This window comes from Vanessa atalanta, chromosome 22 (genome assembly GCF_905147765.1).
Source record: "Vanessa atalanta chromosome 22, ilVanAtal1.2, whole genome shotgun sequence".
Lineage (NCBI taxonomy): Eukaryota > Metazoa > Arthropoda > Insecta > Lepidoptera > Nymphalidae > Vanessa > Vanessa atalanta.
In genome coordinates this window covers 9,742,439-9,814,527 of record NC_061892.1, presented here as the reverse complement: position 1 = coordinate 9,814,527, position 72,089 = coordinate 9,742,439, and the positions used below count along the sequence as shown (strand labels likewise).

At 35.4% G+C, this 72,089-nt stretch overlaps 3 protein-coding genes across 5 annotated transcripts in view; all 3 read left to right on the top strand.

The window, feature by feature from the left end:
- The first annotated feature begins 19,481 nt into the window (after positions 1-19,481).
- On the top strand, positions 19,482-53,781 carry LOC125072810 (homeobox protein orthopedia-like). Of its 3 annotated transcripts, none has more exons than XM_047683509.1 (8): positions 19,482-19,938; positions 26,147-26,263; positions 27,104-27,212; positions 27,686-27,803; positions 51,734-51,899; positions 52,190-52,339; positions 52,745-52,864; positions 53,108-53,781. In XM_047683509.1, exons 1-8 carry the CDS (start codon positions 19,908-19,910, stop codon positions 53,245-53,247), a joined length of 951 nt encoding a protein of 316 aa, XP_047539465.1. In that variant the 5' UTR covers positions 19,482-19,907; the 3' UTR covers positions 53,248-53,781. The 3 variants fall into 3 exon arrangements, with proteins under 3 accessions (XP_047539465.1, XP_047539464.1, XP_047539463.1); XM_047683508.1 differs by having other exon boundaries at positions 19,482-19,941; positions 26,150-26,263; XM_047683507.1 differs by having other exon boundaries at positions 19,482-19,941.
- A 4,050-nt stretch (positions 53,782-57,831) lies between these two features.
- LOC125072615 lies at positions 57,832-65,363 on the top strand. The gene is made up of 16 exons (XM_047683247.1): positions 57,832-57,929; positions 58,023-58,145; positions 58,519-58,649; positions 59,036-59,223; positions 59,788-59,910; positions 60,652-60,765; positions 61,172-61,327; positions 61,477-61,671; positions 61,886-62,077; positions 62,223-62,340; positions 62,608-62,770; positions 63,068-63,228; positions 63,448-63,558; positions 63,681-63,778; positions 64,448-64,557; positions 65,222-65,363. The coding sequence occupies exons 1-16, from the start codon at positions 57,832-57,834 to the stop codon at positions 65,325-65,327; spliced, it is 2,187 nt and encodes a 728-aa protein (XP_047539203.1). The 3' UTR covers positions 65,328-65,363.
- Positions 65,364-68,173: 2,810 nt separating this feature from the next.
- The window catches only part of LOC125072809 (kynurenine/alpha-aminoadipate aminotransferase, mitochondrial), a 10,145-nt gene continuing 6,229 nt past the window's right edge, over positions 68,174-72,089 (top strand). The window contains exons 1-4 of the mRNA XM_047683506.1: positions 68,174-68,407; positions 71,158-71,326; positions 71,632-71,818; positions 71,993-72,089. The exon at positions 71,993-72,089 is cut by the window's right edge and continues 164 nt beyond it. Coding sequence (XP_047539462.1) covers positions 68,182-68,407; positions 71,158-71,326; positions 71,632-71,818; positions 71,993-72,089 — 679 coding nt within the window. The 5' untranslated portion in view covers positions 68,174-68,181. The remainder of the gene's footprint in view (positions 68,408-71,157; positions 71,327-71,631; positions 71,819-71,992) is intronic.

Here is a 72,089-nt window from a genome sequence, read left to right as displayed (position 1 = left end):
ATGTATTTTCATACAAATCTTCATGTTTTAGACAGAAAAAGGTTAAATCGCCACAGTTCGTAGCTTGCGTCAGATGAAATAAATCACTAAGGTTAAAACATCATTAATATTAAATCACGCGACAGATTTATAAGGCGGGGGTCACACCCTCAACGACTTGTTGCCCTGTTTGCTTTAGCTGAGACTTATATGAATACCCGCTTTATGGCCTGTTACTGAATATTAGTTTGCTTTTTAGCATATCTTGTTAAAATTAGATAAGGTGATAAAAAAAAATCACTTAATATAAATTTTATAGTAATTTTCTTTTTGAGTAAATACTATATTATATGTATGTATCTTTACAAGAATATTTTCATTGATGGAAGAAACATCCCTGGGTTAAAGCGGTCAGCCCTGCGATATTTTTTTGTTTAAAGGTTCAAAATCCAAATATCAAATAACAAGCTAACTTCAAAGAAGTTCTTACATTAATTATAAATTAAATTAAATGAGAAGCGAGCGGCGATTCTTGTAACATTTTTTTTACATTAACAGTCTGTAAATTTCCTACTGCTGGGCTAAAGCCTCCACTCACTTTGAGGAGAAGGTTTAGAGCATATTCCACCACGCTGCTCCAATGCGGGTTGGTGGAATACACATGTGGCAGTATTTCGTTGAAATTAGACACATGCAGGTTTCCTCACACTGTTTTCCTTCACCGCCGAGCACGAAATGAATTATAAACACAAAATAAGCACATGAAAATTCAGTGGTACTTGCCTGCCTTACACGCGTTCTAACCGCTGCGCCATCTCGGCTTTTGTTACAACATATTATTTAATTTATAAACCTCTCTCTGCAAATCAACGAATTCTAAGTGTAATATATTTGTGCTCTATATAGTAATTTATACGAAAATATGCCTCATCGGTCAACTATTTTATTAAATAAGCACTATATTCGTTTCATTGACTATATCTCAGCTTGTTAATGCAACTTCAGATATATCTAGTGTTTCTAATCGCTTTCCAGAACTAGTTCTAAACGAAGAGGGCTTCAGATACACATCGTTCTATATCCTCATCTCATCGTCATAAAAAAGTATTTGACATCGTATTTTAGCCATTAATAATGTTATGGTGTGTGTAATCCCGCTACCAGACGTCTTGAGGCATAAGGTGCTGATGTCAGGTCATGAACGAGTAAGAAATGAAATTCCCGTGATTGGCTTCCACGGGTCTGGTCACCACAGGAAATGGGAAGGCTCTGTTTTACCTCGTCAGAAATCACATGGATAACATATATCAACGTGATTTCTGACTCTGATTTGTAATATTTATATTCTAGACTTCCATTTAGTAAATATGTTTAATTGCGAAATATATGAATTTTAAATTTATTTATAAGTTTTGCAAACTTTATTGTGACCCAATTTTAGCGGATCCTCCAATAAAGTAGAGAAAATAATATCGTAATAAAATTATTTACAGATTTATGATGTAGTATTTCATGTCTGCCCAACCTAAATCACGCTATTAATGTTTTTTGTGACAATTGCTATACATAATCAAGTTCATATTTTCAGCAGAGTAAGAAATTCAACTAAACATCAATAAATACCGTATGTAATCGCTATTCCTTAAGGCCGCGAGTTGCGTCATCACTGAAATGATTTTGCCATAAAAACGTGAAGGAAATGATACAAAGTATGATATAGATAGGAAAGTTCCCAGCGGTGCGAGGTGATGTGTGAACACCGCCGTGCGGCGTGCGGCGTGCGCGCCTCATTTACATGTATACAGGGTGCACTGCAGCGTTCAAGTGTCTTTACGATCCTTGTAAACCATTTTAATTAGTAAATCCGTGTATTTAATTATATTACTTTTAAGAGTCACGAAAATTCAGTGATAATTAAATGAGTTTAATTACAGTTAGCAGTCATATCAGTGAACACGAAAGAGACTATTGCAGAGTCCGATGTTTTGTATATCTGCAAATATCACGAGCGTGCATTTTAAACAAAATCAGTAGGCATATTATGTCCTAGATAAGGACAACTCGTAGATATTTCTTACACCTAAAACTGAATATATTCTCGAAGGATTGTCTAAAGTTGTATTTTTGCATTCATAGTAATTATATAAATGTCAATTCCCGCCGTAGAACATCCCGTATTTCCAGTACAGTTCACATAGTATTCTCACATTTGCCCGCTAATTGAGAGCCACCGCTACTGTGCGCCAGCGCACCGCGCCGCTTCCGGTAGATTTTAAATATTCCTCTTTTTACAATATCGTATCACGAACAATGGTGTGTGGGAGGTCTTATGGGTGATGACGTGACCCTTGCATCTGTCTTATTGCTTTGACAAAAGAAGACCGTTGTAACTGAATTTTCCTTGCCAATGACACTGGATCACTCACCATGTATATCGGAATACGAGGTGCATAATTTTATTTTTTTACGATACGATCCTGTCTTGGTTAACAGGATAACCAAGTCGGCGTCATTACAGAAACAACGAATATAACATCTTATTAACAAGTGTCCCTTGGGCGATGATGATTACTTACCATCAGACGGCCTGTTGCCTTTCTAAAATAAATTGATAGAAGCATAACTTACCCTGACAATTTATTATGGTTCTATGGAGACATAAATTATTTAAAGTATTCAGTTAGTACGAAGTGTTGATGTGATGTGACGCAATATGAAACGCTGTTCACGATTAAAATGAAATGAAGCGTATCGTTATTTACGTGTGTATTTTTTTCTTCCATAAATAAATTTAATTTAAATCAGTTACAGTCACAGATTATAATAAAATATAACGAAATACCTCAAATACTTTAAATACATTTAAATCTTATAAAAATCCATTGATTACATATACAGACATAGTGAGGCGTAAAGTGCTAATCGATAAAAAAAAATATTTTTTTTTATTAATTATCTTGCAATGGGCTCACTCTTGACTAAATTATATCGGACGATAAGTACCGACATAGTCTAAGATGGAATGCACTTGCGTAGAAGTGGCTTTGCCTTATATACTCGGATTGTATACCTCAGGAAATTCAGAGGCTGGAAGAAATTCTTGAATTATCGCTGTGCAAAAGAAATGAGGAAGCAGAACGCCTCGTGCGAATGGGTGAACGTTGGGGTTTTCACCCCACGCCGTCTGGTCGTCCGACGGTAGAAGGGTAATGAAGTGTTAAGTCACGTAGCTCATGTGTAGTATTTCGAAAAATAACCTGTAGAGGGCGGATAGCCTACTTGACGTCTATGTTATAAACTGTGGAATTTGGATGATAACCAATGACAAAAAACGTGTTCAATGGTCGGAAACGAGATGGATGTGGATTCTAAATCAATTTTGTAAAACGACGACTCAAAAGTGCTCGTAAGAGTCTGTGTCAACACTGCACTATTATACTGATCACACTACTCACTAGATGAACTAAACTTCCATGTTCTTGAATAACTCACTTTATTGACTCGCATACAATATTCATATGTACCTAAATCATTTGTACAAAACATCAGCGCGATTTAAAAGACTAGTAATTCCATCTATACAATTTTATAAGAAATAAAGCTAATTGACATAAATGACACAAAATGTTTTAGACAGTCTGAATTTGAAGAAAATATCTTTTGTTTACAAAGGTAGATAATAAATGTACGTCTGTGTGTGTACGATTTTAATATTAGTCTAATGTTCAAAAACATTTGTAAACATTTATATATTTTTCCATTTTCAATTTTTTTTACTTATATGAAAGAGTATTTATTGAGTTTTGTGTCGGTTTTTCGCGGAACTATCTGCCAACCGATGGTAACATAACAGGTCATATAACAGACAACAAGTTGCTATTATTGTCTGTTACGTGTCTGTAGTACATTTATACTTATAAAAGTATATATTCAATTATTCTATTTTGAATTATAATTTATTATTCAGCCCTTGATAGATTTACAAACTTTAACTATTAATAAAATATATATTATTATAATCTACCTTCGCCTGAAGCGTCACGTGCGTATTGTCAGTGGAATAACGCCGGTTCACACGTGCCACGTAATCGCCTAATATCTATTTGTTGTTCGCAAGCTCATTAACACAGCGGGGTGTGGACACGCCCTAATAGTTGTTTATTCGTTGAGCGATGGTGTTTTTGAAGTTAATAATTTAATATATTATATAAATAAAAATTTACATTTTTTATTGTAATGTAAATAATGTAGTATGTAACAAATATAATAGTTTGTTGCTTATTGTGGATTTGATCCATATATTTAATTAATTTCGTTAATAATATTAGACTAAATCTTTTAAATAAAAAAGTGTTATATAGATGTATAGAGATTTAAAAAATAATCAATGAATGTTTTTATAATGACTAATTATTAATGGTAAGAAGGTGAATTTGCAATTTATAACGCCACGCTGCTGCATCTCTGGTTGGTGGATTCGTCAAGATTTCCATATTTAATTTATCAACAATATGGAAGTATTATACTTATTGATTATCAAAGTTAGAAGGTATTTAACTTGTGCTACCAGTAAATCAGAAAATACGGACGCAACGCAGCAGGATGTTTCTTGCCAAAGAGGGTCGTTTACAGTTCTTAACACATCGATCGTTTTATCTAAAAGCTTAATAACTCAGCAACAGAGTTAGCAAGATTTTAGATTGGCAATGATTGCACGAGGCAGTAAGCACGCTTTCTACGATCCTGTTAAAACCGTAAACTAGAGAATTAGTAAAGTATCATACTTACTTTATATCTCTGCAGTCGAGCTGCAGTAACAGGGTTGATAAGTAGTGTTTATTATATAACATGGAATAAACAGCTTTATTCCATGTTAAATAATAAAATCTGCTCTTCGAATAGCATTAATATTTACGTTACAATATATTTTATAAAAAGGAACTTAATTAATATTAAAAGGAATCTCAGCAGCCGACAGCTCTCATCCGTCCGGATCAATCTTGCACTCAGCATTTAATTGATTTGAAATGGAATTTTCAATTACTTTTGCACGTCAAACGAAATCACGTCAATTGCGCGGAGCATTCTCACGAGAACAGACGAATTCACAACAGTAATACATAGTTCAAATTACCAACGTAGCTTTGCTGTATATAAACATTATGCTGAGCGAAAATGGATTCTATGCCAATAGTCTTAGCGATATATAAAATGTTTCGGGAGAGTAATGTAGTAATAGGAGGTCAAATTCATTCCCCCTCTAATAAACATCAATCAAGCGACTATTAAATGCACCTTTGCTGATCTATATTGCGTTGTTCTGCTTGGCGCTCGCCGGTGGGGCCGATGATAGTTGGAAAGTTAACGTGCAAGATATCATCAGTAACATGAAATGTAAACCATAACGCGTCAAAAGTGACATTACTTTGTTACGTACACGTAAATAATTACAGGCACAAGGAAAATAGACGTTTTAGATCTAAAGTGGTAAACTTGTCGGTGTAAGGAGTGTTTTCTACGGTTGCTCAAAGGAAGCCGGTTTCCTTGCATGCCTATTTTGTACCGATTTTATTTTATAAATATACTTTTAGATACTTAGTTAAGACATTGCAATAACCTAATACAGTTATTAATTGTAAAACTTTGACTATGTTGATGATGTCGTTTCGATTACACACGATTGGGTACATTATAAAAATAAATATTATCAATATATATCAAAAGAAGCATAAGTGGAATAAACCAAGGCCCTTCGCAGCCCTACCTGTCCACGGCACGCGCCTGCTATCAAATTGTATGCGCACATACGCACGCTGCACATCGCACATCGCACATCGCACCAAGCCATAATTTTTTATTGACGTTCAAAACAATTTCCATTGTTGTCGCGCACCTTTGATTCGGCACACGACTTGTCAGTGTTGTTTAATTTTCTGTGATTATTTTTTCAATTGGTCATCGTGATCTTTCTAATTTAGACAACTTTAAAGGGATGCAGCTTAATAAACATTTAATTAAAGAGTTTTTATTAAAAAGTAAAGTATGAGCCTTTAGAAAATGTCGCACTCTTGGGCATATTACGTCTCGTCTACGCTCAGGGTTGGAAGATTATTTCATCATGCAGGCTGGTGGAGACACATGTGGCAGTATGTCATCCTCATACACACATGTAGCACATGCACGGTGTTAGCCCGGTGATTGGAGCTTAAATATTTGTGATATTTCTTGCCGGTTCTTCTCTGTAGAATCTACATTCCGAACCGGTGGTAGTTTTACTCTAAATTTTTAGCGACTGGGTCAGCTCGGCTTAATAAATATATTTATGTTATGATCCGTTATTTTATTTCTCGGAGTACTTTCGGCCACCCAGGTGTAATTTATCGTTGCAGGTATTTATATACTCGTGACTCGATTTTGCAACAACCGCGTGCGCTGCTATTGTGGAGCTGCATCTTCGTAGTTGCCGATCGCAAGATAATTCTTGCTTGTGCCATACTCCTCTTTACTGGTTTTGCTACATTGAAATGTGGTCGGTATTTCGGAGATATGGATAACTTAATATATTATCCAAATATCTAAATATAATATGATATAAATAAACATATTATATATAAATAATTATTTAGAGGGAAGTAGATTTCCTTGCGAGTTTACTTCATTGGAGCACATAACATGCAAACACAAATTCAGTGATAAAAAATAAATGATGTGATTAAGAGTTGTATTCGTAACACCAAGGATTCGTAACACCGAGCGATTTGGGACGCAGCGGTTACACTCGGCGAGTTAGAGACTCCCCAATTCTGACCTACTTGACAATTACTTTACCCAGCTAACTATAAGAGCGACAAGGTTGTTACGAGTATATCACGTATTGGCGCGTAAAATTTCAGGGCAGGTCGAGTCGGGCATCAGCTCTATGTTCTCAATCGCGATAGAAATGACTAATATAGGTAAATCGTATAAACAATTCTCTCTACATTGTTTCAATCTTTGCCCGAATAAAGTCTTGCTAAAACATTCCTCCATAAAGCTTTCCCGATCACACGTAACAACAGTTCAATCTACAAATAAAACACTTTTATTTGAACAAAATATAACAGACCGCCATTTACCCAAAAAAAATAAACAGCAAAATGGCGGCGCGTCGTAAGCCGTTTTATAAATCAGCGGTAATACACTTTGAAATATGTTTGTCGGCCGCTGTAATCGGCAGTTTGTATGCAGCGCTCACACGCCATCCGATGGCTTAATGTTAAATTGTGAAAATGGTGGAAAAACCTAACTTTATATGGCTGTATTAGGGATTATGGCAGAGTTTAGTCTTCGGGGGATTAAAATCTCTTCGGTTATGCGATTATGACTTCAAGTTTTAATAGTTAACCGATTAATTTTCTTCGACCGCGTGACACTAAAGCATAGGAATAACCTTTTTATATTTATAATAATAAAATTATTTATGAAGTAAATAGTGTAAATTTTTATTTAATTATATTACTATACGAAAACACCTAAATTTGGATTAGTAAATATTATTCGTAACTATATCCAACTTCAGGCTGGCTAAATTCACAAGTAGGAGCGTAAACATCCAGTGGCGCGTACAAATAACAATATATTAGGTCTCCGGGGAGAACAGGGCTTAGCTATTACCGGAGACTAGTGACTGACGGTGGCGACATATCGGTATATTTTTGAATAGATCTCCTGTTAAATATACCTTAATATAAAGATTATAATTTAAAAAAAATAATGATTTTTGATAATTATGGCAGTTGGATAAAAATAAGTTTTAAACTAGATTTTATATTGATTACCTATGTAAGAGTCTTTGCTCTTCACAAATTATCAAGATGTTTAAATTAAATTACAATTATAATATGCGTGTCTAGACGTTTATATGTGTGCGTGTGTATGCATGTTTAAGTGTTCTATGTTTCACAGTAACAGAGGATTTCTTTGATTTTGTGGTTATTTAAAGTATAGGTATAAACTATGTCAAAAACCAATCTCTCGAAAAGCGCCAGCGACTTATTCGTACGTATGTTTGTTCTGGGCAAACACAATCGTAGAGTGTTGATTATTTCATGTGAGTTCGTTAACCTTTGTTCGTTTGTTCAAATTTGTCTAAAGCCATAGCTACTACACGAATGAGTAAAGTGTCTTCACGACGCTTGAACTTGAAAACTGATTAAATAATTAATTACTAAAATAATATTAATTTAATATTTCAATTTTCTTAAAAACATGTTCCTATCGATTCCTTCCCCCTCACTAGCAGCGTGAAGTTTGCGCGGGGAAGCGATTTAAACGAGCAGAAATATTCATTTCGCTATGAAATATTCCGTCGCCAGCAAACCGGAAATTTTATTAATTTTCCTTTTGAATTTAATGAAATTTATACAAAAACAAAAATATCTCCCGTTATTATATTATCATATCTCAAAGTGCACTCGCTCATCAAACGAGAGCTCTTTATTATACGTCATGCTACTTTTAAATAAACATGTATTTAAATATAATTTTAGGTAATATCGGCACCGTACCAACAATGTAAGATCAAAAGCTACGTAAGTATAAATACATAGAGGTCTTCTCTTTAGACTCGCGGTCATAACGATTCGAATCGAAGGCCAATCAAATCGAATTGAAACAAATGTATTTTATTCAAGTAAACTTTACAATAGAGCATTTTGAATCTTAAATATTTCAGCAAAAAACAGCCCCCAGAAGGAACTCGCATGCTCTTCTCAAATAACCAGATTTTCAATGACGTTAGTATTCACAGTTATTGTTCAATCAGTTCTGTGTTCTGATGGAAGACGAGCCTGAGGCCAGGCGTTTATTCCAAAAAGTAACTTTTGAATGAATAATAAGATTTATTGATTAGTTTAGTTTCAATAAACTTTTTTAAATGGTAAATTAGCAGCAGAAAGCAGGGGTTAGTATGTTTTTTGCAATTTTATGGTTGACTTCATAGTTGTCTGGCCAACTAAACAGAACATATTATAAATATGTGTGCAAACACACAGCACTCTCTGTTCCCTCACGCTGGTCATGCGACGGATCGGCTGTTCTCACATGACCGGAAAGAGTGTGTACATACTTCCAACTTTCAGACTCTTGCCTGTTACTGGGAATTTTTCAATTGAATATCCTATTAAATTTTTACCGGCCCGACCTGGGTTTTGAACCCAGAGCGTGTGCATCTGTGGCTTTGTATCCAGCCACTAGACCGATGATGTTCAAGTTATTCTAAATACAATTGCTGAAGTTGGCTTATTTCTTAAGGAGATTTTAAAATTATGTATGATTACACGAGTAAACCACAAGAAATAACATATGGCGTTCCACAGGGTTCTATCCTTGGGCCTTTACTGTTTCTTATATATGTTAACAATATTAAGAATATTGGTTTAACTGGACACCTAACAATGTATGCGGACGATACTTGCCTTTTCTACTATGGCCACTCAATGTGTGACATAGTTAGGGAGGCTCAAAGAGATCTTGATCTGCTCAATGACTGGTTTCTATGCAATCTTTTAACAATAAATACGTCAAAAACATCATATATGATTTTCACTGCAAAAAATAAAAAAATACAAAATTTTCCGGCCCTTACAATAAACAATATTCGAATACAACGATCAAACTTAGAGAAATATTTAGGATTATGGTTGTATGATAAACTGACATGGAAACCACACATTGAGCATATCCGATCAAAACTCTCATCGCTTGTAGGAACACTCCGAAAATCTAATAATTGCATACCAAAAAAAGTGCAAAGTGTTATCTACAATTCCCTGATAAAGTCACACATTAACTACTTAATTGAAATGTGGGGGTCAGCTTCAAAGTCTAACCTTAAAATCTTACAAACTACGCAGAACAAAATTATAAAAGTATTTTTTCACTATGACTTTTTCACATCGTCGATAGAACTATACAAAAAATCAAAATTATTCAACATAAATCAAACATATATTTATAACACATGTATTTTAATTAAAAAGACACTATCTAAAAGTATTCATACAAACATAACATTTACGCAAAAATCAAACAAGCATAACTTAAGAAACAGACACAAACTTGAATTACCTAAAGTCAGAACCTTAAATTATGGACATAAAAATATACGTTTTGATGGAGTAAAACTATATAATGAATGTGAACTACATAAAAGAATGTGAATGTTTAAATACTTTTAAAAATAAACTTAAAAAATATATATTAGACAATATTAAGTAGCACTAGCCATTCCATGTATCAAATATCAATGTATGTGTTTAACATTATTTAATCTCATGTAAGTGAACCTATGTATGTTCTTATGAGAATAAAGATCTTTAACCATTATTACAATATTAGTACTGCTTGAAACTTGAAGCCAAGATAATTTCTAAGTTACACCTGTAAAAACTGAAGAATAATATACTAAAGATCAACATTTTAATAAAGAAAATAATGTTTATTCGTTTTAATTAATTATTATTATGAATTTTTGGTCAAGAGAGACCTGGTGGCTCTGTGGCACGTGACACGTGATACATAATTATTGATTGCGTGTTCAAATATGGCAAAGCTCATTTGGCTCAATATTCATGTGCTTAAATTTACAATTATTCATCTCGTATTTACGGTAAAAGCAAACATCCTAAGGAAATGTGCCAGTCTCGGATGAAAATCTTTGTCATGTATATCCACCGACCCGCATTGGAGCAGCGTGGTGAGCAGAGTCGTCCGAGCCTTCTCCACAAAAGAAGGCCTTACTTTAGTCCCGCAATTGGACATTTAAACGTTGTCACGTTTTTTGTTTATTATATTATAGTTATTATTTTATCTAACCGTGATGTGGAACATTATCAAACACGATGTGTCCGGGGTACGGGCGCGGCGCCTCGGCGAGCTAAAAACCGTGTAAGTTTATTACAATACCCGCTCTGCCGGGGAGGAGTACACCGCCGGCCAATAACACTACATAAGATGTCTTTGAGAGCATAATCTATTTTTAAAGATGAATTTTCAAGTATTATTTTATGTGCAAACATTCTATATGTAACGTTTAAATATGAAATCTGTTGGCAGTGAGTTACACGCGCTCATTAATATTTACTCATTGAACAGAGTTGTATTTTCTTTTTATTTCTCCTCCTTCCCGAAATTGGTATTATGAAAGCAAAACAACTCTGTCTGTTGGTAGACTAATCAAACCATTTCTTATTTATGATACTAATTCATAATGAATTCATTAAAAAATTACGCCAAAACTTTATGTTACTTTTAAAGAGAAAGAAGTAGTAATATTTAAACTAGTTAAACTCGTTGGATAATTTGATAGACGAATAAATACTTAGTCGGCTTACACTTGCTTGAGCCCGCTGTGTATCACGATCTATCTGCTAAGGCGGGGGCGCGTATTAACTTATAATAAACTACGCGTGGTTTTACGGCTACAATGCGTTACTGCTTCGCCCAATATAAGCACAGCTTTAATCTTCAATGCTCGAAATATAAAAAGAACTCTTAAGTAAGAACAATAAAGTAAATTTTACCACGACAAAATTTGCTTCACCGATGTTCCAAAATGAATGACACAAAAATTACTTTGAACCCTATGCCAAGTCACAAAGGTGTTTTTTCCTTTGTAAGTAGGAGAGTTGCGATGTTTCGGTAATAACCATGGAAAGAGATACCCCAAGGCATAACCGATATTACAGCAGGGGTGTATTTTTTATTAAAAATCATCGCTTAACACCTCCGCGCCTGTTAATGGGAGATTTTTGTAATAATACGGTTTGTTTGCATAAGTCATGTTTCTGTTCTCACTGCTCGCGCCGCGAATCTGTGTCGAGAGGAACACACGATGCTTGTCACATCAAATATTAGAAGCGACGAGACACTGTTGTTAAGATTGTGCACAAATCTTATAATTACGGAACCGACTTCATTCACTGTTGTACGTCCGAGAATCGAGAGTAGATCCACTTCTATTTATTTTTAATTTATTATAGGAAGGCAACCTGACAACAAATGGGTCACCTAATGATAGCTAAGAATAAAAAAAAATCTATACACCATTAGTCACACCACCACCAGCTATGGAATCTAGAATAGATTTCTATTCTAGATTTCATAGCTGGTGGTGGTGGCCTATCCAAAATATTGACTACCCAAAACTCTACAACCGGTAAAACGACGTCGATATTTTGCCAGCGCTTGTTCTATTAGCTAAAGCGCTATTCATATGAAATAACGTTCATTATTTATATTTTTTGTAGGCAATTGTTAACAAAAAAACAATGCATGCATTAAAAGTCATTATTTTAATATTATGTTAGATGGATTTTCTAAACACTTCCTTTAAATGAATCTAAATAAAATGACACGTCGTCTCGGGAACGGGGACTGTTTTGTAGTCCAGTTGGTTAAACTCAAACGTAAGTTATAAGTAATACGTACATACTCGTATATGTACACCCACACATTAGACACCCTTAGTATAATAGTGGTCACGCTCAATCATCAACCGTATTTGTACTTTAACATTGTTGTCTTACATGTATTTATTGTATTTAATGTCTCAAATATATTTTTTTATATATGGAAATGACTTATTTTATTTTTCAAGTAAATATCGATCGATCGCTTTCGTTACATTATATCGTATAATATAAGCAGAGAAAGTAGTAGCAGTAAGTTTAGTACTTAAAATATTATTGAAATTTTTTTAGGTCGTCAAGCGAAGCCGACAGTTTTTCGAAAAACATTTTATGAATTGTCATAACTAGCTTTATCTTGAAAGAAAAGGACATACCTACTGCCTAAGCTAAAACTTAGATAGGCTTTAGGTTATAAAGGTCTACTAAAATTTAAATGAATAGATTTTTAAAGTTTAGTACGATACATATCTTTGATTTTAAGCTAAAAAGCGATAAAATAAAACCCATTCAGCGCTTAACAAGTTTAGCGTTACTACAGCGGATGTGTTCAGAGCACTTTGTTTTATACGACGGAGGTAGCCATTCGGTCTAATTGACATCGTCTCTCTGAACTCTAATGCCTTCAGTTACTAGACCTATTAGTGCTAATCTGTGTGAGATATCGAGATATTTATAATGAATGCTACGGGTTTTTCATTTGTGCCTTTTCTATGGAAGTATCAAAGTGTGTTTGAGCTTTGCCAGTTTGTGCCGACGAGTAAGGATAAGCCACTGATAGTGACATCGCTCATAAACAATAAACTTGAACTATAATATCATGTGTTCCCGTAAATACACTTCATTGTAGGGCTGTGTGCGAGCCCCTAGGTAGGTTACATTAACACTCATTAGATATTATCTCGCAAAACAACAATACATGATATTCTTGATATTCGGTTCGAAGGGTGAGTGCTCACTCACAAAAGAATGGCACAAGGATACCAAGCTTAATAGCGCATTGACGATGCAAGAGAGCCAATGCCTACCGATGGTGGTGACTGCTAATAAGTGGCCATTCTGCCTCCAACCTGCCGGCTACCTACATTATTTAATCACTGTTCTGGAAAATAAATAAAAAGCTAGTATTTATTCTAGAGTTTATATATATTAATCACCAGATCCAAGAGTGTGCAGATCGTCAGTTTAATCGGTTTAACACTCATACTGCAGTTGATGAAGTTAAATTAAATTTGTGAAAAATGCTTGATAATAGATTTTGCAAGGACAGTAGGTACTTTAGTTAGAATTGGACTAAATCTAGTCCGTAATCACAGACAGTATTTATGCTATCCGTTTTAGAAATATGTAAGATTACTTGGTGACTTTGTAGCCCGTCTGGGTAGGTATCACCCACACATCAGATATTCTACACAGAAGTTTGACGGCAGATTATAAAGAATAGTACTTCTGTACTCAATATTGTTGTGTTCCGGAATTAAGGGTGAGTGAGCCAGTGCAACTACGAGCACAAGGGACACAACATGGTAGTTCATAAGTATTTGTGCCGTCGACCGTCGTGTCTGTTCGCCTGGATCTTGAAATGAAAATACTCGTATTTACTTTCCCCCTCACAATTAATATTACATTTTTAAGGTAAACGTTGTTACAAATTCTTAACGAAATGTTCTTTATTTTAGCCGATAGTATATCTTATGAAATGAACTTAAATAGTTATGCAATTTTTAGTTTATAATCAAACGCAAAGTGAAGCCCATAAATTATAGTAAGTATATTTACCCGGGCTGAGCCGTCAGACGGGTACTATGTTGTCAACATATGATGTATGTCTGTCAAGTAGACGCGGTCGATATAAATATCATGTTACATGAATATTATATAATTATATTATTGAAATTGAGGATTTGAGATAAGGTCTCGTGCAAGTTATTACAAAATCAAAATATTGTTTATTCAAGGTGGATCAAGACTTGAATCCGCGTGGTCGGTCGTGGTCGGTCGGTTCGGAATTGGTTATATTTTTTTAACAAATGAAATACATAAATTTAATTGTACATAAACATCTTTGTACAATTAAATTTGTATATCCTGTATGGAAATCAAGAAATACTAACTCCATGCTTGTTTATCATCTATATTCTTGTATAAGAAAATCTTTAGAATAATACAATACCAATTAGTATAAACTTCGACACCGTGCAAGAGAACGTCTGATTACATTGATGTTTGAAGCAGTGGCGTAGCTAGGTGGACAAGAGCCCCGGTGCATAGAAAAAGAAACGGGCACTTACCCCCTCTTTAACTTATATTGCACTTCAAAATTATAGATAGGAATAAAAATAGGATACAGGATACAGGATTGAGATGAACTTATCATTAGTAGGCTAAATCCATATGTCATCTCTATTCAAAGCTTAGGTTAGAGGGCCCCCTGAGCTCCGGGGCCCTTGTGCACTGCACCACCTGGCCCTACGATAAGAAATATACTCTTATATATTATAATTATTTTATTTTAAAATATTTTTAATTTTTAAAGAAAAAAATTTTTAGATACTTTTATACATTGTCCTATCTTTCATTGTATCCTAAATTTTTAACATTATTTTTTAGTAAATTCGGGTTTAAGTAACTTCTTGAAAAAGGGGATTATAAATTACTACTTGCTTCATGCATGAAATAGTATACTTTTTTTTAGATTAAAACCATTTTAAGTAATTCTAATTAACCTTAATTCATTGTTGAGATACTTTTATTAAGTACAAGCTTCGTGCAACCACATTCAACGCAGCACGTACCATCCAGTATGATTTGGATTTTTGTACAATTATAATTGTCAAAAAATGTTTTGACAATACTTCATAGTGGTTTCCTTCTCTTTTTGATGTAGCGTTTGTTACGTTATTACTTTTATGCCTTTTGATTTAAAATATTCAGGAAGTTTTTATTCGAAGTTTTCTTAATATTGACTACCTGAATTATAAATTTTAATTGTATTAATACTCTTTTATATACAAGTTATTTTTGATTTTTGTTTACTGGAAATATTGATACATTTTTGGTCATCATTAGCAACGCGTTCTTCTTTAGGCCTTCAAGGTGGTTCTCATTGAAGAGGAGCACAAATTCATAGCGTCCGCCACTGGGAAAACTGAGTTTTAATAACATGAAAACGAATGTTTGAGACACATTCATTAATTATCTGTATATTCATAATTTAATATCTAAAGCATAATTTTAAAAGATGTTAATGATATTGGATTAATACAAAACAAGTAGTATAGAGTTATTACATCGTCGTTTTTTGAGATCTTCTGGAGGTTCTGTTTAATAACAATCGCCGCAGAGTTCCTGTTAGCAACACAATTGGGTCTATTAGTCTCAATCTAAGATCTAAGACGGTAAGTTATTCTTGATTGTGAATCAAAAGTCGTCGTTGAAAATCCGAATCAAATCGAAACAAAAAAGCCAGTTCGAAAGTAGAAGAATAGTTCAACAATGGTGCTCTTTCACCGATCTTCTGAACGTGGGTTTGCGCTTGACAGACACTGGCGTACATATCCGAAGAAATATCTAAAAGCTGACGCACTAGAACAGTTGCCGCCTCCTAGGATATTGTTCGAAATCCCCAGATGCTTTCTTAATCTGGGAGCCCAGGCACGTGAATCACTTTTCGAAGTCCCAAAAACCTGTCCGGGTAAGGCAAAATTATCAAGTATTTCATTTGCTTCTCCCTGGCCACCTGGACATTTAAGTCGCCAAAGTGGTATAACCACTGGGCTGTCGCGCCTCACTAGATCTAGGGGCTAGAATAATAGTAGAATAATTAAACTTTATTATAATATTTTTACTCCGAGGATAAGCAATGAGAGATATGGGACAGTTCACATTTAACTTGATTAATTTGTCCAAATATTTGTAATTAAGAAAAAGTATGAAGTAATAAAAACTGAGAGGAAATACCGAACAGCCTATAAGGTTTCGTATTTTGCATGATACAAGATAATAAGTCGCAGCGCAAACACCTGTGAGGGCGGCGAGAGAGGCAAGTGGGAGGCACCACCAGCCTCCATAATTCATCAAAGAAAAATCATATCTACACATGAAGGGCATGTACTTGAACGCAATATGTAGGTCCTCGCTTTATATTTCCCGGCTCTAATGAAACTGGTATTTTTAATATAAATTCCTCAGACGGGAGACATCACGGTGCGCGGGTGTACGGGGTGGCGGGGGGCGGTGTGCGGACGTAGATACAGAGCACCGCTTCTGTCTTCGCTCCCAATTACACGATGGTGCTGTAATTGGAAGTATATCATGGTATCTCATATTTCGTAATATAAGGTTTGTTAGATTTTTATTAGTCTGCCCGTCCGGACGCCGCACGTGTAACGTGAAGCTATTTTGGGAATTTGTTAAAATTGTTTTATATACCTCTGAAAATATTATACATAAATGGTAAGAAAGACATTTCCTAAAAAAAATCTCGCCACGACTCTTTATCTCGAACACCACGTAAGCTAAAATATAATTTTAATTTACAATAATTTAGTTTCGTACATATTTTGAAAGTGCGTGACATATAAATTAATATAAATATTTACTGCGTTTTCTTAACATGTATGTAATTCTTACTGTGCTTACCCACCAACGTTGATGTGGCTTATTCGAATGTTTGAAGACATTTTTGAGACCAACTAATACCTGTGGCCTATAAAAAGGTTTTGACTACTCGCTAATACACTTTACACTCGCTAATACACTTTTGATACACTTACCTTAGGTATATTTCTTAAATTGATTGGATTATTAGTTTTACGTCAATACAGTAAAATATAGATTAATTTAACCATTTTTAATGTTCACATGGTAACTTTAAGCAATAATAATAACTCGGTTGAGGATGAAATCGATAAAAGGTAAAATATTATGAACAATCTTAGAATGCTAATGAATAAAACTACCGATACGATTGTTGGCGACAGCGTCTGCGTTCAGAAACGGTACTTGTTTTGTTTTATTTTATTGTGCTACTCCTACATGTATGATGTATATTTTTGTAATGAATTTAATTAAATGCGAATATTTAAAAAGCGATCATAGCTTGAAGTTTATTTTTATTTTTCTAAATTGTAAATTCAGAATAAATGGTTTCGTTCTAAATCGACAATATCCCCAAAACCAATTTTATTAGTAAATTTAAGTTAGGAGATAGATAATTAAAATAGTAGGTAAGTGGTCTTTTGTAGAAAAATATAAATATCTACCCACCTTTTATAAGAACAATTTTATTATAAATTGTTTTTAGTATAAATTCATAATATACGAAGTAGGTACGTTTAAAAATAGGAAGAACACTGAAGGTGAACTTAGTTACTATAACCACTGTACTTTCGTATCAAATAAGAGGGTAGCCCGAGTAGCCCCAAGTTCGGATCGGTGGAATCAGCCGGCCCGGCCTCTACGTCATCGGTAAGTAATTAATTATTCAATTTAATTGATTAATAATTGAAAATGCTAGCACATGATTTGATTATTTTAAAACTCTACTCTGGAGATTGCGTAGCGTGAATGTAGTCCAGCCTTAAACGCGCAATGCACAAAACATGTCGACATTCTCGCGTCTGCGCTCACTCGTACGTTTCAGTGACTATTTCATAACTGCGAATACTTTGACGTCACTCTTTATTGCATTTTCAGGACTCGCTTAAAAATAATACCTATGCGAGTGGAAATGTAGGCACATGAAATTGAAATTGCAATTAAACGTGACAGAAGAAAACATTGAAACTTCCTTTTAAAATATATATATAGTTGGAACATAAATTATTAAAAAATAAAAAGCTTATGTCATCTTGCATCAGTACAAGATTGTATTAATAACGAAAAAGCATGGACGTGGTTTTTGCTGTTTCTAGGCTGGCGGGTTAATTTATATATATCGTAAATAAATTTAATTGTACTTTATTGACATACTCTGTTAAAAATTAAAATAGTGGGAAAGAATGACTACCGAGTTTCTAGCCGGAATTTAATTGAATACGTACTGTAACATGATGATTGCACGAGGTGCTTTTACTTGAATAAAGAATATTTTGATTTTGAACAGTTCTTTTACTATAAACGCATCAAATTTTTATATAAATCTTAATTATAAAAAAAAAATCCTTATTCGGAACAAGACTCCAGAACGGCTATGATTGTTTTTAAATAAGATATGAATACTTATTCAGAGACTGACAGAGGATTGTATGGAATGATGATGAATTGTAGGAAATAATTTATTTCAAGATATTATAAGTAAAACCTCCTTCGCTCCTTCGTAAATAAAGTCCATCTTTAATGCGAATTAAAACATACAATAATATATTCACAAAATAAACTTTCCCGAGCACCAAGAAAATTAAATATTTCAAAAGCAAAAAAATGTACGATCCAAAACGCATTCCTTATTCAACGGCGTCCGAAAACAAGAGACGGTACAAGACATCGCACTCAAGTCTGAAATATTTCCCAATAGCACTCGTATTTACCCAACATCTGTACCGCTATAGCCTCCGCCTGTATTTGTTTTTTCCATTACAAAAGAACGAAACGCCCTGAACGAACTATACACATAATATTTCAATATCTGCTCTGGGCCAGCCCTGAAGCAAGAAGTGATTTCCCGACGCTGTGATTGGTCGAATTTCTCCGCCACCGCTCCATGAGACTTACAAGTCCTACAAAAGAAAGAGATAGATGCGACTGAACTGCACTCGTTGACCGTTTGTTAAAAAGAGACGAACGTAAGTGTACTTGCTGAATATTGCAGGAAGGCGAAAGCGTCGTATCAATAATACGGGCACGAATGAAATAATAGATTATTCGTTTGTTCAAATCGGCCGTAAACAAAATGTTAACATCCATTACTGATGCGAGTTTGAATATCGTTTCGAACGTTTATGGGGTAGTTGCGTGTCGGAGTGAGACGGATGTATTTTTCTATGTTCGTATTTCGATCGCTATCTCGACAACAATGTGAGCACTATCTGTTTTTGTACCAGTCGACGGCGAGTTTCCACATTAAACGATCATTTTAAGGGCGTACCAATCAAACTGCAAATTTATACAAATTGATACTAAACGGGTTATATTAATTTTATAACAAAAATTAAGTGTGTAAATAAGTTGAGCGGTGTCGTAATTAAAACTAATTGGGTATAATATAGCGCTAATTATTTTGTATTAAGCCGCGTTTTCACTGATATTTTGTCCTTTTGTGCTCGCGAGTGTGATCTGATATTTTTTATCTGGTGCTTTAAAAAAAGTTAAAATGTCCCTTGGTCCTTCGAAGCCGGAGAGAGAACAGTAAAGCTAAAAACTAGTGATATTTTATTGTGTTTTTGACGTGAACTGTGAACTGTGCCGGGAGTCTTGAGTTTGGTGAGGAAGTGTTAAGAAGATGTCGGAATAGGGGGTGGCCAAGGTTGGCCTTTTGAGGCCATGCTTAATAATCTCACGGCGACAGCCTTAGGTGGTAAGTCACTAACATAATATTACAGAAACAATACTTTAATCGCCATTGGCAGTTGTTGCGCTGTTTTTTTTGAGTCTCAAATTATGTAGATATCATTTCGATATAAATAAAACAAAAAATAAATAAAAATGTTGTACGGCTCCGATTTGGTCTCAAAATAATAAAGATTAAATTGGGTGCTCTATACTCGTATAATATTAAAACAGGATAATGTGAATATATAGGTTATAGCTTAATCTAATCTTAGCGACCCCTGACCTAATCTGTTGTACACATTTCATATTAAAATTAGGAAAGATGCCTTAAAGTTTAGATTGTTTTAGTTTAAAAAATATATAAATTTTCTTTTTGCTACCGCATCAGTCATCACTACTACACAACTAAAAAGATCCTTATGAAATTTGTCTTAGACGTAGACACAATTCATACAACCCGCGAGGTGCAACTAGTGAGGAATAAGTTTAAACATAAATGATTTATTATCACACGAGAAAATATGTTACTGCGTACCTCATTTTAAAAAATAGCAAGTAGTAGTTTATAGAGTCTGTACGAATTCTATGTACAACTTGCTGCTAATTCTATATAGCAAGTAACGCTAATAAGTATATGAAATTAGTGTTGCTCAAACTCGGTCTTGGTCTTGCAGTCAAGACCAAGACCGCCTAATTTTAGCAAGACCACGACCAAGACAGACCGTGCAAGATTTGAGCAAGAACAAGACTTAGCCTGCGAGACTCTTGCGTTTTGCAGCTAGGACTGAGTGTCGTTTCAGGGAGCGGACAGGCTCGCATTTGACACATATAAAACAAACGAAACAAAACAAAGAACGAGTACATAGAATTTTGAAGAAGAAAATACGCAGGGAATAGGAAAACGTAGAGGACAAAATAAATTGACTATCAGTGCATTTTTGTTGAATTTACGCAGTCCGAACAAGTAAATGAAAAATAATATATGACATAGTATGTAAATAAATGAACTATATAGTGTAATAAAATTATTAGTCTTACTCCCATGGGACACAGTAGATAGCTCAGTCGATTAGAGCATCGGCCCGGATCGCTTATGTCGTATGACGGGTTCAAATCCCCCGGTCTCATTTGATTTCTCATCGAATTTCTCATTAAATGTTAAGACATTTATTAAGTCGGTTGGTCTTTAGTATGACTATGTTAATTCAAGCTCGAAATCTACCTACTCTGTTACGTTGTTACATGGCTTAATGTAACGTTAAAAACATAGCAACAGGCTATAATAGTAGTTGTGAGAATTGCGAGACTCTTGCTGCAAGATCAAGACCAAGACCGAGACTGGCTAAGTCTCATGTCCGTCATGTTCTTGCATTTGGCCAACACTGTATGAAATAGGTAGCAAAAGCAAGCACTTTAAATATTTTAAAATTTGCAAAAAATTTAGATCAATTTTATTTCGGTAGTTTCTTTTTGTTTTATTTGTGTGCTTAGAATCAGTCAGAAGTCCTTTGAGTTGTTAAAGTTTTTCTAAGTGTAGTGGTACAGTTTAAGTATAGTAATTTAAATTAGCTCATTAGTTACGTTTATTTCGCCTGAGTGTGGCGCTCTTAGTAGAGATGACAGAACATACATCATATTAACTTACTGGACAGTACTTAATGTGCTAATATATGTTACCGAAGCTCCCAAGCTTCTTGCTTCTTCTTATAGCTTGTAATGACACCATCATCCTGACCTGTACCATAGGTAAAATTACAATAACGATTAAATGTTTCCGTTTTAGATAATTCACCTACCAATTCCATAAAATTTACAAACTCTAACTAAAAATCTCAAACTAAAAAATATACACGTGCTTTGTTTTGTTTCTTATTTTGTAAATAATTGATTTTATCTTCTGGTAGGGTAGGTTAAGTTGGATAGGTATTCTTTGAAATTATGTAAATCAAACAGTCCTTTAAATGTTTCCCTGTTGGGCTAAAAAAGATCACACTGCTCCTTTACGAAACATATATTAATACTATTCGATACATGTAGGTTTCCTCACGATGTTATCCTTCATCACCAAATCCAGTGACCAGTTAAGCACCAGGTGTTCTACTCAGTAACACCTGGCGTCTGGAAGTTGAACGTGGACAATAATGTGTCTCGGAAAAAACGTAAAGCCGTTGGGCCTGCACCTGAACTCCAGTCGTGACGTATTTCCCGTCCCATTGGATTATGATATCTGCTACTTACTGAAATCTATTACGAGCTAGTAAGGAGAAGTTAATTAAAAATGTGCACATTCATTTAAAATAATCTGTAGCAAAAAATATAATACACTATATTCTGTATAATAAGCTGCTTCCAGCAGTTTAACTTATTTTAATCGTTGCTCCTACGCCTTCATGCGTGATGTTACAAAGTCAATAAGCTATCAAGGGAGATAGATATTTAATGAAAAAAGATTTAAACACTTCGGACTCGGAGATGCTGAGAACAGCATGGTCAACGAATAAACTCTTCAGCATTATATATTACTATAGATAAATTGAAAAACAATTATGAACCTACTTGGTGGTAGGGATTCGTGCAAGTCCGTCTGAGTAGGTACCACCCACACATCTAATATTCTACCGCGAAGCAGCAGCACTTGGTATTGTTGTGTTCAGGTTTGAAGGGTGAGTGAACCAGTGTTGCTACAGGCAAGGGACATAGCATCTTAATTCCCGAGGTTGATGGCGATTGGCTATGTAAGGAATGGTTAATGTTTACAGCGCCATTGATTATGGGCGGTGGTGACCACTTATCATCAGGTAACCCATTGCTCGTCCGCCCACTTATATCATACAAAAAACTTTGCGTTCGTGGATGACGGATAGATTGCAATTAAAATTGTGTTTATAAGTCACCACCAGGCAATCGATTGAAGAAATCGTACTAATGTAATCGGTTTAGATTTTAGCTGAAAATGATTTCCTGGTGAAGAATTTTATGTATTTGTCATCGAATCCGAAAGCTAAATGATGTAAAACTTTAATTGAAACAATTACTGATCAAAATCCTTTTTATTTTACGTTTGATCGACTAAAATGTAACCATTTCGCGCTTGTTATAGGAGATAAATACATTATAAATTGTTCTCATGACGAGTGACGGCTGACAACGCCATCCCTATAATGTATTTTATTTTTCGGTTGTCATGTTATGTACAAATATTCTTATAAAAATGGATATAAATTTGTGTTTCTTTGTACGGTACTTTGAAAATATAAAACCCGTAGAATGTAGCGTTCGATAGGATGCCGGATGTTTGATACTTTAGTTTCTACGTGACATTGGCGAAATAATCTGTGCCCTATTGCACGACTAAAGGCGATTTTTTTTATGGCATCGCCTGGCTGGCGAGCATATGGGCCACCTGATGGTAAGTGGTCACCACCGCCCATAGACAAAGGCTCTGTAAGAAATATTAACCATTCCTTACATCACCTATGCGCCACCAACCTCGGGAACTAAGATGTTATGTCCCTTGTGCCTGTGATTACACTGGCTCATTCACCCTTCTAGCCGGAACACAACAATACAGAGGACTGTTATTTGGCGGTAGAATATCTGATGAGTGGGTGGTACCTACCCAGCCGGGCTTGCACAAAGCCCTACCACCAAGATTAAACTAAGGATTGAATTGAATTGATACTTTAGTTCTATAAAAAAATAACAACGTTCGACTTCATTTAATTTGTTGCGTTAAGCCACGCAAATATTCCACCTGTTGCTAAATGGTCACCACTACCCACAGATATCGACACTATATCATATAACACTGCTTGGCTCCCTTACTCATCAAAATATAAAATACATAATATTAAATACATAAGAACTCTTTTCTGGTTGTTGTTCGTCAAATTTTGAACGAATCAGTACAGTTGAAAATTGCGAGTACGTCTACTTTTTGGATTAAAATTTAATATAAAGAATTAAATACCAGGAGATTGATCGAAACGACCTCAATTTCTTTATACTCGATAAATTATTCTAAAGTTTTAACATCAATTTAATAAACTGAATTTCTCTCAGCTAGTAATCGTTTTATTTTTATCGTAGACCTTAGAAATCGTATCCGTGCACTTACATATGTATATTCGAAGAGGGTATTTTAGTGAAACTCATTTTTTACGGTTTAAACTGTTTTCTCAATTGTTCATCAATGGAACAATAGTCGATGACAACAATTAGTATGATCGGTGAATAATAAGTTAAGCTAGAAATGACCAGCTGGGCGAAAAATGCACCAGCCTGTTTGTCGTCACCTAGTGATGCCTCCACTAGGTATCAGATGGGTTGATACATCTATTATAATTTACTTCACTACTGCTCCCAGGAACATATTAACTTAAGTGGTAAACAAGAGACAAATAATTGCCGCATGCTCGCTTCAGTATTTTCCGACGCGGCTTCTGTTGTCATCACTGTTCCCCGACATAACCTAATGTCAAAGCGTGAGGCGACTCAAAGAGACGCCAGTTCCTGTTCCAGTTTCCCTGGAAATCTGTGTCAATTAGTCAACCTTCTGAAATCATTACGACTCTTTCTGTGGTACTCAACAACTAATACCAATACATTAATAAAATATTAAACTGATATAAGCAACAAGTCTTTCTCTTAACTTGGCTTTATATTTTATTATGTTTAACGTTACCATTAATAGATAAAAATCTTATTTAAAAAAAGGCAAATTAAATATTTAACGCAAGAATAAGTATACGGGCTAATTTATTTGTTTTATAGTATTTGTAAAGGAGGTAAAAACTCTTTGTGACCAATTTAAAAGACCACATAACGAAGGTCGTGTCATAAATTTTTATGATACTAAATACGTCAACGTAACCGTTCGCTCTTTGAAACTATCACGTGCTTATGACGAAGATGGTTATAATGATATCAAGCTACTAGACTTTCCAGTGTGTCCGCCTTCTTCCTTGCTTGTGATATGCACCACTCTGGGTCATTAGGTATGACCGGTGAAAGATCAGGCGCAGGTCCAACGATTTTTTTTTTGCTTTCGAGGACACGGGATTGTAGCACTTACCTTATCTTAAACTACTGGAGGCTATTCTAAAACCCTGAAAGTGAAAATGCAAGAACTATTCAATTCAATCTAATGATGACTGATGATGTGTAACCTACCGACTGAGTAAAGTAAACAAATCAAAAGCGTACCTAAGTTATAATGTAAAGCGTTGCTATATAAAAACCATAAAATATTTGACTCTCGTATAAAGACAATGGCGCAGTGAAGCCGCAGTTCTGTTTTACGGGATTCAATTCCATTAAAGTCAGTTTACGATCCCGGTGTAATCCCGTAAGCCACAGGCGATACAACGTTGTTTCGTCCTATAGAGATACTTGTACGCTATGGGATGTTCGTGAAAATATAATGTTGTGTTATAATAAAATGTTTTACTGCCTATGATTACTTAAATACAGAAATATGTTTCGTGTTCCTATAACCTACAGCTTCATAATACTCAAGGTTTTGTTTTAAATTTATTTTTGGATGCAGGCGAGCAATTTGGTTTCCAGATGAAAAGTGCTCGCAATTACCCTTAGAAACAATATAAATCACTTCTTCTACACCGTAAATATATTGACAAACATTGGATCAGAAGCACGATATTCTCTGTAACTATGATTCCACTGGCTTACTCACTATTTAAAATGCCACCATACTTTAACATACAAAGTTTTCTATTTAATGGTGGAATAATTAGTGATTAGCATGAGTAAGCATTGCCACGATCAATTGCAATAGTCGCCCAACCTTTCTGAAGACTAACAGTTGGCAACATTTAAATACACTATTACTAGCATACGTAGCTAAGGTTGCCAGGTCAACAAGCCTGTTAGCCGGACAGACCAGCTAGCTTGGCCTGACATTTGGGTAATAAGGCCGGACACCCTAAATTATTGAAGATTTTGTGTCTCAGTATTAAAAGATACGATAAAAAATTGTATGTAAAACTAAGCTTTTCTGATTATTACCATGAATTTTGTTAATTTCCATTTCCGGCTTTAGCTTTTCCATTCTAATAAAACAAACGACGCGGTTTTAGATCACTTTTTACATTGTAAAAAATACTTTATGATAATTTAATGTATATAAACGCAAATCAGGTAGAGATTAAAATTGAAGTTAAAATACAAGAGGTATGATGACTATTAACAGTGCTCCCTGTTTCCTCCAGCAGGTCACAAAGAGCAGTGCTCTGAGAGCAAGCTCGATCTAAAGCCGAGCGTGGAGCGCCATCATGCGCCGGGCGCGCGACTCCTCGCGCATTCCATCAGAGCCGACCACTTGCAAGGTATTGATTTTTATTTAGACCAGCTTTAAGCTAACGAATGACCCGTTTGATAGTTAAACTGCCTGAACTTAAGTGAATCATTTAAGTTGTTGAACACATTTAATTTCGTCAATAACCAACTCGTATTAGGAAAGGTTTCTGTCCCGTCTGCTTGTAAAATTATATAACGTAGTTACAGGCACAAGGGACATAAAATCTGAGATCATTTGCCTGCGGGGCATTGTGGGCGAAGATGTGGTTTATCTATTGCCGTCTACTTCTAGTATTAAGGGGCGATAGTGACTATCCCACTAGACGTTCCCTCTATCACACAGGCCTCCTTGCTGAATCTATTTATGGTCGTCTGCCTTACTAAAATGAATTTAAAAATACAATTCCATTAGCTTTTACATTCAACATTTTTTTTTATTTATTTATTTATTAAAATATTGTATAGTGTGGAATGGAATATTTGTTGATCTGAGTGATCTGACGCTTTAAATAACAATTATGAAATTGTATTCGTTATTATATGCATTTTTAGTATAACTACTTTTCGTCTATTTATCGATTTAAAACGGTTCGGCTCTTCTGCTGATTTAAAGTTATTGAGATATTTTATGTTTTTCCATAAAATGAGTTCTACCAAACAAATATATTTTATTTACAAAATTGTTATAACCAAATCAATATATTTATTTTAAACAATGAGTTACCGTTAATATTAGAAGCTGCTTACGCCTCAAAATGATATTAAAAATTATTCTAAAATTTTACTTTAGAGCTCGATTAAATCGATTCGAGCTGAACATTGGCAGCTTGTTAACATTTCGAAGCCTACAGCGCAGTCTACCATTCCAGGCGGCATTCACCAGCAGCACAGCTCGCACATGTCCACGGTGCCGGTCAGCATGTCTTCCTCCGCGTCCGACAGCGACAAGCCAGCCAAGCAGAAGAGGCACAGAACCAGGTAATGAGGAATTATGTTGCACGCACGTTTGTAAACAATAGCAAGGCCAGTGCGAAACAAGCACCTTGTAGTTAGTCAGTAGTAGTTATGAGTAGGTACCCATTGCTCAGATAGTTGTAGACTTCTGACTTGGCCATTATGTTTCTACATAATTATCGACCATGAAACTGGAGTTGTTGTACGAATATAATTACACTGATTGTCGGCTGACTCACCCTTCATACTACATCACAGTAGTACGAGAAGTGGTAGACTAAACACTGCTCTGAAGTCAAACATCATGCGAAATAGTCTAAACTAAGCTCCGCTACCGCTAGTATTTATTACATAGTGACTAAAACTCCCCTAATAGTAATATGCAATATAGTTTAAAAGTAATATCTAGTAGATAAATTATATATAGTTTAGTTTAGAGCGTTTATTTATTATAATTGTTTGAAGGTACGTATTAATTAGTAATATTTCTTAAACAGGTTCACTCCGGCACAATTGAATGAACTGGAGCGATGTTTCACGAAGACACACTACCCGGACATATTTATGAGAGAGGAGATTGCGATGCGAATCGGACTTACGGAGAGCAGGGTGCAGGTCAGTGAGACGATGAAAAATAATAAATCAATTAGTGTCACATTTGTAATTTCATAAGTTTTTCACGTTTTTTGTGGAAAAGAGATTTACTCGTGTTTTCTAATTATTTGAAGAGTTTGTTTAATAATTATTTAGTAAAGTTAGGCTTGGTATAATAATTCAACTTATTTATTTAAATAATATGAAATACTTGACATGGTGAGTCAAATTCATATCAAAATAAACTTTTATACTTCATAAAGACACAGTCCAGCCATTGATTTTATTCTTAAAATAACATATCAAACTGTTGTTTCTGACATCCGCCAAAGACCATACAAAAAGTGTATATATAAAAAATAAAACAGCGGTCCAAATGGTTCACCTTGCGTGACTCCCACTTCGCACGCTCCGCTCAAAACTTGCACTCTATTGATACATTTCACGAGGCCTTCTACCTGGACCAACCTTCGTGTTACGTATCCAGAAACATAAATATACTTTACGTTTTTATGTGCGTTTCATTGTTAAAGGTCGATGAAGGCGAAAGCTTAAGACGAATTAGCATCTACCGATAATACATTAATTCTTTTAATGGCTTTGTATGTATAGATTTAAAATATTGCATGTTTGCTAAATTAAACAATATGTTAGTGCCGGTAACTATATATAATTATATAGTTACCTACGGTAAATATTTAGCTTGTAATGATATTAACGACATTATCAATGTAAATCGGACGCGAAGAGGTAACTAACGTTAACAGCTTGTGCCCACAACACGGTGAACGTTTTAATGATCGTAAATTGTCAAATTCTATGACGCGTTCAGTAATCTGCTAATGGTAGCTTTGTAGAAGCATTTAGTTTCAAGATAAACTATGCTTTGCCTTAGGAATTAGTCTTAATTTGTGTCGTACGTTCACTAATATTTGTATTTCGTTAGCATGCGATACACACGGTTCAATCTTACATCTAACTTCACTGCTTAAACTCAGTTTAAGTGCCAGCATTTAAACTGAGTTTTTAGTATATTGATTGTTTGTTTTGCCTTCGTAAAATACGTGATATATGATTGTCGTAATAATTAAATTTCTTGAATACCGGTAATCGGTACAATTTTGCGCATATTAAATTCTTGGTTATATTTTGAAGTTGTAATTGTGATGCAGTTACCGCGTTCGATGATCTGTTGACACATAATCCTCAAGTTGTTAAATGTCACGTGCTACAAGTCTTTCAGTGATCCTTTCCAGCAATGTGTCACGCTATAAGGTGATTTGTAATCCGTGAAAGTTACCAATACTCCGTTAAAACGCGTTAACTATCGACGGCTGTTTACTGATTACCGTAATATTGATTCTTTCCGCTACTGTGTTGTCATTAAACGCTCTCGGTAAATAATAATTAACTGAAGGAACACTGTCTTCCTAGACGTATCGATATGTTCTCACACATAGATGATTGCTTCATTCAGTTTTGCTTGAAATTTTTATAGCAGTGCGGTAAACATCTTATTTATTTTATTAACTTTTATTACATATTTATTAATAAGGGCGTATTTATAATGTACTCTTTTTTATTTAACATATTTGTGCACATATTCACTGTTCTAAAGTCACAAGTCAATAGTTCTTAGTACAAATATTATTCGACATTTTTTAATATCTATAACTGGTTACCTTTTAAAGTAGCGTGATAAAGCGTGATGTAGTGTGAAAACGTCGTTTCTTTGTATATTCAAAATTCTTAGAAATCCGTGCATTAGTCGTTTTTAAACTTTTCCCATGTTTAGACGATATTTGCTGAGGCCGGCGGCGTATTTAGTTAATGCGGAGCAAATAATGTGGAAGTGAACCGAGATGTTTGCAAATACGCCTCGGACCTACAAAACGACCAAATGCAAATAGAACAAAGTGACGGACGACTTGCTGATGAAGTTCTGTGGATGACCGACATTATTGTGAATTATCAGTCAGCAAAATATTTCATTGACTATAGGAACTAGTTTTACTTAAATGTTCATTGGGTCAATTATTATTAAAAGGAAATTCTCAATTGCTTACCAGGATATTCGGAGGTAAGAATCTGACCTGGATCCTGGGCTAATCTCGCATTCTCAATTAGCAAAATTTGTTGGAGGAAAATATTTGTAGCAAAATTCCTTGCAAACAGACATGGTTATTCTTAATCAAATAATATTTTAATTCCACATATATGAATGATTGATACAAATTATTTTTATTTTAGTGGAATAGTGTAATATTTCCGTTAACTATATTTTTAACACAAGTTGCTCCGCGCGAAACCGCTTCAATCGGTACTGCCCCGCCCCCGAGGGTCGTATTGTTATGTTATGTCTATAATATTTCTAAAACAATGGACTATCTAAAGCTATTTTTCAAATCACACCGATAGTTCCTGTGATAATAGATGTTCGAACAAACCCACTCTTTAACATTTTAATAATAATGTAAATAAAGACATAATAATACAATTTGGTACATACTCAGTTAACTTTATTACTCATAGGGATTTTGTACTGAAATGGAATGATGTTTAACATTACGCTTGAGGCAATCCCTTCATCAAATAATTGTCAGGTACGAGTAAGGAGTAGCCTTCGCTGCGCCACACACCGAGCAACGTGGAGATACAATAAATATACGCATTCAAAAACCCATTCACACTATAGGAAATAATTAAAACCCGTGAAACAGTAGCCATTGTCTATTACCCCATGTTTTCAAATCTCGCCACACAAGTGCACGATCAGACTTGACTTTTAGCGCTTGTCGTCCATCACGCACGGCATCATTTGGTGCGATGACAAACTATATTGTTATTCTTCTTCGTGATATTTTTAGTGAAATCAATGCCAGTGGTCGAGTGGTTAGAAAAACAATAAATATATTGATAATAACCCTTTTGAGGGAGAACAGATTTTATTGAGTGTGATATAGCACTACATGAAGCTATGTATCGAGTGAACAGCGGCCCTTACATCAGCGACTACTTCGCGCCAAACTGTGAGATTCTTGTAAAGTTTTTATTATTTATTTTTATAGTGCGAGCTTTTGTAGCTACTTTTTTAAGGTCTGAGGTGTAATGTGGACTGATGTTTGCTGAGCTGGGTTGCCTTTCATATTTTTTCTATCTAACATTTATACTGACCTTCCATCACAAGAGAACTGATTCAAAATAATATACATACTTTTAAAACATTTGCTCCAGATATTCTTATACAACTAAAATTGTATACATTATCATTATATTAATGCTAATAACCATAACAGGAACACTTATCGTCAGGTGAACCACTTGCCAGCCTGCCTACTTTAAATTAAAATGAAAAAGAACTTAAAATAACAGCAATACAATAAATCATTTTTTATTATTAGTAAGACGTATCCGATGAAATAATATTATCGAAAAAGATTTAGTTTTGTAAGTGTACGATGCATTTCGAATAAAAGGGATGTTTTTTTTTATCACCGTCTGCCGATGTTTTAGCGGAGCCATAAAAATATTATTCAGAGCGATCCGTGGTTTATTGTCTATAGATGCGGCGTGAGATAGACTTATTTGCATTGCATTATCACTGGGACTCTATACAAGCTTGGTGAAATGGTAACATTCAAGAAACAATTCGTTTACGAATCATCTACGAGTGATTCGAACTTATTCGTATAAAATCGTATTATAAACGAAGCTATTCAAAATATGGTTAGTTTTCAGCTTTTAGTGCCAAATACGAATACAGTGTCAGCCAAAATACATTAACTCTAAATGCTTTAATTACAAAAGTGCGAGTAAGAGCCATTTTGAATAAATCTTTATTTTTATTTTTTGTATTTATCCTCACTCAAAATATAAAGTGGAAATCTTACCATACGAATAATATTGAAACTATTCGTAGCCCCGAAGTGCATATTACAACTCATTACACATTCAGTGTCTGCGGGTAGCGCGGGCGCGGTCGCGGACGCATCAAATAAAAATAAATAAAAAATGTCGTCCCTACCCCAGCCCTGATTCGCACTTTGTTTACTAAATCCTTTCATTATTAAAAAGATATACGACTATAGTGTTGTCGCTTCGCGTTCATCGACATCGATAGAAATACACTCATTTATAATTCTGACGGTCGCGCAGGCAGCGGCGCTGTCCGTGTTACATGGAAAATGTTTTTCTATTATTAATTATTACGCGGTTCAGTCTTTTTTTAAATTGCTTCAGTGTTAATTATAAATTTATTCTCTTGTGCCTGTAGTCACACTGACTCTCCTTCAAAACGAAATAACAATACAAAATATTACTGGCGGTATAAAATATGATGAGTGGGTGGTACCTATCCAAATGGACTTACACAAATACCACCAAGAAATTAAGTGGTTATTAATTTATATATCCAAAAAATCTATACCTTGTTAGTCTAGTGGATTTCGAAGTTCTGTGTTTAAATTAAGAAAGCAGGTAAAGCCGTCAGTTTTGTTTTCGAACTATTTCCTGTCATGTTGGATTGTATAATCGGACTCTGCGAGGGACGGAATAGTACTATAATACCTACTTATCAGCTCTCTTGGCTCTCCCTTGAGAATTACTGTTGTGACCGATACCGGTCTGGAGAACCGTCCCCGTAAAAAAAGGATCGTTAAATATTTTAAATATACGATACTCTCAATACATATCGAATTAGGTGGGATATCATCTCTTTGATCTACATTATAATATCTTATAATAAGAGTAATATAATGTTCCAACGTGTCCTCTCCTAAACATACAACACCGACACACAGCCCCACGGCATTAAGGAGCATTAGCGCTCCCGCGGCGCCACATTAAGATTTATTAGCGCAATAACTTACGTTCAGCGGTCAAAGCTACGTTATGTTTGCTTATAATTTCTGCCTAGAATTGCGATGCACTGAAAAAATATAAAATATGCGGTTGTTTTCTGCAAATAGTCAAATTAAATCCCAATCATCGTGCTATATAAAGTTTACAAACAGTTTTTATTATTTGCGTCCAATTAGTTTTAATAACTTACATATTAAATCAGCGATTACTTTGACGGCGGTAAAAATTGTACTTAATACATTGAATGCACCCCATGATACTAAAATAAAAACCATAGATGAGTTCAAAAAGCAGATAGCGTGAGTTGTGAAACGAAATGAAATCATCGCCACCTGGACGCCGCGCCGCGCCCGCGTATTGATTGGCAGGTGTCGACGTATCGATAACCAGGAACGGGAGTGTGTACATTACTAATCACTTTTGTATTGTTATAAATTTACGTTAAATTTTATTTTATTATGAACCGTCTGCTGCACACATAGGATTTTGATTTTAGTAGTCTTTATACGTATGTACGCAAAATAGATAAGTTGCTGCTAAGATTCTGGTCAGTACTTCTCGGTAGAATCTGAATAATCTGGTGGTGCATTGAATATAGTAGAATTTAAAATGAAGATTAAAAAATGCTTGTAATAGCCTATTTAAATAAAGTATATTTTAATTGCATTTGATTTGTGCGCTCATCTATTAGCGTGTAGCACCTTAGCTGCACTACAATGAATGTGGTGTCGTTAACGAACACTAAAACACGAAAAAAAATGCTTAATATATCGAGTTTGGTATTAAATGAATCGTTTTAATTTGCACTTTCCATATATCTATAATTAATAACACGTATCAATTCTGTTTTTAACCACTAATAATCGTGGTACTTAAATTTTTTATTATATTATAAAAAAATTACAATTTTAGACAAATATGGCAACATCACATACAAGAGCATAAAGATGAAAAACTCATAGATAAGAATCTCTTCCGAGATGTCATTTAGACATGTGTCGGCCCAGATTGGGACGCGTGAATCTTTGTGGGTTCAAACTTCAAAGTCGGGGAAGCACCACAGATTTTTGTAAAGTAACTGCCTGTAAAGGTCCCACGGCTCGCCTTAGGGCTCCTCTCCATTTGACGAGAATGATTGGAGCTTATCTCACGCTGCATAAATGTCGGTTGGTGGATACAAACGTGTCAATTTAATTGAAATTAAGCACATGCAGGTTTCCTCGCGATGTTTCCCTTCACCGCCGAGAACGAGATTAAATAATCCTAAATTAAGTACATCAAAATTACATTGCATCGGTGATTTAGTGACAGACCACTCGCCTATCACTAAATGTATGTACAGCCCGCACCAAGTAACTGGACTCAAGATGGCGTTGACGGCGCATGTATAAGCCACTCCGCTGGAACACTCGGCACCGCGTTGCTATAGTAACGCGCGATGTTACCTACATATGGCTGCTGGGAAGGATCTAGTTATTTGGCGCGCATCATTACACTCATACCAAATATACAAACGTATCTTTTTCTGTTTTTTATCACATCATGACTAAACCATTGAACCTATGGTATCTTGAGACATGGATAAAGTCATATTATGGAAATCTCAGTCATCATTTATTCTACCGCCAAACAACAGTAGGTACTCAGTATTATTCTGTTCCGATGAAGGGTGAGTGAGCCAGTGCCACTACAGGCACAGGAGACATAACCTCTTAGTTCACAAGGTTGGTGGTGCATTGGCGACGTAAGGAATGGTTAATATTTATTACAGCGCCATTGTCTATGGGCGGTAGTGACCACTCACCATCAGGTGACTCGTAGAATATCTGATGAGTGGGTGGTACCTACCCCAACAGGCTTGCACAAAGCCTTACCACCAAGTAAACTACTTACATATATCCTCTATAATTTCCAAAGTTCCAATAATAACATCGCTGACATTACAAATATGATTTTTCAATATAGCACGACAAAAATTATTCAAATCTCGATCAGTGATATCTCGTTTATTAAAGGCCAAACTTTTAATTTAGCTTTACTCTTCTCGCCGTTGGAATAGATTATAGAAATAATGAGTAAAAAAATAAATAAACATAACAAGTTAATGGAGTATTTCATTTACAAAAAGATACGAATAATTCGAATCAAATAGGTACTGAGGGCAAGTTATCGCCCATACAGAAGGCAATGTTAATAAAAAACAGATTTTCTTTTACGGAATGTGCCATAAACACTTTTCTCAATAAGTCCAGACCACAGAGCTGAATGCGGTAGAGTTGACAATCATATATAAACAAATAAAAACCTCTTTAATACCGGCTTTTATTCAATAGCTGTAGTGAAACAAATAAAATGTGGTTTTAATAGCAAAAGCATTTTCAAGTGTGTGTGTATTTATTTCTGTTCATCAGTTGAATGGAACGGGATTAAATTCATGGGCACCGCTCGCTCATTGCTCATTTTACCACCGAACCTAAAATAGTATTGTTGCCTTGCTGTTCCGCTTTGAAAAGGCACTAAATATAAAAGTGAGTAAGAGAGCGGAAGCCTCTTCGCCACTTATCTTAAATATTATATTGTGTCTTGTCTATTAGATATTTTATCTATTGATCATAATGAGAATATAATGGTAATTAAAGAAAGAGCCGAGATGGGCCAGTGGTTAGAACGCGTGCATCTTAACCGATGATTGCGGGTTCAAACCCAGACAAGCACCGCTGAATTTTCATGTTCTTATTTTGTGTTTATAATTCATCTCGTGCTCGGCGCTGAAGGAAAACATCGTGAGGAAACCTGCATGAGTAATTTCAACGAAATTCTGCCACATGTGTATTACCAACCCGCATTGGAGCAGAGTGGTGGAATAGGCTCTAAACCTTCTCCTCAAAGGAGTGGAGGCCTTAGCCTAAATTAACAGGCTGTTATTGTAATTGTAATTATATTGACAGGTCAATACTGAGACCAAACCTTAATTTTACAAATATTCATAAAAAATAATATAATCTCACAACATTATTATGAAACAGGCTTTATACAAATTTGTGAATAAATATCGCTTCTATACCGCTGTAGCTCTGTGGGCAAGACTTGCCAAATATTCAACCCCCAGGCTTAGTCTTGATTTAGCATTATACTCAGCAATTTGCAATAAAGTCGTATTGCGGATCAAAGTTAATTTTGTGCCGAGCGGAGGGTCAGTTCGATTCCCAGGTGGCGGCGAGGTGACCATTAGTTTTCTTCGTTCAATTTGTGGTGATTTTCCCAGATGATGGGATAATTTGTTAGTGTTCGTTTTGATTTATTATTTTATTTTATATTTGATATCCTTAATAACTGCTCAACTTGTGTATGATAAGACATATTACAAATGAAGCGACTGCTTGCAGAGCATCTCATGTAACATTATTTAGTTAGTTACAAAAAATATTGGCAACAAAATATGATCCCACTAAAATTCTTGTGCTGGATTTCTTCTGAGGAACATTTCTTGGAAGTGTTACCCCATCCGTAATATTTGAAAAAAACGTAACGTTATCACACAAAACTAGCGAATACCGTTAACACACATTGGGAAAGTTGCGATCGCCTTGACATTTTCAAGTAAAAATATAATATTACTTATTGAAAACGAATTAGCAATGACAAAAAATATTTAATTCAACTTAGGTACTTTCACCGTTTTTCCTCAGCTCATAGGTTTTTTTTATAACTATGTTGGTTGGCCAGCAGGCAAATGGATTACTACCTCCAATGAATAGAGATATATCATTTCGAATTTTAGCAATCAATAGGAAACCCTTAAGAGTACATTTAATGTAGTCTTTAGATATTGGGGTACAACAAATCAGTGTTGTACCCCAATATGAAATATGGTTACATTATATGTAACTTCCTAGTATATGTCAATGCATGGTCACTTTCTCAAATTACAAGATCGTGTTCTGCGGTGAGCTACAAGTTGTTTTCTCCGAATAGAGTTGCTCCAATGGCCCATAGTTATTGCTTTGTAAGAATAATTATTTATTTCAAATAATGGCAACGAGTCATTATAACCCTGGAAACTAGATGCTATGTCAATGTGCCTGTAATTATAATCACTCAGACTTCAAACTGGAACCCAGCAATAAATTGTAATGTTGATTTATCAGTAGAGTTATGTTATGTGTGGATGGGACCAAACCGACGGGCTTTTCCAAAACTGAATAGTCAATGTGTTTACATGTTGTGGCTGACACTAACTGTTTGCTATTTGAGCTAATTAATATTTTGAAACGCGTTTCACCAACTTTCTCATGAACTCTCGTATATTTATGAAATCGGCTGCATTATCCGCGCGCCACCACAAACAACAACGTATGAAATCTAATTGAGCGTCTAATCCGGTAATAACAATCTGCTCCCTGCACCGGCGTGATGTTACAGATTTAAAAGTCAATATTCGGTCGGTGAGGGGACCGAATAATTAGAGGGCCCCGGGCCCCCTGGCCTCCCGGGGCGAAGGGTGACTAGTTGTGTCTATTCTTTGTGAATGATAATGAATAAATTGTTTCATTATTAACAGCGATTTAAAAGAAATTACAATTTCGTATTAGGTTTGTTAAAAATAGACGAAAATGGTTCGGCAAAGAATACTCGCGTTTTACATAATATTTATAACAATATGTAAATCACTTACTTAAACAACATTAAATATATGTAATTGATTATCACCATATCAATTATATTAGTATAAAGCGTCGCGTAGCCTTCGACCGCTAAAAATAAAAAAAATATTGCGCGGCGTCTTAGTCGTATACTAGCATAATAACTTATCTCGGTATACTAATTTATGAAGTTGACGATAGGAGGGGAACAATGCCTCCTTATTCTTCACATTTTGCAAAATCCTTATCTTTTCAAATTTAATATTTGACTGACCCGTGCAGAACATTTTCTCAGGAGCCTCAAAATTGCCTTTTACATATATTTGTATACTACTAAAATATATATATAATAAAAATAACAAGTTTCATGACCAACGGATCGTTTTAACTTGAGTTATGGGAAATGGAATTTCGAATAAGTCCTAAGTTTCAAAGTAAGTCGCGAGCGCGGCCCGTCTGTATTTCCCTCGTTATCCGCTCCACTGTAGCTTTTAGCGTGACACGACCAAGTACTGGTTCCAAGCGCATTGCAGAGCAGATGCATCATCGCTCGTCTCTCGGGAATGTTAAGTATTTTTGCTTGTAAACGTCACAGCGGGAAAACGCTTCGTGGTGGTGTTTTAATGGATACTCGCTAAGTAAATAATATTCATTTAATAGAAAAGATACCGCATCCGACTGTGCCGCTGTGTCGCTTTGTTTTCATTTATATCTTTATTTGGCTCCAACTCAGTAGTATTATCGCTATTGGGCATTTCATTTTAATTCCTCTTTATTCCATAATTGGAAAATATCAGTAGTAATATAATTTACTTTCCGAACAAGTGGTAGCTTTACATTTAAATCAACGGTGCCACATATCGATTCAAAAGTTTGCTTAATTTTATGAGCCTTCTTGAATAAGGAATGGTTTGGTTTGATTTAATACGATTCATATAAATTGGTATTATTTGTTTCGACACATACATACGTACCTATTAGTAGTTACAAGTTGGGAAATGTATTAGTAATTAACGCAATTTTTATATTTTGGTACAAATCAAATCAATACACTTTTATTCTAATGGATTCACATGAGTTTTTAAAAAAATCACCGGTTCGAAATAAGATATAAATTCTCACATTTAATTTAGGTTTTTAAATTAAAACAAAGCTGATTAAATGAAATGAATACTTGTCTATGTAACGCTTTGTTACAATTCAACTCTCACGATATAATTTTTAGTCTTTATTAAAATATTCCTTTGTAAACACAAACATTATTTCCTTGTATAAATCTCGTCGTTCTCCGACACAAAGGAAGGCTTTCATTGCATTCAATTTGACGACAACTCTGATCCCGGACAGCGAAGTTACAGAGACGAGGAAATTATATCTCAGCTTAAGATCTCGTCTGAGTTTTAATATAATTGTTAAGGGTTATGAAAGGAACGGAACGTTTAAGCAATTATTTCTCTTATATTTAATGCGGACTGTAGCTGCGTGTAATTGAACGCGAAAGAGCTCACTTTAATTGAAATATTTTTAATTAAACGAAAGTTATAGGTTTTCCGTTACATATATATTATGTATTTTAAATATAAAACAAAAGAGTCACGGTGTAGAGAATATAATATGTTGATCTTAATTAAACATTGTAGGTTGAAATCCTGGCTTGCACAATGCAGACCACACTGAAGCTGCGCGGAGAGATTTTGCCTGACTGAACTACATTTATATAATCTTAATATTTGATGTAACTGTAAACACAAAATAAAGATAAAATTATCTATCATTATACATATTCATTTTTTATACGCTATTATATTGTAGGTATTTATACAACAGGTCTTATTCTATCCTACCTACACAACATTGCTTCACAGTGTTATCGCTCACCGCCATAAAGTGGGGTAAGTGGTCACCACCATATTGGCACTGTAAGAAATAATCATTAACAATTAATTACATTAATGTAAGAACTAAGGTGTTAAATACCCTTGTCTGCTAGCTCACCCGTCAAACCAGAACACAACGATACTAAGAACTGTTAGAATTAGTGATGATTCGATAGTACCTACACAGACGGACTGGCTCAAAGCTCTACCACCAAGTGTGGATACGATAATGTGCAGTAAATATTACCAAGTACTTAATTTTAAATCAAATCGTCGTCGCATTTACACGAATATTACAACCACTACTACTAAAGTAATATTAATTGTTATGTACCAACTCGCACTCGTACATACGCGCTCACATAAGTTCCGCGTAGAGGTTAGATATGTTATTCGCATACTGCTGATAATAATGAACGTCGTGTGCGTTCATTTGTACGAATGAAGCAATTTAACGGCGTAGGGCGGGGCCGCGGCGCGTTCCGATTCTACTATCGATAAATCGATGCAAATATTTCATTACAAACAATTTAAATTCCATAATCAAGTATTATTTTTACTTATAGTATTTTTTAAATGTAGAATTAATAGTATTTATATAACTTTAGTAAATTCCGATTTCAAGATAATATTTAAAGCATTACTGTAGGTATTTGAAGTAAATTTAAAATAAGAAAGAAAAAAAACAAAAATGTCCATTAATTAATAAAGTAATTGTAAATGTATTTAATGTATATTAATTAAAAGCGCGTTGTCAGGATGAATGTATGTATAGGTATATGAAAATGCGTGTAAAAGGTCTTTAGCGGAGTGGAAATGCCGGTGGGAGGGCGTGTGTCTAAGGGTTGCGTTTGTGAAGTCGATTACGTTTTTGTGTTATAAATAACTTCATGTTTGTTTTTGTATCATAATTATTTTATTTAGTCTAACAATAACGAAATAATTATGTTTTTTTTTGTAATGTAACTTTGATGTTCATAAACTTTTATTTTATAAATATGCATTGATATGGTCGTCGGTTCGGTTTATGAGCGCTACTAATTTTGTATTACACAAACATTTATCTCCTCTTTATACATATATTGCAGTGCTGTGGTGTGATACTGAACGTTTATTGAGATATTTTAAAGCTAACAAACAGTTTGTTGACGCTATACAATTCATTATAAAGCGTAAGACTCTCGTAATTGCCTATTATAATAATCATTGCTACACTATGTAGTTCCCGCAGCCATTCACAGTTCAGAATACACAACCAACGTTTATACTTTAAATTTGAGTATAGTCAATCTTGGTTTATATAAAGAACTTAAAATAAAATTTAACGGACACTCTATATTTAAAAAAAGGTAAATAATAATTGTCATATTGAATAGAAATATAATATAAAATATAGAATAAAATTTAATATATAATTCATTTTCGATATCAATAAATATAATTGATTACATCACTAAACCCTGCGGGGCGTGTACGCTTGCGCGTTTATGTATCGAGCGATTCGCTCAGTTCCGACAGAACGGCTATGTACCGCTTATGTACTAGGAATCATTGGTATATAGCGATTGTATACCGTGTATTGCTCTCGGCTCTGAAAGTGGAATAGTTCTTCCCGTAGAAACTATTTCATTGACGGGGACAAAGGGAGGTCCTGAATTACGTAGATTGAAAATTTAATCGATATTATGTCACGTATGTTCGCATAAAACTATCATTGTGTGTGAATAAATATTTTAATTTGAAACATAGAATGTAAATTGTTATTTTTTAGAAATGATGTCATAATTATTTATTTATTTGCTACGAATCTACATTCAAACATCGTGGGCTGAAATCCAGGCGAGCACAAATGGGCCTTAACTTACTTCATAATATACCATTCAAGTGAATGTTAAAAGTAAAATTGTTTAATATAGTTTTTATGTTAGTGAAAATATTTATTAGGTTATTACTATCTAAGAGTTTACAAAATAATGTGCGAAATATAAAATTATATTATAATATTTTCGCATTAAGTGTATCTATTTGTATATTACTTCAGACCTTGCCATTTTGGCTTTGTGTGTTCCGGCTTAAAGTGTAAGTGAGAACAACTGGCGTACCGGACCGTAACACTTCCAGACAAAAGAAAAAAAAATTAAGCAAGCTGAGATGGCCTCACAGGCCCCAAAGACTAGAACATGTCTACCGTTCGGCAGAAGACGCGTACAATACGGGTTCGCACCCGGGCTCATATCACTGATAGTTTAAGCCTTTATTTAATAACAATATATTTATTCCACGCAAAAATCATCTTTAAAAACAATTACATGGTTGAACTAAGACAAAAGTCTTAATGTATAACATGGTCATCAAACGAAACACAGAACTGAGATTATATGTATCACTCTTGAACATTTTTGCTTTAATACTTTTAAATTAAAATTATACTTGCTTCTTACCGATTCATACATAACCTAGAGCATGTCGTTAACTAAATACCATTACGACTTGTGAGATTAATTGCCATTAACGGTTACTGCGAGCGCTCCTCGGGGTGGCGGCGTGACTTTATACAGCTCGTTTGTTCAATAAACGGACTCTATAACTGGAACTTTCAATTCGAACGAGTAATTTCTGAGATGTACATAGTTTCACCTACATTACTTGCCCATATTCCTTGAGGAAAAAACAAATGAAAGACTGTTTTCAAAACTCAAATGTACAAACTAAATTAATTTATAAATTTGAATTTGGATTTCTTAACCAAAGAGTAGATATTTCAGATCAAAGTGTTCAGTGCGACCAAATACTAATGTCATATGTAAGGACTAAGGACCTAATATTCTCATGGAGATGATTTTTATTACATCCAGTTTTCGTAAATAGCCACTTAATAACGCTGCAGCATTGCAATTAACTTCTATACCGTTCAACCGATCGCCACGATAATTGGCGTCCATAGGCAGGTTGGCCTGATTCTAAGAAATGATGACTCTAATGGAATATACTCCATTTTTTAAAAAAAAAGTAGGCTGTACTGCAAGATAATGATATTATTGTCATTGTCTTGCATTGCAGCCTACTTTTTTTTGAATCGCAAACAGTGTTTATGTTTCTTTTTAATTAACAAATATCTCCACAGGCGTGATGTTTTTATTTATAAACAGTATCACTATGCTTTTTTTTAATTGATCTAAAAAACTTGTATTTTGTAACGTTTGTTCGTTTTGCTTTAAGACTGCCAACTCATTTTACTCATTTTGATGCGTTATATCTGTTCAAGTTGTATTTCTATATTATATCCCAGTATATTTTATTATTTTTTTATTAATTTTTATATTACTGATATCCCTATTTACCCCTCCAATTGAATTTAAAGCTTGGAGATAATAGAAGGCTTGACGATACTAGCCAAGGAGTCAGGATCGAAACTGTAACTTTTTACATCGCTGGGTAGCCCGTAAGCTATTGCGCGTCAATAATTCTTCGATTACGAAGTTGGTTTACGTAACTTATTATACTAAAATCATTTTTAATTTTATCAAATCATATTCAATAGATTTTTTGCCCTGTCTTACGTTACGCGATCTTTTCGTACTTAAAAAGATGTGTAAAATGCGATTTTTATTTTGTGGCGATAATAGAGCACTTCCTTGTCGCTTCGCGTTCAAGGTTTGCAATAAAAAATAATCAATCCTTGAATAATAAACTTCTTTTTTAAAGTGAATTCTTTGTGAAGAACCTTTTATTCGACCGCAGGTCTATAAAATTATATAAAACAATTTCCGTTCATATTTTTATAGTATTACATTTCCATTCGTTTGTTACACGTAATGTGTATCACAAACACACGTATAGGTGGTAGCGAGGTGGCAACAGTTAGCTACCGTGAGCTGGCTGTTTGTTCTACTCATTTGCGTCATACGTGTCGCGGGGCACACGCCATAAGTGGCAGCGGGAAGCGGTTAAACACAGCCTAACTATTTTACCCGTAATAATACTTCTTTTAATATGACTACAAAGAAGACGATATTTAAAAATACTTTAAGTATATTTAAATAATGTAACACTATAAACATATATATATATATATATATGCTTATAGTGTTACAGTCAAGTTTGCAAAGGAAAACTTGGTAAAGGGACATCGGTTAATTATTTTATAATAAAAAAAATTAAAGATGCTATGAAAAGCATGATGGGTAATAAAAAATTGTAAATAAAATATTTATTTATAATACATGTTAAAATAAATATAATGTCAAAAGTAGTCTAAGAATAATTCAAAAGTGTCTCTATATAAATATAAGTTTCGAATTATCTTTGAAACACAGACCTGATGTACAAATCGACCGGTTCTGATGTACAATACTGATTCGTTAAATCGGGAAAGTTAGCGCAGCTCTGACCGGGCACGCTACCTGCTCGCTCCCTCCTATAGCTCGTGGCACGGGCCGACGGCACGGCTAGCCGAGCACGACAAGTAAACACCGGGCGCGGCGCTAAGTCCTCACTCACGATCATTGACGAAACGATACGACTTGTACATGGAGCGGCTGCAGCTAAAACACTTCGATCTAACTATATGTTTCCAGTGAACTATATAGACAAATAACATATAATACTTACGATTAAATTGGGGGAAAATAGTAACTACTAGTTTCTCGCCGGTTCGGCTCTGTAGAATCTAAATTCTAAACCGGTGGGTGTGGGTTTACATAGGTATATAGTGTTAAATGACGATTCGAGATTGCTCGTAAAAGCCCACCTGAATAAAGTAGACACATATATTTTGATACTTTTTCTCTTTCTTACTCGGTTCCGGTAGAACATGTTCATTGAACATGACCTTGGTTTTATCCAAGTTCATCCGTAGGCCGATGCGCATAGAAGAATCAGCCAGCTCATTCAGCATCTGTTGTAGGTCCTGCAGCGTTTCTGCCATGATGACGATGTCGTCTGCGAATCTCAAGTGAGAGATGTACTCGCCATTGATCTTGATGCCACGCCCTTTCCAGTTCAGCGTCTTGAACATGTCCTCCATTGCATTAGTGAACAATTTGGGGGAAATAACGTCCCCTTCTCTCACTCCTCGATGCAATGGTATGGGATTCGTTTGCCGACTCTGTACTTGGACGGACATGGTGGCGGCCTTGTAGAGACATCTCATCACTTGGATGTATCGCCAATCAACTTGGCAACGCTGCTGGGACTCCAGAACAGCCCAGATTTCAACCGAGTCAAAGGCCTTCTCATTGTCCACGAATGCAAGACACAGGGGCCGATTATACTCATGGGACTTCTGTATAATATGCCGCACTGTGTGGATGTGGTCTATGATGCCGTATCCGCTCCTAAATCCGGCCTGTTCTGGGGGTTGGAATTCGTCGAATCTTCGCGCAAGACGGTTCGTGATCACTCTTGAAAACAGCTTATAGATGTGGCTCATTAGGGATATGGGTCGATAGTTCTTCAGCAGGGTCTTGTCTCCCTTTTTGAAGAACAGTACGACCACACTCCTACTCCACGCCTCCGGAGTTCTCCCTTCGAAGAGGACAGAGTTATACAGCTTCTGGAGCTCCCTCAGTACGGGTTTACCTCCTGCTTTCAATAGCTCTGTTGTAACGCCGTCCTCTCCAGGGGCTTTTCCATTTTTAAGCTGTTTAAGAGCAATCTCGATTTCGCCAATACTGACTTCAGGCAGGTCTTCGGTGAAATGGCGTGTTAATGTAGCTCTAGGATCCTCATTTTCGGGATCAGGTCGAGATGCATACGATGCGTATAACCGGCCGTAGAAGTCCTCTACTTCCGAAAGAACTGCCGGCTTGGAAGAAACGACTTCTCCACTTGCTGTGGTCAACTTCGTCAGGTGGCTTCTTCCAAGAGATTGTACGAACACCTTAGACCCCCGATTCTGCTCGATGGCTCTTTCAATCGTAAGAGTATTGGAGCACCGGAGGTCGTGTCGTACGCGCTTGCTGATCTCTTGGTTTAGTTGCCGTTTCTCGGATGAAGTGACAGGTGGGTTTTCACGTCGTTTCTTCATTAGCCCTAAGGTCTCTTCCGAAAGTTTGGACTTTCTGCCCTTACGCTGCATGCTACAAAATCTCGTGCCTTCTTCCCTGAAAATTCTCACTACATTTTTGAGGTTCTGGTTTACGTCTGTTGTGGTTTTCACGGCAGCGAATCGGTTCTCCAGGTTTGACTGGAACGTTTCAGATCCCGTAATGGTTTGGAGCAGGGATGGTGGGAGTGTAGACTTTATCAGACGGACGCGCTCGGCCTTAAAATTGATATTCAGAGAGCCTCGGACAAGTCGGTGATCACTACCGGTATTGAACCTGTTGATCACTGAGACGTCTCTGAATATGTGCCTTTTGTCCGTCATGATGAAATCGATCTCATTTTTGGTCATAGTGTCGGGGCTTTGCCACGTCCACTTCCTTTGGGGCTGCTTCTTGAAGAAGGAGTTCATCAAGAAGAGCCACTCTCGTTCGAGGAAGTTGACAAGCATTTGCCCCCTATGATTTCTGCTTCCAAATCCATAGGGTCCTACTACCGATTCGCTACAATTCTGTACTCCCACTTTAGCGTTGAAATCCCCCATGACAACGTTGTAGTGGGTTTTTGTGGTGGAGTGGAGGGCCCTCGATATATCATCGAACATTTCCTCCACTTCATCGTCCGAGTGTGTCGAGGTCGGTGCGTACGCTTGCACCACCTTGAGGCTGTACCTCTCGGTGAGCTTTACAATTAGGTACGCTACCCTGTTCGACACACTGGAGATTTCCACAACGTTGTCAACTAGGGACTTATTAACCAGAAACCCAACGCCTCCTTGGGATTGTTGGTCTCCCTCTCGGAAGTACATTAGGTGGCCTGATTCAAGGGTTACGGTGTCCTCTCCCTCTCTACGGACTTCACATAGCCCTAATATGTGCCACCTAATTTTCCCAAGTTCCACCTCGAGTTGCGCTAGATGCGAGTCAAGCCGTAGCGTGCGTCCGTTGTACGTCGCCAGGGTCAGTCGGTTGTGGTGGCCTCCCGTAGCCCGGTGATTCTTAGCACCCCCATCCCGCCGTTACCACCGTCGCCACCATGACCATAATCGCCATGCTGGGCAGGCGGGTTGGCGATCGCAGGACGCAACCTCTCGCACCGGTGACGCTGCTGCCCGTTACCGGCCTGTGGTATTCAGCTACGCCTATTTTTGATGGTTATACCGCCATCAGTCGGTCGCCAGAGCCTCGTTTGCTGATCGGCAGGATGCACCACGGGCAGGTGAGGTTGGCTTGGAGCGCCAAGGTGTAGTTTGCGCCCCCTTACATCCCTACATAAATGTTAACTACTTTTCAATTATTCGAAATTAAGAAAACTTCCTAAGTATAGATCGCTGTTAAGGTAGTCCCATAAATTTGCTGTAATAGCATCTTATCTTTTTACAATATTTAATAACTGTATTATACGTGGCGTGTTTCCTAAGGTGACAACACTTTTGAACAGATGTGTATATTGTTCTGTTATAACACTTTGATGCTCTTTGTAACAAAATTAACGAAAGCTTCATATCTCTTACGACATCAGTATTTCAGTGCGGAGGTCATCACTTACCCGGCAGTACAGGAACCTCAGTTACCTACAATTTGCAATAAAAAGTGTTGTGCAGTAACTAATTAAATTAACAAAATAATTATTAATAAATTCATTAGTTCACTGCAAACAAAAATTCCATAAGTATAATAAATTATATAAGTAAGCTATACTTTGTTTGATTCTAAAAAAGGGTTAGCATCGCAATAGTGGTGGAATTGACGGCAACGGTGACAAATGATGCCGGATTTGCTCGCAAACAGCACGTCATCTGTTATTGATTCCGGCGCACGGGATAAGCCGGGCTCAGCCCGAGGCTGAAATAGTGTTTAAAGGTTGCGTGAGTTGTAACATGCTCGTACATCGTCGAAGAAAATATCGGGCACATATAAAAAAGTCAATCAAACATCATTTTGAAATCTCTCCTCTTGTCTATACAATGATTCTCACCGTGTCTTCTCTTTCTCGAGCTCCAGGACCTAACGGGAGGAAATAACGTTAGTTCCCAAGCTTGGTGGTGCATTGACGATGCAAGGGCTGGACAATACTCGTACAGTGTTAAGGTCTATGGACGGTATTGACCTCATAATCAGGAGGCCGATTTACCAGTCAGCAGACATACATATATTGAATAATAAAAGTTTAAAAACCTATAATTTATATATGCTAAAATTTTACTTACAATAATATCTTTGTCTTAAATTATCGAATATTTAATTCACGCTTCGAAAGCCACTTGACCTCAAACTAGAAGTCGTTGTCGTATTCATTACTGCGTGTAAATAGAAAATTCAAAGTGTCGTTAAGAAGATCACGCCGAGCCCCGGGACTGAACTTCGACAATTCGACTAAACCATTATGAGTACAGTTTCGGATCCACGAGGCTTCACGGAAATATACTGACTACTCGTGACTTTATGGAAAATGTTACAGTACCCAAAAGAGTATGTATCTGAGTTACCTAAAAAGTTAAATACCAGAAATACCTTTCTCCTCCTGAAATGCTCCTTGGAGCTTATTCCACCACGCTACTTCACATACACGTTGTTTCACCAACGAGATTGAAATGTCTTTAAATTTAATTTAACCCTATAAAATTACTTACAACTTAGAGCTTACTCGAATAAAGTGGATTTTGATTCGTCCCAGAAAGTGTAATTAATCGAAGGTAAGTTACGAAGGTAGATTATCATCCAGCAATTATTAAAAGGTTTTTTTTTATCAGTTGTTAGAAAAGTTTATTAAGAAAGACTTCGGCAACAGAGCGAGGCATCGGTGACTAATGATCCGAGATTTTCTCGCAAATCGCTCGTCCGTTATTGATTCGGCGCTCGGGATAAGGTGCGCGTGCCTCTGGGACGGCCCCCGACATTACCGACAACTTATTTCAGACAAAGGTCAATTATTATTTACCAATACGAATAGAACATTTCAACCTTGAAACTTACCGAAGAAAATACTCGCTAAATGTCAAAAATCTATACCGGTGCGACATTATACACAATACTTATAACATACATACATGTAGGGATCCTCGTTTATCGTATAACCGTAAGTCGGTTTTATTTCACGTGCACTACGGCAACTGTGAAAATTGGTCACTCTTTCCGTCGGCCGCGCTTGAAATGAAATCATTACAAAATAAATTTAATGAAAATATAAAATTATTCACTGTGATCTTTTCTTGTATAGTAAGATACAGTGTTATGTAAAATGACGTCATACGATACATAAGTTTACAATATAAAATGAGTCGTTTAAATATTTTACAACTACGTGTCGTCTATTCACGTTTTTTTCACACTCAGTACATTCGAAGTAAGTCACGATTACTGGAATAATGTTATATTACCTAAACATGGCATCACACGATGTGTACCTACATCTATAAATTCCGTGACGTCATCTATACATACAACATGGCGGCAAATATCTATGTGGAGTGAATAAAACTTATTGTCAGATGGAAATATAAATATATTCGATTGAATAGAGAAATAAATATAATATTTATGTTGAATGAAATATAAAAACGATAAGATTTTCGTAAATTATTTTTTCATTGTAAATATGCAATATACAGGACCATAGGTAGGTCTTGTAATTACTGTAAAACGTAATTGTTATATGTGCAACTCTTCTGTGTTGGCTAAAATGATGATTTTAACTTTGACTTTGACCGAGCTACTTGTTAATATGAACGCAAGATAATGAAAGAAAAAAAACAAAAAGTATTACTTTATTTCGTGCTTGTGTACACGGCATAAAACAAAAGAAAAATTCGTAGCGTAGACAACGAATAAAACCTCCGCGACACACCATAAATAATAGAGCTTGGTTCTGACACGCGCCAAATGAGTGTAGCCGTGCTTCTCGCACGCATAGCCCTCTCCCACTCTGACGCGTTGCATCTTTAATGTGATTGTCGTATACACTGTTTCGCTTTTTGGATTTTTTCTTACACCAAATTGTCGGGTCTGCTGTTAAAATTTTAATTATTTAAAGTTTTAATTATAAATGTTACATTTCATTTGTTTTTAAAATTTACTTTACTTGCTTGATTTATGTTTAAACAAACTATGCTGAAGAAGTATACTACATAATTACGATCGTGGCGTTGGGATAGCTAGGGAGATATATTATACTTATATTATACGGCTTCAGATTCCGAGGTCCTAGTTTCGAGCCCCACTTTGGGAGAAAAAGTCGTTAGAAGCCCGCTGTCTTGAAGTTGATAGTGATTACACTCGCGTGCTTAATTTGCACGTAAAGCTGGTAACACTGCGGCTGAACTGGTTCCCATTGTGGCGGATTCGTCTGCCCGGTTATGAGAGTGGAGAATTAGTGCACTTGTACACACAAACTACAATATGAGCTGTGCTCACTATAAAATGTTTAACTTTGATATTTTTTTCATCGCTGAATATAAGGCATATGCATTTTAGGAATCTACAATACTATACTAGTCTACCTTATAGCAAATTTTATTTTATGATATAGTTTGGCGGACGAGCAAATGGCCACCTGATGGTAAGTCGTCACCACCACCTAAAAACATTGACGCTGTACCAAATATTGACCATTCCTTATATCACCGATACGCCAACCATGAAAACTACGAACCATGAAAAATATAATTAAGTATCTACTGGTGCAATATACCAAAATATTTATTCGTATCAATAAGATACATCGAAGACTGCTCGAGAAAGTAGAGAACCAATGAGACGAGATCAACTCAGCCCGTTCTCCGTACATTAATCAACGCGAGATCGCTCAAATCACTCCCGAATCTCGAAGATTATCGCAAATCGCAGGTCATTTGTTATCTCGACCCCGAACTGTGTATTGATATTTATTGCGGCTCACCGACATCGCACGATCCGGACCCGTCGAGGTTGATGTATGGTTGCTCGAGGAAGCGGTGCCTCGTGTTATTAAAAAACGATTATAACTCGCAACACTGATGCGAAGTATAATATGTTATATGAGATTTTTATTTTTAATTCTATTGTCATGTACCATGTATATGAATACGGAATAAACATCTTGAAATGGCAAAACCAAGTACCTATACTAATTATTGCTCTACATTACCTTCTATTCCGATCGGCTTAACATCTGTACAACACTAAGGTGTAAATATGTATACCTGATATGGCTTTATTTGAGTTACATTTATTACTTTGTTCTCCGTAGTTGATCTGAAAACTTCAAGCAAAGTACATATATCTATTAATCGATATCGTATCTTAAATTTCCTCTTCTAAAAATATAATAAAAATTAGAAGTAATAGTAATAATATATATGCCAGTATGCTACGCCCTCGGAACTTTTTATTTCTCACTGTACCGAGGGTGCCTTCAGCTTAGTTTGCGGAATATCTTAATATGTTTTTATGTAATTATAATCTTGTGTTTTTAAATAAAGTACTACAAATACTTAAAGTCGCTTCACAGTATGTTTACAAAAATATTATGTTTATTCACAATAACATGGATCCTTTCAGAAGAAACGGTCACAATCATTATATAGGTAGACACGAGGAGGAAAGGCAAAGTTATAAAACCTAGCTGTACGTTGTCCTGGGGTATTCGTTTCTATAATAAGATTCTACAGTTATTTTTAACTTTGTCTATTAAAAAATATAGGTCATGTCAAAAAAACATGAATAAATAATGTATATTACTCAATAGAAGATTATATTAAAGATAAGAAAGCGTGGACTTAGTATATATTGATTTCTAGGCAGGATATATAACAATTTAAGTGTACTTTACTGATATATACGTCAAAATTCCAAGTTTACAAAGTCAACGAACCTCTTAAGAGATTAGTATTATTGTCACCTTATGTACTACCATTTTATGTATTCCTTTTTTAGATATAATGTACTATATAGTATGCTAGAGCAGAGTATTGTAGATTCCTAAAATGAATATGCTTTATATTCCGCGATGAAACAAGTATCTGCAAAGTTGAAGCTAGATTTAGCGTCTTAATCTCATTTAACCAACCTTGACTGCAGCAGCGTAACGGATTAACCTTAATCAAAGCCTCGGTGAACTTTAAATGAAATATATAAAATGGGTTTTGTTTGTGCATATAATTCGTCGTCCTTGTATTTTCAACATTTTCCCTTTAATATATTATATTCGCAAGTAATATTAATTAACAATTAATTGATTACGACCTCCGTGGTCGAGTAGTACGCCGGTTTTCGTGGGTACGCCACTCCGAGGGCCTAGGGTTCAATTCCCGGCGGAGCCGATGTAGAAAAACTTCATTAGAATTCTATGTTGTCTTGGTGTTTGTGGTACCGTCGTTACTTCCATAACACTTCTGGTATTCCATAACAGAAGTGCTTTAGCTACTTACATTGGAATCAGAGTAATGTATGTGATGCTGTCTAATTTCCCTTTGTATTCCACTACGTGAATAAATTTGTACAATCGCATCACTTTGTCAAAAATTAAACTATATTGTGATTTGCTTCAGGTATGGTTCCAAAATCGTCGGGCTAAGTGGAAGAAACGCAAGAAGAGCACCAACGTGTTCAGATCTCCCGGAGCTCTCCTTCCATCGCATGGTCTCCCGCCCTTCGGCGCCGGAGACGTGTGTAGTCCAGGCGTTTTCGCTGACAGGCCTTGGTCCATGCCTGCAGGTTGGTCAGGTTCTTTATCTTCGTGACATTACAGCTCTTCTGGTATTGAATTAAGCGAATAAAATTATGGAAAGCACTCAAGGTTGTTTTGTTCTCCTATTCACTCAACGATAGTAAATAAAAGTTGCGCTATTACTATAAGGCAGGCAGGTTAAATACACCAGAGTTGCATGTATTTAATATGCATGCATGTACGTATGTAACGATGTTTAGCAGTCGGCCTTCTAAGTTCAGTTATAAGCTTGTGGTTTTTCCTACTCTAGTTTTAGTGGCAGATGTTTTTTGTCTAGGTCTCGGCCAGCTGTCTCAGGGCGGTGTATCGATGGGCGGGTTCGGCGCGGGCGCGCTGCCGCAGCTCGCCGCGGACCTCAACCCTTCACTACCGATCAGTTCCGTCGGCTCGCAGCCGTATCAGTCTCACTACCCGCTTAACTCGCTCGGTAAGTACCTACTCACTCACAACGGACCACTAATATATAATTAGTAAGTCGGTAAACATTTTGCTAATGTTTAAAAATACAACAGAGGTACGTACTAGTTGTTTTGCGTCCCCAAGATCCATACTGCTCGCAGGAGCCCACACGAATAAAGAGTAGATAAATAAATCAATAGATTATAGTGTCTCTTTTAATGAATACATATCTAGCGCAAATTATTTTTAAATCAGATCCTGGTGCACATATTTTATTAAAAAATAGATTTAAAGCCGTGCTTATGGTAATATTACGTATTTATCCTTTATAATAATAGTCCCTATTGATAATATAATTAAAACAATTGTCATCTAAAGTTATTTTATATTTCTGCTAAGAGTTGCAGTTGATCTTATTTTTTTCTCTTGAAAGGCGACACAATGATGTCCTACTGCAACAACATCAGCGGACAGCAGTCCGGACTGGAGGGCTCGCCCACGCCGCCGCACATGTCGCACTGCGCCAACAACAACGCCTCGCCGACGACCTCGGGTGAGTTACTCGGACCAGCACAGGAACGTCGCACAGATCCTGTAGTTGCAACTAAGTTGATATATTCAATTGCTCGATTTGTTTTATTAAAACTTACATATAACCAGGTATAGATATAATGATGTAACAAGAATGGCTACTAATTTTAGAAATGCTTTCAAAGAAACAGATTATTAACCATGTCCAAAACTATTACTAAGCTACACCAGACTGAATGATGACGTAACTCTGTGTGACGTGTAGGCGGAGGCGGCGAGACCGGCGAGGAGGAGGTGTGGCGCGGTCACAGTATCGCAGCGCTGCGTCGCCGCGCCTCGGAGCTGTCCGCGGCCATCCCTCCCTATCTGCAGCTCAACTACGACGCGCACAGCCCCGTCTACTGACCGCCTGCCAGGCAACCGCATCCCGCCTACCATCCGTAGTGCACGCATGCACGTACGATACTAACGATACCTTTAGCTACAGCCAACCATCTGACCACCGAGGGCGCCGTGTGTAGCGCTTATCATTCTATAATTCCAATTCGTATTAGACAACAGACTCTATACCTAGATATGCGAGCATTTAAAATGCCGCAACCAATTGTAAATTGATAGCCTTCGGTTTGTTTTGCTGTCTTTTTAAATACACACGTGTATACGATAACATTATGTGTATATGATTTGAAATGAAATTGTGATGGCAAAAATGTATCTCACTATGTTCTTTGAAATTAAACAATTACTGCAACAATCGAAACAACAGCCAAGCGCCCTATTTCCACACAACAAGCGTGACTTGTCTTTGTAAAAAATAAATTTACATACAAAATATTGAATATACAGTATACTATAGGAACTAATTGTCTTCGGAAGAAATCAAAAGTCAGGTTCTTAAAATAACAAAGGTCGTAACTTCCGCGATGACGTTTATCTAATAAAGTAATTAATGATAGTGTAACATGTGAGCTATATTTGAAAATACATGTATACGCGTTTGAACAATAATAAATATAATATAATATAATATATAATAGTTCTAGATTCAATAAGCTATTTATTACTTAAGTAACGATAATAAAGTATTAGATAAAATAAGCAGTTACTTGTCGTATGACTGTACGTGACGTACGAGGTTGTAGCGTAAGACATTCCAGAATCAAATATTTAGAATAATATTTTATTATAATAGATTAAATCGTCAACAGTACACGTTTGAAGTCCTTTGATAACAGTTACAGTTCCGGCAGTTCTCAGTACTTCATATTGATTTTTATTGAATAATCATTATACAATTAGACTCAAATAATGTTTGTATATCAATTTAGTAATGATACATATTACTAAAGTGTTAGTGTAAAAATATTATCACAATTTTTTTTTTCATTAGATGTTTGTACCCGACTTCGGCGAAGCAAAATGCAGAGCTATGACTTTAGTAGTATGTTTATGTTCGGACGAGTATGTTTCCGTATGGCTCCAAAGTCGCTTACTATATTTTGACAATCGACAATCATATTTTTTGCGGATATTGCTAATATAATATAATCAACAAAATGCAAAATGCGTTACTTTTAATTCACTTCGAGAATGATTTCTTAGTCGGGTCTAATTATGTTCAACTGATAAACGTATTAAATATTCAAGTAAGTTTACAAGAAAATGTACAAACCGGAAGGGTGTCTCGAATATCAAATGTATATGTAGAGAATGTGGAATCCTCGTGTATGTATAAGTTTTTATATTAACATTAAGTAGAGTAACCGTTATCGTTTCTGGGTACTTGGAATTCGCGGCCACTAACTTTTTTGAATTAGACAAAGTGGTTGAAAGTTCCTATTCATTTAAGCGTTCCGAAGTGTTGTCATATTAAACATATATTTATTTATTTTATTTGAAATTTAATATAAATAGCCGTCCGTTATTTTGTATAATATATTGTAAGTAGTTATAGTATTATTTTTTTTTAAACATAGTTTTATTTTCCACTTCGGAACCTGATTAGTAGTGGTTTAATTTGTAAAATTGAAACCAAATATGTCATCTTGGTTTATTGTCTGATTAAAGATATATTGATTTTGAATACAACGTATATTATTTTTAAATATTTTTCATAATCGTTGCGGCTTTGAGAATGGTTTAAATTGGCTCCATTTCTGGTTTAAACCAGAGCTAAATAACACATGTTCTAAAACTATACTTTACAAATACACGAAAGAAAATTACTCTTTATTATTAGTATTATATATGTCATTTATAAATGAATAAAATAGTTCGAATGTAATATTGTATATGCGAAGATATTCATTTAAAACTTGTCATAATCATATTAGAGATTTTTTATTTGAAATGCAAAACAATCCGGTTTATATAAAAGATACCATTACACTTGCTCGGCTCATGGCGAGTTCAGTACCTTCGATTTTAATCGACCAATACTTGTTGCTCAACAAAATAAAACAATTAAAACGAGTCTCAATAAGTTTGTATATAATAAGTATAAATATATATATTCAGTTTTTATCTTAATAACACTAAGCATTTCGATTCTAAATAAAATTGACTAAAATAATCTGATTGTTTTTTCTACTGTTATTATTTCACGTTTCTGATTTAGGACGAACAATCAAGAGCAAAGTGGTCACACTCACTCTTAAATAAGACATTCGTAACAAAGATGCCAGAAAGCGTGGAACAATACATAAACTACGTATTGACTACATCGCGGACATTTAAACTGCGTCCGAACACAACACAAAACACATTATTAAAAAAACTCTCGCTTAGGGTAAATATTTTAATAAATCATTGAATTGAATGTAAATCATTAAAAATTGAAAGAGTTCATACTTTCGTTGGTTTAATTTTTCCGGGTTAAAGACCCGGTTGAAAGACATTTCAGTTAGTTAATATCGATTTCTCTATTTTGAATTAAACGTACTTGTAAGTTGGTCGACTGCGATCGAATTGAACTCACTATCAGTCGTGACGTATTTGTGTAGAATCAAGGACTATTGCGCCATTAAGTATTCAATAACGTTGTAAATAAAAATGATTTGTTTAGATGTAATCTTTGTTTTTGATCATTTTTAAAATTATAAATGATTTGAAATATAATTGTTTTTTCATATTAATGAGCATAAATATGCTCAAAGCCTTTACTTGGGTATCTTTTATTTCTCTTGTTAGTTGTCTTTTTATTTCAAATGTTCAATTTGGAGCATTACAAACAAACATTTTGATAAACAAATGGATTATTATACAAATGTAATCTGTTAACCTTCGATGTATTGCGTACGTTGTTCTTTATGTAAAGTCTTATTTATTTTGTGTAAGTAAAGGACTGAGTGTGCGTAAATAAAATATATTTTATGTATATTAATATTAAATAAGTATGTCTGAAAGTTTGCTCGATTTTAGTACAATTACCATTTTAAATTAAAAATGACGTTTTGAATAAATGAAATAATTAATACATAGTATCTTATTGGATTAAAATTTTGGGCTTCAAATATTTTGTGAAGTATTTTTTATTGGTCGAGCAAACTTGTGTTGACGCGATAGCAGAGTGCTGATACGAGTTAGTGTATACATAGCTATGTGTAGTGTACGGTATGTTCGCCCTAAGTATTAATACATACATATGATAGACAATGTTTAGACTTTGTGTTTTCATTTATTAACCTTGAAAGTATGTCTCCTAGCCCTCGTGTGGGGGGGTTCGTACCTTATTTCCTTTTCAGTACCCCTGTATGCAAAATTGATGATCGGATAAGAAGTTAAAGCGTAACAAGTAAACAAACTCCCTTTTATATATACATTACAGGTGAGGTAACTAAAACTACATTACTAAAACTCGAGGTGGTGCAGATTCAAACTTGTGCAAGCAACACTGAAATTTAATAGGATTATTTTATCTTTATAATTTATCTGTACCGTAGGTAATGTGTCGTGCGCAAAGGAAAACATCGTAAGGAAACTTGCAAATACAAGATAAAATTCTGACATTTGTGTATCTACCAGCAGCGTGGTGGAATAAGCTACCACGAGAGGATCCCTTGCACAGAAGTGGGACAGTCAGAATGTAACTTGACCTTAATTTTTATTACTTCGATATTTGAGCTCAAAAAATACTACTTAATGCTATTTTTCGTTATAGTTACCATCTTTGCCTATTTGGCACCGGCGTCCACTTCACTTTTAGGCAGCGTCGGACTGGCCTAATTGTCGAGACTAGAGACCGTGTTTGCCAGTCAGGCTTAACCCGCACTCTACCGACCGGGGGGCTCATATTATGTAAAATGGTTTATACACACTCAGAGAGAAATGAAATTGCTAAAATTTTAAAAATGTCGGACTATAAGGCTTGGAAAATTCCCGCCACTTTCGAGCTTAAAGGGTTTAAAATTCTGGTCATCAGACCCTTCCTGATCCAAGATTCCTGATTCCAAGATAAAATAGAAAATATATTTTATTGTTAGGAATTACTATTTTAATTTTAGTCAGTAATAATATAGTTAGTAGTGACATCTCTTATGGAAGAGTTGAAGTTGAATGTTGACATTTCCTACGTCGTTTATAACTTTGTCACTAGATGGCGTCACTAGGCAAAAGCTAAGAAACAACCATTATAAATCAATAAAAGAAGAATAAAATTTTTATATTAAATTTAAAAAATAAAATTGAAATATGCAAAATATTGGTTGATTATTATAAAAGTTTATGTATGTACCGCTAGATGGCTGTATTAGGTAAAAATAAATTGGGATTACTTTTGTATTACTTTATTAAGTCTTAAAACATAATGTTATTTGTTATAATATTTTAATTAGTTAGTTTGAGAATTTAAAGCTATCACCAGCACGGTATAAGGCATCTTGGGAAGAACCAACTGTTGCGCATATTTCATTGCAAGCAGTTATTGACAAAACAACGCATCGCGGTAACGAGGCGAGCATTCATTCTGATGTGCATTGCGTCGTTTTCATGATGTCCATAAAATCGCAAAAGTCATTAAATGACGAGTGCTCTGAAATATTTGAGAAGAGTTACTCAGTGAGGAGTGACTCGAATGAAAGCCTCTCCTGGTGAGTAGATTGTGATGCATTCGATTTCTTAATTATCTTATTAAAATTAAGGTTAAATTCTATGAATAATATTTATAATGATAATATTTATAGTGATGAAGACGAGGATTCCTTATCCAGGGAACTTTTGAAGAAACTCACCCCGGCCGTGCACAGCAAACTCAGGCGTAGCTTTAAAAAAGCTAAAGAGAGAAACGCAGCGAGAGATATCGAACGGTAGTTTTATTGTATTTAAATCTTTCGTCGCCCGAGGAGTCGTTAGCCTGCAGTGCGGTATTCATAGGCTGTTACTGACCTTACTACTTTATAGTGTACCAGCAAAAGATCTGAATATGATTTACAAAATAATACTTTTTGTTATGCTAGGGCAAGTGTTATCTTAATACTAGACACTTTTTGAATAATGTCTGGGCTAAGTTACAGGAATAATCATAAGCGCATAAAAACGCAGAGGCTCTTGCTTAGGATCGAAGCCACAGTCTTCTATTCAGAGTTACGTGTTCTAACCATTGGGCCATATCAGCTCTTGACAAGTAAACTATTTATTACAATTATAATAAAGATTAACTTTATAAAAACATAATTGCAGCCGAGTAGAGGAGGTGATGCGAACCGCTGCGGCAGAAGAAGGCATAGAATTTGCGACGCCGGCGACGAGGCAACCCAACACGTTGTACCTGGACGAGACGAGCTTTGTGGCAGCTTTGGAAAACATTTTTGGTAAAATTTCTGTTTTTTTAATTATAATTTAATTACGCGGACGGGGAAATGGGCCATCTGATGGTAAGTGGTAACCACTGCTCATAGACGTTAGCTCAGTAAGAAATATTAAGCACTCCTTACGTCGCAATTGGACCACAAACCTTGGGAGCTAAGATGTTATGTCCCACTTGCCAGTAGTTACACTGGTAAATACTAAGTATTGCTGTTTGGCGATAGAATATCTGATGAGTGGGTGGTATCTACCCAGACGGGCTTGCATAAGGTCCTACCACTGCCACTGAGTAAAATGTATTATTCGTTGTAGGTATGCTAAGGTTGTATATAGGTTGTATAATCCATTGTATACTTCGTATTATTTGTTCTTATATATTGTTAACACTCAGGTCATCACAAGTACACAACCCATGCGCACCAGCTTTTCCAAGCATTAGACGCGTTTGGTAGCGGGCGAGTGTGGTGGAAGCAGGTAGTAGCGAAACTGGTAGCAGCAGGCGCAAGGAGTACCACCTCCAGATGTGAGAGATGGAGCCCCGTCAGCATTGGAGGGATGATGAAGCTGGAACACTGTAAGGTAATGCTGGAAGAAAGATTTGAAAAACGGTTTGATTTTATGTATGAAAAAATGCCGAGGCCCAGTGGTTAGAACGCGTGCATCTTAACCGATGATTTCGGGTTCAAACCCAGGCAAGCACCACTGAATTTTCATGTGCTTAATTTGTGTTTATAATTCATTTCGTGCTTGGTAGTGAAGAAAAACATCGTGAGAAAACCTGCATGTGTATAATTTCAAAAAAATTCTTCCATATGTGTATTCCACCAAGCCGCATTGAACCAGCGTGGTGGAGAATGCTCCAAATCTTCTCCTCAAAGGGAGAGGAGACCTTAGCCCGGCTTTTAATGTAAAAAAATGTTGCATGGGATTCCCAAAGCTTTTAATGTGCGTACTCGTATTAGCCCTTGCAATAACAAACTCAAAACGTATACTATTTAAGAAGGCTATAGTGTATCTCAAGCAGTTCTGAATCACTATTTTACAAGATTATAATAAATTTGTTATCATCGATTCGGATTTCAGATATTCATATTGCAACTAGTTTATTTTGTCTGAAAATGGAGAAGAAGTTGTTTATTTCAGAGGGAAACGATAATAAAACTCGTAAATATAGAGAGAGAGCACTCTTTTTGCTACGCGGCGGTGACGAGGGGAGGTCGCGTGGGAGTGTACAGCGGAGAACTGCAGCTTCTAAGCTCTTACGAAGTAAAATATATTATATTGCATTTATTTACACAGGGACTCTACTAATTAGTTAACTATATTTATATACTGCTGAATACAGCTGTATTTATTTGTATTGTTTGAAGGTTGAGTCAACCATTGGAATTACAGGTGCGAGACATAACATCTTAAATCCCATGGCTTACACTGATGACCTTGAACGGCCACTTGATGGTAAGTAGTATCGAGCGCCCAAATATTAGTATTGTAAGATATATGGTTAATTTCTTTGATTGTTATGTCCATTGTGCCTTTTGCTACACTGACTCACTCACCCTTCAGACCGGAACACAACATTACATAGTATTGCGGTATAGCGGTAGAATTTGTATTAGTTCTGATGATAATGTGAGGTTAAAGTTTTAAATTCTTATAATCAGTTATATATTTTATCTGTATATGTAGATCTTATAAAATTTTCAGGTATTTTATCACCGAACAGGAATTCATCGTCGAGTCAAGAATTCTTGGATCACAGACGCTGTTTATTTGAGTGTATGTAAATAATTCCCATTATGTATTTTGTGACATATATTTATCCTAAATATATGTCACAAATACGAGTCCAGATTCATTTATTATTAAAGAGACATTATAAGGACATGTAAATATTGAGTGAACGTAGACAAACAATAGAACAATAACAGCCTATCCAAAAGTTAAAAGAAATGCCTCATAGAAAACTGAATTTCTTATCATATTTTGAAATTATCTCTTTTCTAGGACGTCCAGTGTCTGTTACTGTCGGCATCGGATCGCAGCTTGACCATATACGATGTGACAACTCTGACGCACACGCCACTCTACTGCATCACTGGATTACCCAACATACCCACAGTGAGATATAATCTTAAAATAGTAAAATAAGTTGACTCATGAATATTGTTAGAGCAGATCTTGTGTGTTTTAACGAACAGACCTGTTAATGGGATGGAACTAGTATATTACCCATATATTATTCATAGCAAAACTAATTTATGCACCGTCTCTATACGCTGATTTAAAAGGAACAGCAAAAGAGTCTCCACTCAGTCTTACACTCCTGTAATAACAATGTCTATGCTCATAGAACATCTCATACAACCACATGGTGTAACTGTATGAGATAATTTTCATAAATGGTGGTAGTATTTATATAATAAAGATTCATTATAAACGTACAACAGGCTATATATATATTATTAGGCCTATATATACCTATATCAGTTCTAATAGTTTCATTTATATCATCAAATTGCTTTAGTGCCTGACATACAACCCAACCATGAACGGCGGTAACGAGTCCGAGCTGATCTTCGGCACGGAGAGAGGCGATCTCACAAAAGTCCGGTTCCTACAACCTCGTGTTTCACTCCTTTTTATGAAGTTGCCAGATAATATCAATTACTACTACTGGATGGTAAGTTTATATTTACTATGACATTATACATATATTCTAAGTAAAAACCACTTTAACTAATATTCCGTTTAAAACCTTTTTCCATCTATACTAATTTGATTGATACCAATTTTATGGTTACCTAATCTTAGTGACATATACATTTGCAGGAGCTCTTCAATGCTCCCCATACATCCTACTGCAGCATCACAAATTGGCGGAAAGTCCATTCACGCTCTGTCAGACGCGTGAGACACGCGCGAGATGGCGATATTGTGCTGTCCTGCTCGCACGACACGTCAGTCAGCGTTCGCTCGAGACATGCTCTCGGAAAACTAGCAGATTATGTGTTTAAAGTGCAAAGAGTTAGTTCTATTGAAATATTTTATAACACTGGTTAAAACTAGAAGAAAAAGCTTTAATCACGAAAATTTACATAATTTTTTGCCAAATAAAAACTGACTTATAACATTATATATAGGTATTTCAACATTCAGCACCAACATGATGTACATTATTCTCTAATTAATTTTAAGAAATTTGACCTCATATAAAATATTAAGATGTCTTTTGCTTAAGGGCGTCTCCTGCTTCCATATGGTGCCCTCATTGCACATGTTGGTGACAGGAAGTCCGGACGGAATTGTTCGTTTGTGGGAGAGTCCTCAGAGCTCGCCATTCGCTTCTCTTTCTATTCCTGGATCTCCAGCTGTACTTGATGTCGCTGTCGTCGTCGCTTTGGAAATTATCGTTGCTTATTGCAGTAATTGTGTGAGTGTTTATTAGCATATTTTATAATTTAAATGGTATAAATAGTTGTTTTAACTTTTGTAGCCTGAAAATTCAGTATAAAACTTTGTTGTTTAGTAACACGATAACGAAATAAATAGTTTTATATAAAGTTTTTTAATTATAGTATTTGCATATTTGGGATTTGTATGAAGAGTGCCTTCTTCAAACCGTCAAAATCAAGTTCCCTTTTCTTGGAGTGTTGGGCAAGAGGGTGGAGTTCGGGACCTACTCAATACATGCTGGTCAGTCACATCTTATTAACACACACACACACATTATTATTGCTCTGGCTTTGGCTCGGAAAACAAAGTTTCGTTTATATTTTCATGCTAACACCGATACATGAGTTTTGGTTACAGTTAAACATCGATTCTTGTAAAAATTTACTACTATTTATTCATAAATATACGTTACGAGTAAATATTCCAAAAGGTAATGTTATAGTTAGTGTAACCGAGTTTAATTTACTATATATGTATTTACAAAATAGTAATATTTGATTTCTTTAGGTCCTCCCCGAAGAGAAGAAATCGATGAAGATGTTCAGGGTATTTTGGACGCGACGAGTTCACGGCGTGGTTCGAGTGTGTACCGAGGTTCCACGGGGGGATTGATACTAATGACAGAACCAGCTCAAGCTTCTTGGGATCAGAGGGGACTGGAGCAAGATCCGTAGGTTCATATTCGAATTCGCATTTTTATGATGTATGTCTTCTTATTTAAGAACAGATAAAGGTTTAGTTTTGTCGGATAATTCAAATTGTGACGGATAATTTATGGTACGTGTATTTTATGCTATGTGTCTAACCACAAAAGTATAGTAATTCTATTTTTAATATTGTTACAAAGTAACGATACATTTATGAGTGCACTCGTTTAAGTAGGCATTATTACTGTCATAAACTACAATTATTATTTCTTAAAGAATAAGGCATAATATTCGTTTTCAATGTAATATTTCTGCTTTAGAGAAAATATCCGATTCAATCGTTCCGAACTCTTAATAACCTGTTGTGACTACGTCTGTATCATCGTTCTCCGAGACAATCACGGGTCTCCTCTGCCTCCGCCTGGTGACACACTGAGAGCTAGACGACCTTCGTTTTGGGAACTACCTGCTGATTTAATGTGTTAGTATTTATATTCCTCTGTCTGGTCATTCACTCGCCCACTCGCTTTGAATCACGTCTGTGAGCACGCCTATCTGCGTAGGTAAGTACGTACGTACGTAGTACCTCTAAGTCTCTTATTCTTACACCTACCACACAACTGTTTATAAATCTAAAGTTGACGCTATTTTGAGTATTAAGTGGTAGATGGTAGTCATATAAATTATTTATTTATTTCAGCGCCAATCGTACCGGTGACTGCCAAGCCTGCACCACCATCACCGAAGCTCCTTAAGCCAGTAGCGATTAAACAATCAACACAAGATCTCGATGAGCTCTTAGAGAAAGCAGGTGATTTTACCAGTTATAAATCACAAACAGCTATTCACAGCAATCAAACTGATTTAAAATTGAATGTTCTTGAGACTTCTTTACTTTTTTACGTTTGATTTACAAACTATATTGTATTACAGGACTGCGAGGAATATTGGAAAAGGACTTTGTATTAATGCAAGGTCTCAAACACGACTTGAACAAGAAACTGTACGAAATGGAGGCAAATAAAGAAGCCGTGAGTAGCGAGGACTTGCTCGTAATTAATTATTTATTTAAGTATCGGGGTTATTTAAAATGCCAATATCTATGTAATTAATGTAAAGTCAAACACACGCGCCACGTGTAACGGCTTCGGACCTGGAATGTTAAAAAAAAGATCTATTATCTTTATCTTTCGACATATTTAATGCTTTTCCTAAAAAAAAAACAAATAAATAAATAATTAGCAAAAACATGACTGCCTCTAAAGTGTCGTAACTAGATATAAGGCCGCAGATCCGATCCACCTTTGTCTATGGGCGGTGGTGACCACTTACCATCAGGTGGCCCATATCCTCGTCCACCAACAAATGCCATAAACTAAATATATATATATATCCGTAACCCCGATTTTCCATAGTAGCTCCGAGTCCAAAAGTTGGAAGTGTGTTTACTCGTTTCTTTCAAATAGCTAGTAGAGCCGTTGGTCCTGCGTGTGAACTCCTTCCTGGTCGTGTTGGTTTACCTCTCCTATTAGATTATGAGAGTGAGGGAATAAATAATGAAGTCCTGTGAAGTTGATTAGTCTCCTTGAGATTGACCGAAGTGGCCAAAATCAGGACGCCAGGTCTTGCAGGTCTCTCGTATACTAAATATAAACTTAAAACTCTACAAAGCTACGTAAGATAAAATCATAATTTTACAGATTCGATCAGCGGTGACCGCCGGCGCGCCGTACCTCGCGCTAAGAAACTACGAACCAGAACCGCTACCGACTTTTGAAGATCTTGCAGAAGAATGTTCACGGGTCATGAGGTTACACGTGTCTGATTAATTAAAATAATAATACGAAATTTGATGCTCAATATTTTACCGTCGATAGAGAAAGCGTACTCTACCTCAGCCAATGGATGTACAAACATCGTAATCATAAAGAGTTAACATGAAAAGTCTCTGGCTGTGATTTCCAAAGAACTGCCTTCGTTTCTGTATGAATATAGATATTATCGCAATGCTGTTTTTTTGCGACCGTTACGTCTTTTGCTATCAAAGTCACCCGAGCACGAGGCACCATGCACATGAAAATTCAGCGCTGCATGCAGCTTGACCGGGATTGAATTCGAAATCTTCAGATAAGATTCATTTATTTATTCCTGTTAGTAATAATAGTTACCTTTGTACTGAGTAGTAGGGTATTGTGCAAGCTGAGTAACCATCAACTCGACAGATATTCTACCGCCAAATACTAAGTATTGTTGTATTTCAGATTGAAGGGTGAATAAGTAATTATTCCTTAATCACCAATGTCAATGGCAATGCCATTGACATTGGTGATTAAGGAATGTTTAATATTTCTTCACCAATGTCTTTAGGCGGTGGTAACTATATACCACCTGGTGTCCCATTTGCGATCGTTCGCCTACCTATGTTATTAAAAATAAAATTTAAAAAAAACTAATTTGTTCTTATTCCCCATCAGAATACTCCCAGGCTCCAGCGTCATCGCATCGCCGTCGGGAAGCGAGTTCTCTTCGCCGCGGAACTCTAAGTCTTTTAAATTATGTAAAGTGAAGAATAGTACATAAATCGATTAATCAGTTAAACATAACAGGTTCGTATTTGCATAGCCATTTAAATTTTAATGCGTTTTGTTACTTGTTAAAGTGAATTATCTAGAAAACTATATTAATCTTGTTTTATTTGTAATTTTTTATAATTAGAGTGTGACCGCAACTTCGTTTGCATAATTCCAAATGTATTTATTAAATATACAAGCATTATACTCACTTAATGAAAGTTTTATAGATTCCTATAATATTATGGCCTGAGAACAGCTTGCAAATGTAACATAAAATTTGACAGAGTGATTATGTAATCCCATTATGATCGTCTGATATTTGATATAATAAAATAAAATCGTTTCTACTTTACGGTAACGCGTCTTTTCATTTTCACCACCAACTATTATATACATATATACAAAAAAACCCCTAATTCCTGTAAACTGTAACCCCAGTAAATTAACTGGACAATGGAGGGTATACTTTTATGATGCAATTATCTATAATAATAATTAAATTACAATTATCTAATGGCAAAATAATCTAATTTATTTTTATTAATTCGTTAAACGCGGAATTGTATAAAAAGATAAGGTTTATTGTATGAATAAAAGACCTTCACTCGATTTCGTCATACACAAGGAGATAATAACTGAAGTAAGAAGTAAATTTTGATACAACGCCTAGATTAGACGTTACACTCAGCCAACTCGAACTCACTCAAATCGGAGCACAACAACACTAAGAATTGTTTTTTTAAATTAAATCAAATTCGTTTATTTAAAGCATTACACAGCATTGTTGATAGACAAATTAAGCACTACACTAAATGATGAATAACAAAGATCCGAGAATTGATCCCTGAGGTACCTTCATATCAATCGAGAGCCCATGAGACCATTTTTCTTTTACGTCAAACATCTGAATTCTCTTGTTAAGATCAAAAGGTCGAGCACGTCTATCTATCATCTCTAATTCCATACCGGTATAGCTTCCTGACCAGAGTTTCATGTTGTTATATTGGCCATAATTTTGCTTCTAAGCTTCTCAATACGATTTGTATTTTTTTGATTTACCAAAGGAAAAAACATTATCTTTTGAGATTTGCTTAATTTTTTAAATGAAAGTAAAAAGGGTTCTAGTTGTCCATAGTACTCTGAACTTAATTCATAAATAATAATTTTCTTTTGTGGAATACAGTTTATGAGTATGTTATCTATGCAAGTTACCGGGGAATCTATTATTCTAGTAACAAAGATCTGAATATATAATGTAAACTATTTGTGGTTAAATTATCCAACAAAAAAATAAAACATTAAATTAAATTGTGTGCCTTTTAGCGTTAATATAATATAATATATTAATAAATTAATTAAGGTGAGTAACCTGCAAGTTTTTATTATATGTTATCAATCAAGTTTAACGTCAATACAGAATCTTTACTTATTTAGTTATTTATTTTAAACATATTTCTTGATCCCGTGCTTTTTGAAACATAAATTCTCAATTAATTTACGGTCAAATTCTTTTTGAAACGTTTAAAAACTATTATTTCCTTCTGTTAGTGATGATGATGAATACTGGGCGCAAATTCTAGGAACAAATAGTCAATACTTTATCGCGGTCGAATCGAAACGTAATCACGGTCAGCCGTTTCTTCTACAACACCATGATCCAGTTGCGGTTCCATCAGAATTTGAACGATGCTAATGATACGTATTTTTTTGTAGCTTCAATTATTACGTAGAAAAAACAATAATTGCAGTTCAAAGCACTAAATATTAGCAATAATTCGATATTAAGTTTTCAAATATGTGCAAAATGGTTTGTAGTTTAATATAGTTAAAAAAAATGGTATAACTCCATTTACAAATGTCATTCAAATTCCAACTCTTGTCATATTTTCAAAAATGAAATAAACAACTTTTATTGTTAAGTGGGTAAGAATTATTTTGCTGAATATATTGAACTACAAACAATTTTGAATAAGAAAGGAATGACTCCTCTAAGAGGTTGGAGCCATCACCCTCCAACTACCCTACTTGCTCCAAAAACAGTGTCGAGTGCTTACTCGTGCTTACCTGCTTCAGCCTGTATCAGAGTGTCCCAGTTTTTCTCGCTACTCAATGACTCAAATGGGGGCGAATCGCCTCCACTATTGCCAGGTTTACTGATACCCAGGACCCAGGGAACCCAAGTCCTCCTATCATCTTCAAATCAGATCTCGAGCAATGTGCTAGAGCTCTGATACATTATCCCGAGAACAATATGCACTTAGAATTTCCAGGGGGGATTGCTTGCCAGAAGCGTCGCTCCAGACCAAGACACCATACAGTTACCACGTATCACCGTGTGGTCTCAACAGAAGCGCCTGGTTTTGAGCGGTGATAGTGTCAACTCAAACCACAATTCGCACCATACACCTTCGAGCTCATCACACCTACGCATAGGCACCGGCATGGTGACTCCGCCCCTCCCACGTTGGGACGGAGGTGGCCGAGGCAGCAGTAGCGTAGATGAGCTTCTGATAACCTGTGTTACTCACCTGATATATTAAGATAATATTTAGCGATTGTTCGAAACGAGTTCAACAAACAATAATTATCAAGCGCTATCATTAAATTAGCAACAAACACGAAACAACTGTATTAAAAAAGTATATTTTATCAATTGGCTGTTTTTAGAACATTTGTGACATTATGACTTACAGTTTGATAACGAACGGACGGCCAACTGAAATACGTTTTGGAAACTAATTTTTACCGAATATATTTATTTTTTACTTTCTTTTTTTTTATATTCCATTGGAAATCTATATTATTAAGACTACGGTTTTATTCATTTTATAACAATGATAGTGACGGGAAAATTATCAAAGATGAATGTTGAAGTGTTTAAAAAAATTCTCGATCTGCGGCCTTTATACTCAGTTTTGAAAAGTCGCCAATACTCAAACGCGGACGATATATTTAAGTTCTATGATGACCAGCCGAGCCACATGCTGGAGTTAAAGGAGAAATATCGCACCTTGGACGAGAAAGATTACAACAGATTTATCAGCAAGAGGGCTATGAAGAGGGAGCCGGCGTTGACCAGACAAATAAGTAAGTACTCCATAGAATAGCTTCATATGATAAATATTTAAAAGTTACACCCTGTAAATGAAAAGTTTTGGGTATTACATAATGCTATTTTAATGTTGGGTGGTATTTTACATAAGTGTATGAAGATTTTCGTCCGACCCATGTAGGTTTTCTTACGTCGTTTCCAAATTAAGCGTATTCTAATTCAGTGGTGCTCGCTCGTTCTTGGACCTTCACGTGTTCAGTCCACTTTGCGAAATATTCGAATATGATATGCTTCAGGTGCTTACATGAGCGAAAAAAAACGTCTTTACGGACGATTTTAGATATTAATCTAATAAACATCTAATTTTTGCATTGTTCGTTCATAATTGCTGCTAGTATTCATAATTGCACTGCTGTAGCAATATTTTAACATAGGAGCGCAAAAAGTTCATATAGTAGGATCTACCCTATGGAATCAGTACGAAACGTTGTCAACTGCAATGTTGTCGAACTTGTATTTGTTTCGATTTTGTAGAGTTTGAAAGAAAGAATCATATTTTTATTCATAAGTTAGCAGATCCCGCGAAACAAAATGTCTTCGATTTTTCTATTATAGTAGCATTCCGGAGTCAGAAGGTTAGCAGGGTTTCTTCTATACGTCCAAAATATACGGTGTCGAGTCTGATCTCCGGATCCGTTCGGATTACAAAAGTAATACTTAATATTCTGCGCACTTTATATTATTTTAAAGTGATAATCAAAATACGGAATTTTTATTTGATATAAGAGCCTACCAACTAAAGTATAGTTTGATTTAATATTAATTAAACATTAGGGCGTGTATACATACTCTATAAAATTTATCGTCGATGAAAATTAAGAAACGCTAAAGTAAAAACTTTTAACCTAATTTTCCAAACGTGACGCTTAAGATTTTCTTCCTTTCCACTAAGGATATTTATTTATTTTATTACGTAAAGCAATAAATTAATATTTATTATTATTATATTAAAGTATTAAAGCTATTAAATTACTTTAAAAAAACTGTAACTGTTATTGTATGCGATAAAAAGCCTCTTCTGATAATTATAATGAAACAACGTGATTGTGGTATTAATGTTATTATAAATATATTTCTTTATTGTGATAAGAACTTTTACTTTATTGAAACTTGCTTCGAGTATTAAGAAGAATTCTACTTATTTTTTAATATTATTTTTTATATATGTAAATATCGTGACGTGTGTTTAGAGAACCTAACATTTACACTTATCTTCTGTCAGTTCTTCTCAAGTCTGAGGTATTTCTTTCGAACTGGTGGCTGATTTTTGGCATATAATAGTAGTTTCAATTTGAACAGAATAATAAACATATCGTTGGAGGAATAGATGCGCTAGCACGTAACAATCTCTACTGTTCCGTCGGGCATGTAGAGACCCGCCCATCAGCCAACAAGGAATATTTCCAGAGTCTGTGTTTGTGCTACTGATATTCAAGCTTCTAATAATATAATATTGTTTATTTGTAGAGGTTTTATTACTTCCTAACTCATGATTAATATTCAAGTATGAATTTTAAGAAGAATGATTATTTAAAAACATTGTTTTTGTTTATACAATTTTTTATAGCATTCACATTCAAAACAATTTTAATTCCGACATTGTAGTTGTTTGATTCACGGAACATCATTATAATAAGTTATAAGGAAAACATATATATATAAATAAAATATTACATAATATAGTAATATTCAAATGAATTTGTATTTCTAGGAATACTTTATCATTCAGTAATTGACCCGTTATCGGGTGACCTCGTCTCCCTCCCACTCTCATTCATGCAAAATTTCATACACCAAGAGTTTAAGAGCTAGCAGTCACCTTGACTCGCGTTTGAAGTGCAAGGCTTTCGTGTATAATAGTTGATGTAATATCAGTAACACATGGAAGTATAACCTAACCTAACCTAAAACATTTGACTATAAATTCACTTTCTTAATATATCTGAAAGATTATTTACTCTATTGTTATTATTGATTGCACTTTAGCTTCAATTCATAATTATTATAAAAACTAATTAGCTAAAAGTATCACCTGGGTATTTTGTTTGTAAAACGTCTAATGTACGCTCTCAAGCGCTACCACGTGTCGCCGCCGCCGACGCGCAAACTATTTTCATATGTCGTTACTATTATATTATTATTTAAACTCTGTTTTTATTTATTTTACTCGATAGTTATTGATTGGTTTACCTTAATTAAAATATAGCGTCCCGCCACATTAATATTTTTCTCCACTACGTATTAACTTTATTATTATGTTGTAAATAAAAAATACTTGTATTGTTTTTATTATCTTACAAAATCAAAGTCAAATTTTTAATTCAATATAAAAGAGTTTAGCTAAAAGCCTTTAGATCCACAAATAAAATTTTTGGACCTGAGAATAAAGGCGAAAGAAACTCTAAAAAATATTAATGTCAAATCAAGCTTATTTTCTCTTGATTCTAAATAATAAGTATGAAATACAATTTTAGCCTTAACACGTTAGGCAAGGCAGCTAGCTCTCGTGTTATGAGTTCATTGACCGGTTGGGGTCGTGTTTTCTTTTCAATTATCATTTAAATTACAAAATAAAAATAAAGAAAACCAAATTCAAGTTTTTACAACATATTTAAAACATGGTCCACACCCCTTGTGTGTTATCTTTTCGGCTTTTAATCAATAGGTATATTTCCTGAGTATATTATATATATCACGCTTTTATTAAACCTTTTATTTCTTACAGCGACCCTTTCTTATAATGTGAGCAAGGAAATGATATCACTAGCTGAAGGCATGCCCAACGAAGCTATCTTCCCATTCACGCGTCTCGAAATGTCCACCAGGAGCGGTGACACCTTGGTGCTGGAAGAGAAGGAGCTGGCAACCGCCCTGCAGTACCTCCCATCTCAAGGGTAAAGGTTTAAATAGCTATATCAATATATCCAATTCATAAGTATAGGATATATCTTTGCTATCTACACAGAGACAGATTAAACTAATGATTATATTAGTTTCAAATATAAAAAAGTCATAAGTTATTTAGAAAGTGGTATGTCTAAGAAATTTTCTCTGTTTTCTGACTCTCATACTCCGACGGAATAAGAATACCACCAATAGACGAAGATCGGCAACTTTAAGTTGTATTTGCACAGGTGTGATCCGTGATCCGGATCACGGATCACGGATGTGAATCTCATTTTACAACTTCTTCCTGTAGCTTGCCATCCCTGCTGAAGGAGCTGAGGCAATTCCAGCAAGACTTACATCGCCCCCCTCCTCTGTCCCGCGACGTGATAGTCACTAACGGCGCTCAGCATGGAATCTATCAGTGCGTTGAGATGCTGGTGGACCCAGGTGATCCCATCATCACCACCGAATTCACATATACTGGAATTCATAGTGCTGTAAGTTGTATAATCTGTTATTAGTATGTCAATCAACCAAAATGCTGAATTTTCGTAGGTTGGAAGCACTTTGTTTTCTAATTAATGTCAATTTGCACCAAACAGTAAAATTGATTATTTAAAAAAAAAGCGAAATAATAATACAACATGCAACTTATTTAATAATTGTTATAGTTGAAGCCGTATCAACCGGAGATAATCGGAATACCAGAAGACGAGAACGGTTTAATAGCTGAAACATTGGACTCCGTTCTCAAAGAGAGGTTAGCGC

What these genes read in the sequence shown, in the direction of transcription:
- LOC125072810 (XM_047683507.1), top strand. Translation starts at nt 19,908, where the DNA reads ATGCTTAATAATCTCACGGCGACAGCCTTAGGTG. An exon ending in CACGGCGACAGCCTTAGGTG is followed by an intron (nt 19,942 to 26,146) that starts GTAAGTCACTAA and finishes TGTTTCCTCCAG; the next exon opens with CAGGTCACAAAGAGCAGTGC. An exon ending in CAGAGCCGACCACTTGCAAG is followed by an intron (nt 26,264 to 27,103) that starts GTATTGATTTTT and finishes CTACCATTCCAG; the next exon opens with GCGGCATTCACCAGCAGCAC.
- LOC125072615 (XM_047683247.1), top strand. Translation starts at nt 57,832, where the DNA reads ATGTCCATAAAATCGCAAAAGTCATTAAATGACGAGTGCTCTGAAATA. An exon ending in TCGAATGAAAGCCTCTCCTG is followed by an intron (nt 57,930 to 58,022) that starts GTGAGTAGATTG and finishes TAATATTTATAG; the next exon opens with TGATGAAGACGAGGATTCCT. An exon ending in ACTACCTGCTGATTTAATGT is followed by an intron (nt 63,229 to 63,447) that starts GTTAGTATTTAT and finishes TATTTATTTCAG; the next exon opens with CGCCAATCGTACCGGTGACT.